The sequence below is a fragment of the Cervus elaphus genome, chromosome 7, assembly GCF_910594005.1.
Source record: "Cervus elaphus chromosome 7, mCerEla1.1, whole genome shotgun sequence".
In the NCBI taxonomy this organism is placed as follows: domain Eukaryota; kingdom Metazoa; phylum Chordata; class Mammalia; order Artiodactyla; family Cervidae; genus Cervus; species Cervus elaphus.
Window position 1 is genome coordinate 12125504 of NC_057821.1, and position 50651 is coordinate 12176154.

General features: G+C 52.9%; 2 protein-coding genes across 7 annotated transcripts; one reads left to right on the plus strand and one right to left on the minus strand.

Annotated features, from left to right (window-relative positions):
• The first annotated feature begins 1477 nt into the window (after positions 1-1477).
• PI16 (peptidase inhibitor 16) lies at positions 1478-15252 on the plus strand. Of its 5 annotated transcripts, none has more exons than XM_043907330.1 (7): positions 1478-1914; positions 7006-7227; positions 9947-10056; positions 10331-10419; positions 11036-11587; positions 11929-12068; positions 12482-12952. In XM_043907330.1, the coding sequence occupies exons 1-6, from the start codon at positions 1744-1746 to the stop codon at positions 12048-12050; spliced, it is 1266 nt and encodes a 421-aa protein (XP_043763265.1). In that variant the 5' UTR covers positions 1478-1743; the 3' UTR covers positions 12051-12068; positions 12482-12952. The 5 variants fall into 5 exon arrangements, with proteins under 5 accessions (XP_043763265.1, XP_043763266.1, XP_043763264.1 ...); XM_043907328.1 differs by lacking the exon at positions 12482-12952 and adding an exon at positions 14216-15252 and having other exon boundaries at positions 1485-1914; positions 11036-11716; XM_043907327.1 differs by having other exon boundaries at positions 1485-1914; positions 11036-11716.
• Positions 15253-17941: 2689 nt separating this feature from the next.
• Positions 17942-35491, minus strand: MTCH1 (mitochondrial carrier 1). 2 transcript variants are annotated; one of them, XM_043907333.1, is made up of 12 exons: positions 34775-35491; positions 30466-30550; positions 27403-27509; positions 26922-26999; positions 26595-26652; positions 26237-26288; positions 24764-24823; positions 22291-22384; positions 20265-20312; positions 20017-20084; positions 19736-19811; positions 17942-18772 (listed from the first exon to the last, which is right to left on the minus strand). In XM_043907333.1, the coding sequence occupies exons 1-12, from the start codon at positions 35093-35095 to the stop codon at positions 18701-18703; spliced, it is 1119 nt and encodes a 372-aa protein (XP_043763268.1). In that variant the 5' UTR covers positions 35096-35491; the 3' UTR covers positions 17942-18700. The 2 variants fall into 2 exon arrangements, with proteins under 2 accessions (XP_043763268.1, XP_043763267.1); XM_043907332.1 differs by having other exon boundaries at positions 22240-22384; positions 34775-35148.
• Between the last annotated feature and the right edge of the window lie 15160 nt (positions 35492-50651).

Consider the following 50651-nt stretch of genomic DNA (forward strand, 5'->3'; position numbering starts at 1 on the left):
AAATATAGCCGTCCAAGCTCCACTGTCCATGGGATTCTCCAGGCAAGAAATACTGGCAAGGTTTACCATGCCCTCCTCCATAGGATCTTCCCCACCCAGAGAAGCTCTGTAAAACCTTTGTTGAATGAATGAATGAGTGGGTGGATAAATTCTGCCCACTGTGCTATCTTGACTATTCTTATGTGTATAGTTCACCGAGAGTGCAGGCTTCGAGGATCCCAGCTGAACTCTGGAAGTAATGGTTCCAGGACCTCCCTGATTGTCCAATGGTTAAGAATCTGCCTGCCAAAGCAGGGGACATGGGTTAGATCTCTCATCTGGGAAGATTCCACGTGCCACAGGGCAACGAAGTCCATGCGCCACAACTACTGAAGCCTGACTGCCCTAGAGCCAGCGCTCAGCAACAAGAGGAGCCACGGCAATGAGGAGCCCGCCCACCACCGCTAGAGAGCCTGTGTTCAGCAACAAAGACCCAGGGCAGCCAAAAACTAATTAATTCATTAAAAAGATTACCGACTCCAGCTTCCTACCGCGTGAAGGCCAAGAACTTGGTCCCTGCTCGGTCATTACAATGCAAGGGCTTGACCACTGCAACTGGGCCTGTTTCCCTTCCAACACCCTCCCCTCAGAGTCCTTGCTACAGCAGCTCACTCATGGCTCTGCTTTTCTGCTCTCTCTTGATTAAAAAAAAACAACAAAAAAAACAGATACGTTCTATCTTCTATATATTCAGAGTAGGAAGGGTCCCAGCATCCCACCTCCAAATAAGCACCTCAAGCACATGCATTCACTCAGGGCACATGGAGGCCACAGTTTTATCCAGAGTGAAAAACCCTATTCCAAGGCAGTGTGGTTGCTGTCTATTGTGAGGGCCTGTTGTTTAGTTGCAAAGTTGCGTCTGACTCTCTTGCGACCCCATGGACTATATAGCCCACCAGGCTCCTCTGTCCATGGGATTCTCCAGGCAAGAATACTGGAGTGGGTTGCCATGCCCTCCTCCAGGGGATCTTCCCAACCCAGGGACTAAACCCACGTCTCCTGCATCACAGGCAGATTCTTTACCACTGAGCCACCAGGGAAGGCCCGTCGAGGGCCTGCAATGTGCCAAGTACCATACTGGGTGCTTTTTGTATATCTGATCTCATTTAATCCTTCCAGCTCCATGAGGTAGGTACTAAGACTGTCACTGGTTCAGTTGAGAAAACTGCCAAAAACACAGCTAGAAAAGGAGTAGAACCAGGATTCAGACTGAGGTAGTTGGCCCAACCTTTACCAAACATACCCTATCTTCCTCTATCCTTCTACAAGCCACCTGCAGATTTCTTATCTTGCCCAGTGCTCTGAGCGTGGAGTCCATGTGGCTTCCTTCCTGTTATGTGTCCTTAGCACCCAGTGGGTGTGACCCACGGTGCAAGAGTCATTGCAGAAGTTACTGTGATTCTGTGGACTGGAGGACCTGTCAGGAGGGACCGCAGAACTCACATGGCTCTTGGCCTGAGCCCCCGTTACCGAGAGAAAGGAGGCTCTGGCCAAGGACTCTTGAGGGGGGAGAAATGCTGGGAGTAGACTCAGCTCTGGTCAGGACCCAAGCACCCTGCCCTCCCTGAGACATTGTGTGAGCAGGGCCAGGCCTCCAGATTCAGCCCCTCCCGCCCGCCCCAGCCAGGGTGGTGCTTGTGGAGGAAGGACTTTAAATCCAGCTGCCAGACCCCTGAACGGGAGAGGCAGAGAGGACTGGCCACCATGCAGAGCTCCGGCAGTCTCCTGGCGTATCTGCTGCTGCCACTGCTACTGCTGGGGGCTGCCCCAGGCCCCGCCGGCGCCCTCAGTGAAGTTGAGAAACACGTGATGGTGGAGCTGCACAACCTCTATCGAGCCCAGGTGTCCCCGCCGGCCACCAGCATGCTGCGAATGGTGAGTGCAGCCCAGACCCCCGCCAACCCCTTCCTCCCCACGAGTGGAAGCTCCCTCGGATTCCCCTCTCCGGCCCCATAAGCGGTCTCATTATACAGATGAGCAAACCGAGGCTTAGAGGGACTCGCGGGCCCCTTAGGAGCTTGCAGGCCCACACCTGGTAGAGCTGGGCTGGAAGTCCTGCTTCCTGACCCAGTGAGCCCTTCCCAGCACCTCCTAAAATGCACATGCCCCTGGGAGAGGGAACACAGGAAGCTCCTAACACCTGGGTGAAATCATCTTTCAAATGCCATCCAAGGAGATGAACAGAAAAAACAGGCAGCAGGATGGGAACCAGCACCCAGGGTAGGAGGGATGGACTAAGGAGGTGGGGTGAGAACAGGAACCAGAAGCAGAGAAGGCTCTGGATCACACACATCAAATTCTGCTCGACCACCCAACAGGCCAGTGATTCAGGGTGAGTCCCTTAACCTAGTGTGCATACGTGCGTGCTCAGTCGCTTCAGATGTGTCTGACTCCCCGCAACCCTGTGGACCATAGCCCACCAGGCTCCTCGGTCCATGGGATTCTCCAGGCAAGAAGACTGGAGTAGGTTGCCTTGCTCTCCATCAGGGGATCTTCCCAACCCAAGGATCAAACCTGCGTCTCCTGCATTGCTGGCAGATTCTTTACCGCTGAGCCACCAGGGAAGGCCCCTTAACCTAATAAAGATCCTCAGTTTCCCATCTGTAAAATGAGGTCATAATTAGAGCTCCATAAATATCAACATACACGCTTCCCTGGTGGTTCAGTGGTAAAGAATCCACCTGCCAATGCAGGAGACGCAAGAGATGCAGGTTCAATCCCTGGGTCGGGAAGATCCCCTGGAGGAGGAAATGGGAACCCACTCCAGCATTCTTGCTGGGCCATGGACAGAGAAGCCTGGTGGGCTATAGAGTCCATGGGGTCACAAAGAGTCTGACACAACTTAGCTACTAAAACAACAACTAATATCAACATGACTGAATCTCAAAGATATAATATTGAATAGGGGGAAGTGAAATCTCAAAAAATATATACATATTCATTTTTAAGTAGAGTAGGGTATATTTGCATGAGGTTTAAAAAAATGTAAAAAGTTCTATTGCAAACTGGTGGAGGACATATGCAGATGGACATACCTAAGGATGACAGAAGCCAGATTTGGGGATGTAGTTACCACTGTCAGAGGGGGAGTTTTTTGATGCAGGTTTAGGGGGCAGGATGCTCAGGATTAAAAGAGAGAAAGTGAGCAATTGACCCATTTCCTCCCCGCCCCCTGCCCCAAGGGCTAGACCGGCCCATCTTCTCCAGTCACCCTTAGGTGGGGAGTGGCGTCCAGGGTCCCTTAGCTGGTGCCGAAGAGCAAGGCTGCACCTGTGGGGTCCAAGCCCAGAGTTCTAACAGCTTTGTCCAACCTGGTTAAGTGACTCTGGGTGAAGTGACCCTCAAAAGCCTCTGTTTCCTGATCACGTGGCGCTGGCAACCCCTGCCCTGGGGGTCAGACAGGAAGACCTGTGAGAAAGATCTACAGCTCCGCAGGTGCACACAGCACCCCCCTTCCCAGTTCTGTCGGCCTTGGCAACCGACAGGAGCTGCAGACAACAAATTAGGAGCCCCCGATGCTGGTACCAGGGCTTCCCTGGTGGCTCAGTTGGTAAAGAATCCACCTGCAATTTGGGAGACCTGGGTTCGATCCCTGGGTTGGGAAGATCCCCTGGGGGAGGGCATGGCAACCCTCTCCAGTATTCCTGCCTGGAGAATTCCATGGACAGAGGAGCCTGGTGGGCTACAGTCTGTGGGGTCTCAAAGAGTTGGACGCTACTGAGCGACTAAGCACAGCACAGATGGTGGTACCAGCTCTTCCTACAGTTCCCTGATTGAGGCCTGGAACTCACTGTTGGGCCTTGGTTTCCCCATCGGTAGGTTCCTGATGCCCTACATTCTTGCTGGCTGAGACTGGGGGCAACACAGGCTGGGAACTGCTTTGCAGTCAGAGGAGGACCTCAGGAGTGGGGCAACACTTTCTGAAGCAGTTCAGGTACTGGCGAGATATGCTGCTGCCTGGTAGGAAGTGATCTGAGGAAGGGCGGATAAGGCTGGACTGGGACATAAGGCTAAATTTGGGACAAGTTTCAGGCTCAGCTTCAGCAGTGATAAATGCGAGACTCTGGAGTTATATGGCCTGGGTTCACATTTGACTTTGCCTTTTATTAGCTGTGTGACCTCAGCCAAGTTACTTATCCTCTTTGTGCCCCAGCTGTAAATCAGAGATGACAACACTCTAACAATTCTCGTAGGGTGGTTGTAAGGACAAAATGAGTGACTATCTGTAAAGTACTTAGGACAGTGCCTGGCACACAGTAAGTGCTCAATAAGTGATACAGAAGAGGGAATGGATCCAGGGTGAGGCAGGTGAGTGTTATCATGGACTCTTCTCTCTCCCTCAGCCTCCAAGTCTAATTATCACCACTTTTACCTCCCAGAAGGCCCAACTGTTCTTGAATTGCATCTCCTCTCACCTCCCACCATCTCTTTGACACAACCCTGCTTCAGTGTTTCTTTTCCCACGGACTTCTAGAACAGCCTCAACCTGCTTCCCCAGCCTCTGGCCTCTACAACCAGCATGAAGATCCAATACATTGGTCTGACCTTGCTCAAAACCCTTCCTTGGCTCCCACTGGCTCCCTGCTGCCTCCAGCTAAAGCCCCAGCCCCTGACGGGCCCTGCTCGGGGTGTCTGGCCCTGCACACCTCTCCAGCCTTGCCTCCTGCACCCTTTCTCCCTCTAACCCAGCAGCTGTCTTTCCCCCACCAAGACCTTGTTTCCCATCTCCACCCGTTGGCTCATGTTTTGCCTCAGCTCATGCTGCCTTTCCCCTCTCCACCTGGCCAGTGCCTTACTTTTTAACACTTAGCTTCACGTTTCCTTCTCCATCCTTGTGCATGCATGCTCAGTTGCTCAGTCATGTACGACTCTTTGCGACCCCATGGGCCCGCCAGGCTCCTCTCTCCATGGGATTCTCCAGGCAAGAATCATGGTGTAGGTTGCCATGCCCTCCTCTAGTCTCCATCCTCAGGTTGGGCTAAATGGCCCTCTCTGGTAAGGGTTAGGCCATTGGATAGCTGTCAGTGACCACATAGTGGCCTAATTAATGGTTTATAACACTGAAATCTTGGGCTTCTTAGTTCTGGCCATCACCCCAGGGCTGGCATAGTGCCCAGGACTGTTGAATGAGTGAAGGAGTGAATGAATGGACTTGCTTTCAGATGGTGACCAACTGGCTACTGTGGGTGGGTATTGTGACCCTTGAGCCTCTCCACAAGGGTCTCTGGACAACTGACAAGCCTTAAGACCCACAGGAGTAACTCTCTAACGGTGGGGCTCAAGGCATCTAGTTAGAACAGAAATTACAGCCAAGGTCTGTAGAGGAGCCTGCTTTGAGCAGGGCTGTGTCGCAGTCATTAACAGCGGACAAATGTCTTCTGAGCACCTGTTCTATGCTGGCCACCCTGAAGGTGGCCTAGTCTGGAGCCCCGAAGGTCATCCCAGGCACCCAGAGCCTGGTCCCCAGCACCCTGTCCCTTTCCCCCTCCCTGCTCTCCACCACTCCCCATTTGCGAGAACCTCAGAGACCAGTGACTTGGGACAAAAATGCCCACAGAGGGGAAGGGGATTCACCCGAAAGTTATAGCGGTAGAGCTATCCAGCCAGGGTTCCCATTCCTACCCCAGGCAGCTGCTCTTGAGAACCGTGTCGTGTGTTGGGGGAGGAGTGGGTGTGACCACACAGCCCCCTCCCTTCGGGGTCACCCACGCTCTTGGCCCTTTATGGGCCGTCTGGCTCCTGCAGCTGGCGGGCCCCCCAGAGGGTGGAGCAAGAGTTGCTGCCAGGCCATCCATTTCCAGGAGAGGCCAAGGACAAAGTTTAATGGGATCCAGGCTTCCCTCCTCAATCCTTTGGTCAGATGCCTCATTAATTCCCTCTTCCCACCCACCCTGGGCCTGTCCTCCCTGCCAGGGACACAAAACCTCTGAGGCCCCCTAACCTGAAATGCCCCTTCCTACCATCTCACTGGAGGTCCCCACTGGAGAATCCTGCCTGTGGGACTAGACAGCTCCCTGGGCCACCAAAGCTCTGAAATCCTTCTCTCAGTGAGCATCGCACAGAGATACTTCACTTTCTTGGGGAAAGTGGTTGTCTAGTTGACAAGAGAGCAATTGGGAGGACAGCCTGGAACTAGAAAAGCCATGGAGGCCGGGTTATCCCAAGGGGAGTGCGTGAAAGCAGTAGTCGCTCAGTCGTGTCTGACTCTTTGCGACCCCATGGACTGTAGCCCTTCAGGCTCCTCTGTCCACGGAATTCTCCAGGCAAGAATACTGGTGTGGTTTGCCAGGGGAGATTCTTCAGGGGATCCCCTCCTCCAGGGGATCTCCCCGACCCAGGGGTCAAACTCAGGTCTCCTGCATTGCAAGCAGATTCTTAACCATCTGAGTCACAGAGAGTGGGAGGTTAAAGGGGAGTGCTGGCCCCTCAGTCAGATTTCTGGTGGGTGGGTAGAGGGAACAGAATGGCTGAATAAACCACCCAGCCCCGGAACATCTCACTGGACATCTGGTGTGTCAGAATAGTTTTCAGGCAGCCCGGCAGGGCATCAGCACCCACCTTTCATGTAGACAGATATTAGTATTAATTAATAATTCCACTGTCAAAAACATCATCCCATTTATTCCTCCCGAAGGCCTGTCTGAGTTCAGAACGGTAGGCAATCTGTCTGATTGCTGGGGAACAGTCCCAAGTTTGGCTAACTCCTCCCGACCTGGGGTGCCACCCTCCCACCTCCCCACAGAAGCCCACCGGGACCGGAGTTCTGCTCCAGATCACAGCCACGAGTCACCCCACAAGGAGGGGGAGGGTCTTCCTCCTCCAGAGGGCCCCCCAGGACACCCTCAACCTTTTTTCTCACCCCCACAGAATCGTGGGCATCCTCCCCTCCCCTCTCCCACCCTCCTCTCCCGCCTCCCCTGAGCCCGGAGCGTCCTCACCTCCCTGATCCCTGACCTGTCCCTGCAGAGGTGGGACGAGGAGCTGGCCGCCTTCGCCAAGGCCTACGCGCAGCAGTGCGTGTGGGGCCACAACAAGGAGCGAGGGCGACGCGGCGAGAACCTGTTTGCCATCACGGGCGAGGGTCTGGACGTGCCTCTGGCCATGGAGGAGTGGCACCACGAGCGCGAGCACTACAACCTCAGCGCCATCAGCTGCGCTGCGGGCCAGATGTGCGGCCACTACACGCAGGTGAGGGGCTGGCCGGGAGGGCGGGGCCCGCGGCAATGGGGCGGGGCCGCACGGCGATGGGCGGGGCCGCACGGCGATGGGCGGGGCCGCACGGCGATGGGCGTGGCCACCTCTCCCCTCAGGTAGATCCCAGGAGTCCCTAAGCCCCGCTTCCATCCTTCATAAAAGTCGTCTCTCCACAGCAATTCGGGTGTTATCCAGGCCCCCAACGAAGTTCTGTTTCTCACAAACCATCTTTAGTCGTTTGTCTCTTTTGAAAACTTAGGCGCACCCCGTCCTCCGGCCTCCCGCTCCTGAAGAGACCTGAATTAGGTGTTCCTAAGCCTCTCTCCCAGAGAAGGCAACGGCACCCCACTCCAGTACTCTTGCCTGGAAAATCCCATGGACGGAGGAGCCTGGTGGGCTGCAGTCCATGGGGTCCCTAAGAGTCGGACACGACTGAGTGACTTCACTTTCACTTTTCACTTTCATGAACTGGAGAAGGAAATGGCAACCCACTCCATTGTTCTTGCCTAGAGAATCCCAAGGACGGGGGAGCCTGGTGGGCTGCCGTCTATGGGGTCGCATAGAGTCGGACACGACTGAAGTGACTTAGCAGCAGCAGCAAGCCTCTCTGGAGGCTTGTTGGAGGATTGTTACTGTGCCAGGTGATCCTGACCAAACTCTAAGCTATCTTGTCCTCTGGCCGAGGTTACACACGGCTGTTGGCCTCAGCAGTAAACACATCCCTCCTTTCTCCTGTCCCTCTCTCACTGTCCCTCTTTTGTCCTTTCTCAGAGTGTCTAGGTTGCTTCTTCTAATCTGCCAGGGACTGATAAAGCAAATACACAATCTTACTTTTGTCTTTAAAAACAACATGAAAAATAAGAGAATCATTTCAGTTGCTCAGTCGTGTCCGACTCTTTGTGACCCCATGGACTTCAGCACGCCAGGCTTCCCTGTCCATCACCAACTCCCAGAGCTTGTTCAAACTCATGTCCATCAAGTCAGTGATGCCATCTAACTATCTCATCCTCTGTTGTCCCCTTCTCCTCCCGCCTTCAATCTTTCCCAGCATCAGGGTCTTTCCCAATATGTCAGTTTTTCCATCAGGTGGCCAAAGTACTTGTAGCTTCAGCATCAGTCCTTCCAGTTAATATTCAGGACTGATTTCCTTTAAGATGGACTGGTTGGATCTCCTTGCAGTCCAAGGGACTCTCAAGAGTCTTCTCCAACAGCACAGTTCAAAAGCATCAATTCCTCGTGCTCAGCTTTCTTTAAGGTCCAACTCTCACATCCACGCATGACTGCTGGAAATACCTTAGCTTTGACTAGACGGCCCTTTGTCGGCAAAGGAAGGTCTCTGCTTTTTAATATGCTGTCTAGGTTGGTCATAGCTTTTCTTCCAAGGAGCAGTCGTCTTTTAATTTCATAGCTGCAGTCACCATCTGCAGTGATTTTGGAGCCCAAGAAAATAAAGTCTGTCACTGTTTCCATTGTTTCCCCATCTATTTGCCATGAAGTGACAGGGCCAGATGCCGTGATCTTAGTTTTTTGAATGTTGAGTTTTAAGCTAGCTTCTAATAATTTTAAAATAAGAGAATAGTAAATAAATAAATAAATAAAAATTTAGATAAGAGACTACATGGTCACAGAGTGAAGGTTTCAGAGAGCCTTCTGAGAGTATTTCCTGACTCTTGCAGTCACTCATTGCTTTACTGCATTTTGAAAGTTTGCATTTGCAGACAAGGGGTGTAGGGGGGTGTGTAGAGGAATTAACATTAGTGTTATTGAATTCTTTTTTTTTCTCCTCCCAATGATCTTTTGTTCAAACAATAACACGACAAATTTTTTTAAAAGGAAAAGGAAATGAACCAGCCACCTTCCCACCCATATCCACCAGTTCCTCTTTCCAGTGTTTCTTTTGGGTGGTATTTTTAGTGCTGATCTTTAGGGAAGGAAATCCCAACATCACCCATCCATATCAGGAAGTTGTGAAACCCCAGCCCTCCCTGCCCTCTTCCCCGTCTCGCACGCCCATACATATATCCACCTGCAGGAATTGCTGGCAGAAGCCAGCAGGAGAGGCCTGCCCCACCTCCACTCCTGTGTTCTCCTAGGCTGAGTGCATGTGCTCTCTAGGGTCATTTCTGCCTGGCAGATGCTCAACAGTGGTACCTAGGGAACTCTCAGCTGAGTCAAGCCGCAAGACCCCAATCCTGGGAAGTTGTGCAGAGTTAACAGTGAGAGCCCGATCTTACCACACAAAAAACCCAAACAAAACAAACAAACAAACAAACAAGGAAACTGGCTTCAGATTGAGCGACTGAAATTAGAAATAGCAAAGGGAGGCTATATTGGCTTGTTTCAGTCAATGGCAGTGCATAAAGGTTGTTTTGATTTGTTGCTAATGTTTAAGATTCTCCCGTTTAAGATTCATTCCTTTGTTACGTCCCTTGTTTAAAATGTAAGGGACTCTAGGAAGAGCCCACAGGAAGAATTCATGAGGGTCTGTCAAAGGGGGAGGTTTTCAGAGGGATAGAGTCCTGGTGAAACAGTGTGTGTGGTTGGTTGAGAGTAGAACTGCTTGGGACAGTTTTGTCCTGAAGCCGTGCATCCTTGGGAATTTGGCTCTTACATACAGGGTTCCTCCTCTCTCACGCACGGAACCCTGAGGTAGAGAGACACTAGCTAGGAGCCATCTTGCCCAGGCTAAACTGTTGGGTTTGCCTCCCTTCAGGTGGTCTGGGCCAAGACAGAGAGGATTGGCTGTGGTTCCCACTTCTGTGAGAAGCTCCAGGGCGTTGACGAGACCAACATCCACTTGCTGGTTTGCAACTATGAGCCCCCGTGAGTGGGGTAGGGAGCCCTGGGGGAAGGGGGTGGGCAGGAGTCAAGGGGAGGGCTTGGCTGGACACAGTCTCAGGAAGAGGAAGCGGGCTGATCTGGGACCCGTCTCCTGGGGAGCTATGAGGGCACCGGTGGAGTCTGATCTCATCGGTCCAGCAAGTTAGTTCAGGGTGAGTAAGACCCAGGGAGCACTTCCAGACAAGGCTTGTGTATGAGGGATAGGGTCAGCGGTTGGCCGGGACCCCACCCCCAGCATTCTTCTCGCCTCCTGCAGGGGGAACGTGAAGGGCCAGAGGCCCTACCAAGAGGGGACTCCATGCTCCCAATGTCCCTTGGGCTACCACTGCAAAAACTCCCTTTGTGGTGAGTCCGGTTGGTGTGGGGGGGCGTGGCACTGGGGGAGGAAGGTGAGGCAGGGGGACACCCACTGGATGGTCTAGAGCCTCCTGAGGCTCCAGAGCAGCTGTGTGGGCCACGGGAGGAACCTTCAGCAGCCCCAATGCATCCAGGTTCCCAAGCCCACTTGGCCCGCTTTGCCTTCCTTGCATACCCACTTTGGCACCCTGGCATTCCAAGTGACCAACTTCCTACCCTCCAAGCAGAGGGTGGAGGAGTCGGGGGCTCCCCGAGCAAGTGCACGGGTGGGGGTGAGGGTGTGTGGACAGATGGGTGATCAGAGGGACCAGGGCCTGAGACTCAATGGGTGTGCTAGGAACAGTAATCCAGCTGAAGTCCTCTATAAAAGTGGAAGTGTGAGTGTGGAGAGGGGAAGAATTGGACAAGGTGGTAGATGGAGGGGCAAATGTCAATCACAAGGAACAACGAGGAACATATTCACTGGAGAGGGTGAGTGCGTGTGTGTGTGTGTGTGTGTGTGTGTCTTCACAGTACATTTGGTCTCCTCACCTTGATTGTGGTGGGGTGAGAAATGCAGGATCCTGTTTGCAGCACTAATGCCAGGCCTTGCCTCTCTTCTCAGAACCCATCAAAGGCCAGGAAGAGGCTGAGGATTTGTCTTCCCTGATAATTGAGGCCCCATCTCCCCTAGCAACAGAAGCCTCAAGCTCTAGGAAAGAGGGGATCGATTCTTCCTTAGCAACAGAACCTCCACCCCTTTTGGTAACAGAGGTCTCAAGCTCCCTGGCAACAAAGGTTCTATCGTCTAAAGAAACCAAGGCCCCATCTTCCTTAGTAACGGAAGACTCCCCTTCCACGGCAACAGAGACTCCACTTTCCTTAGCAACTAAGGTCCCTTCCGTTTTGGCCACTCACAGCCCGCTCTCCTTGGATAAGAGGCCAGCTACCCTCCTCCCCAAATCAACCCATGATCCCACCCCCAAATCGGCAGACAAAGAGGCCAGGAGTACAAGAATGCCTTCCAGGATCCTGGAGAGTTCTCTGCACCCCAAGATATCCTTGATGGGGACACGGGAGCCGCTACCCCTCTCCCAGGAGGAGGGTGAGGCTGAGGCCGAGTTGCTTCATTCCAGTGAGATCTTGGCCTCAGTCTTTCCAGCCCAGGACAAGCCAGGTGAGCCGCAGACCACATCAAAGCACAAAGGGCACTCCTCCTCCAAGTCCCTGTCCAACTCCCCCAGCGCCTCTGCCACCGCCAATGCCATGGGTGGGCGTACCCTGGCCTTGCAGTCCTCCTTGCCAGGTAAGGCCTGTAGCGCCCATCCTACCTCCCCTTCGAGCTGCAGAATGTCAGCACCCCGCTCGAGCATAGGCAGTGTGGGCAAGGCAGGGCGTGCACCCCCCAAGTAAGAGCTTCCTCCCTGGCTGCTGGGTCCCCACATGTGTGCCAGGTAGGGTGGGCGGGAGGGCAGGGAGAGACGTCCAGGCTGAGGCCCAGCCCCTCCCTTCCTGCAGATGCGGAGGGCTCTGGAAAGCACGGCTTCAGGTCAGGGTCAAATGCAAGCCCTGGGCACGTCGGGGGCCTCCTCCTGGGACTGCTGCTGCTGCTTCCCCTGGTGTTGGCTGGAATCTTCTGAAGGGGTCACCACTCAAAGGCAAGGCCTCACGTGGGGATCCCTCGCCTCTGGATTGTTTTCCTCCAATAAGAGACCACAGTTTCCTGGGAGGTCCTCTCCGGGACCCAGCAACCCTCCTTCACCCCAGCCAGACCCCAGGCCAGAGGCCTTGTGCCCACAGGAGGCCTCTACAGGGCCGACCCATGGCACTGCCCGAGTGCCTCTGCCTCTGGGGAGGTGCACCCCTTAGCCAGCTGCAGGGGGCTCTGAGCACGTTCCTGTGGCGTCAGGGACCAGCTCTCCAGGTGTCTTGTGGGCACAGTCCCGCTCTTCCGGGAACAGAAGGTCTCAGGGCTTCCCAGGGACCCCCTCGGCCCCTTCCAGTCCCCTGGCCTCTCCCTTGGGCCACTGGAGCCTGGACCTGTTCCCAGGGGTGCTTCCTGCCTTCTCAGGGTGAAGAGGTCAGCCGTCCTCCAGCCATCTCCCCTACCCTGGCCGCAGCCCTTCCCAAACGAGACACTTCATGGCCGAAGTCCCTCTGGAAGGGAAAGGCTGTGGGGCGTCTGCCTGATCCACACCTCTCTGGGGGCACAGGGCCTAGCCTCCGTGAGCTGATTGCTGCCTGCTGACTGCACACATCACCTGGGCCCCTCCGGTTCCTCCCTTCTCAGTCTGGGGGTGGGGTGGGGGTGATGATTCTGGGGCGGTCTCTGCCTGCCTTGGCCTTGGGTTGTCTGCCGAGGCAAGATAAGGGTTCTCCCTGAGTGTTCCCCTCCCCGAACTTGCCTGTTTAGCTGGCAAGGGGGTGCTGAGAGGCAGATGAAGGACAAGCCCCATCTGAGAGGGGTTCTACAGGAGGGCGGGGAGCAGGGACTGGGGAAGGGAGGCGGCCCCTGACTCCCGAATAAAAGCCTATGTATGAGCGCCGGTCTCCGTGCTTGTGAAGGGTGGGGGGCAGGGGAGGGCTCGCTAGGGGCCCTGGGAGACTCACCTCTTCTGCTGCTGACCCACAACAACCGTTCCCTCTTCTTCACACCCCGTCTCCCCCAAACACTCCATTGAGTTCTTTGAAGCACCTTTCCAACTGCACACCCCCTCCAACAAAAAAAATCTTCAGGTAGCTGGCGGGAGGCAGACAGAGCCAAGGGGAGGCCAGGGGTGTTGGGCTGACTCTCCCAGGAGTGGTGGAGCCCAGTTGGGCTCGTGACCCAAGATGGGAGCAGCACACAACCTCTTCTCGGAGGTGCTGCTGCCCAGGCCCCTCCTGGACGCAAGGTCAGCAACATACCTCAGGGATGGCTGGGCCAACCCCTGGGACGTGGAGGAGTCCTGAGAAAAGGCTCTGGATTCCCAGACACCTGTCTCCTCCTGACACTGCCCCAAGGAAGCAGGAGACAAGTGTGTGTGCGTAGAGCTCACAATGGTAGGTGACGAGGGCAGCTCGGGACCCAACTGGGGCTGGTGGGGAGGGGCGGGCAACCGTCACCAGGCAAAGCGGGCTGTGAAACAGTTAAATAGGAAATCTGTCCAGAGCTGCACACTGCATGTGTGTGTGTACGTGTATGTATACATACATATATTTATATATCTATATCTATATACATATGCACATATGTGATATAAATATATTAAGGAATAACTCACAGAACATAAAATTCACTTATTTATAGTTATCACTCAATGGTTTTTAATATATTCACAGGGTTATGCAACTATCACAATTTTAGAACATTTTTATCACCCCAAGCAAAAACTCCATACCTGTCAACAGTCCCTTTCTCCTTTCTTCTACCCGCCAGCCCCTGCCCTAAACAACCACTCATCTATTGTCTCTATGGATTTGTCTGACATTTTGTATAAAGAGAATCATAGAATATGTGGGCTTTTGTATCTGGCTCCTTTCACTTAGCATATGTTCAAGGTTCATCCATGTAGCATGAAATAGTACTGTATTCCTTCTGATTACCAAGTAATATTCCTTTATGTGAAATACAACTTCATCCATTCATCAATTGGTAGACACTGGGTGTGTTCTACAATTTGGCTATTGTAAGTGCTGCTGCTGTAAACATTCATGTAAAAGTTTTTGTATGGTCATACATCTTCATTTCTCTTGGGTACACGCTAGGAGTGGTATCAGACGGTTAACTCTGGTCATATAGTAACTCTATGTTTCATTCTTTCAGGTACTGCCAAAGACTACTTTCCAAAGTGACTGCACCATTTTACAATCCCACCAGCAATGTACAAGGGTTTCAGTTTCTCCACATTGCCAACACTTGTCTTTTTTGATTATGGTCACTGTAGCAAGCATGAAGTAGCATCCTGCTGTGGTTTTGGTTTTCATCTCCCTGATGGCTACTGATGTTGAGCATCCTTCCATGTGCTTAGTGGCCATCTGGGTATTTTTCTTTGGAGAAATGTCTACTCAAGTCTTTTGCCCATTTTTTAACTGGGGTATTTGTCTCTTGAGTTGTAGGGATTTCTTATATATTCTAGATACAAATCCCCTATCAGATAAATGATTTGCAAACATTTTTTCTTATTCTGTGGGTTGTCTTTTCTTGATGGTATCCTTCAAAGTTGCTCATTTTGATGACTTCTGACATCAATGTTTTTCCTTTGTTATTTGTGCTTTTGGTGTTATATCTAAGAAACTCTTGCCTAATCCAAGGTCATGGAGATTTATGCCTATTTTTAAGAGTTTTATAGTTAATTGTGTGAATTAAAATGTAAACATTTATTTCTAGACTGTCAATCATATTCCATTGATTTATGTCTCTTTAATGCTATTACCTACCACACCATCTTCATTACTGTAGTATTGCAGTTAAGTTTTGAAATTGGTAAATGTAAGTCCTCCAACTTTGATTTTTTTTTCAAGATTGTTTAGGCTATTCTACATCCCTTGAATTTTTTCCATAAGTTTTAGGACCAGCTTGTCAAATTTCTGCAAATTTTTGTAGGGATTATGTAATCCATCATTTTAGCAATATTAAGGCTTCCAATCCAAGAACATGCGCTGTCTCACCATTTATTTAGGTTTTCTTTACTTTCTTTCAACAATGTTTTACAGTTTTCAAAATAAAAATTTTGTAATTCTTTTGTTAAATTTGTTTATAAGTATTTTATTTTTATGCTATTGTAAATGAGACTGTTTCATTAATTTCATTTCATTCTGATTACAAGCATATAGAAATACAATCAACTTTATATACCACAACCTTGTTGAATTCATTTATTAGTTATAATAGCATTTTTAGTGGCTTCCTTAGGATTTCCTATATACATGATCGTGTCATCTGCAGTTTTACTTCTGCCTTTTAACCCAGATAACTTTTCATTTTCTTGCCTAACTGCCCTGGCTAGACCCTCCAGTACAATGTCAAGTAATGGTAAGAGCATTATTATTCCTGATCTTAATGGGGAAAACATTCCACCATCTGGTAAAATATGGACTATGGGTTTTTTCATAGATGCCGTTTATCAGGTTGGGGAAGCTCTCTTCTTAGGTTTTTGAATGTTTTCATCATGAACGGATGTTGACTTTTGTTAAACACTGTACCTATTGAGATGATCATGTGGTTTTTGTTCCTTCTGTGGTGGGAATGTGACACTAATTGATTTTCAGAGGCTGACCCTGCTTGCCTTCCTGAGGTGGGAAGGGCATCTCTGCCTTCGTGAGCCTGTTTTCTCAAACAAGTCCCAAGTCCTGTGAGGTGCTCAGCTGAGGCAGCCTCAGGGCAGAGCCCGCAGGTGGAGGCCTAAGCCATCCTCCTCCATTTTGGGGTGGGATCTGCCGGCGTCCCCCCAGTAAACAGTGCCTGTGTCCACAGCCTTCAGGAAACCTGTCATGTCAGGCAGGGACCTCTTTGGAAATTTTTGGGAAATAACTGAAGCCAAGAGATGGCATCCCAGAGTAGACAGGCAGGGCTGTGACAACTGACCAGGAGCAGGGGTAGCTGGGAGAGAACGGGAGGCACATTCAAAAGGAGGGGACGTGGTCTCGCACCCTGAGCCCTCGGGGACCAGAGCGGGGTGGGTCTGCTCCCGTGCACTGCTGCATGCCGCCCAGACGTCTGCACACAGCCACGGGCTCCAGTGGGGCCCCGCACACACCACCGCCGCCTTTACACGTGATGTGGGCTTCATCACAAGGGGTCCCAGAAGGCCTGTCACGGGACCTTCCAGCTGTGTCCACTGGAATTAGGTTTTCCAGGAGGGGAGGGAGGTGTCCACAGGATATCCCCACTCCCATCACCCCTCCTTTTGCAGACAGCTCCGCCCCTCTCCCACCCCAGTTCAATCCACTCTCTTTTCTCAGATCACTCTAGTTTTCAGGACTGGGAGCAAACATGCCAGGTGCTATGGGGGGTTAGGGGAGCGGGTGGCAGGGGTGGATTCAATCCTCAAAGAATGAAAGGTCCAGGAAACAAAGGGAGCATTTAACATATATAATACATGCACCTGAATACTGAACTGAAAATGGTTAGGCATAAAAAAATCTTTGCTCAACTAAAAACTGAGATGGAGCCCGAAATTCACAAATCCCAGGGTATTACCTGGGAATGGCACTGCCTCTCCTCAAAGTGACTCGCCAGGCTCACCCAGGCTAGCTCTTCACCTCGGTGGCTTCTCCAAACACCTGGGAGGAGGCAGCTGTCAGAGGGAGGGGTTCTTAGGACTAGCTCAGCTCTGACTCTTGAATCTGGGGGCCCACAGGAAGCAATTAATGCAAGAACAGGACCTGAGGGTGGAGCAACGGGAAGAAGAGCTACCCCAGGGCAGTGGTCAGTGCCAGGGGAGACCACGCTGGGCTAGAGAAAGGTCACGCGCTGTGTGGCAGACCCGCCTCTGAAGGGTATTCCTTCTCTACAGAATCCACGCCAGCGAGCCCTGGCCCACTCGCCTTGCCGTGTGCTTTCCCTCCCGGCCACTTCGGTTGTCTGAGGTTGAGTGTCTTAGTGACCCCCCACCAATGTACATTTACAGGATACCTGCACGGGCACGCTCCCGTGTTCCTGGGGAACAAGGATATGCGAGGTAAACTAGGGCAAAAGCATCCCAGGGCCGTTCCTGGGAAGGACCCAGCCACACTCTGAGGAAGTATGACCTAAGTCCCAAACCCCAACTCCCAAAGCCCGCTCCCCTAGAGCAAGGGCAGAGAACACTTGGGGAACCCAGCTGGCCCTCAATTGGTATTACCACCCCATCAGCTGGAAGCCTACAGTCTCCAGGGACCAGCATGTTCGATCTGTAAGTTTTGCCTGTTTATAGGCCCTGGTGTTTGGCAGAAGCAAACGGAGGGAGCTTTGCCTTTTCTAGAGGCCAAGCTCGGTGCTACAGCTGGGCCACCTACCCCTTCTGCTGTACCCACGTGACTGCTACCCAACCAACTTGGCAAATGGTGCTGAGGATAGCTGGACTTTTGCATGGAACATTTTCTGATGCTGGGAGGACTTTTCAAGGGCCTGTCTCCCTGGGAAGAGGCCTGTGCACTAGCTGTTGCTCTGTGAACTGGCATCTCGGCCTGTCTAATTCAGAAAACCGTCCAACAACCTGAGCCCCCACCCTCCCCACTGATCTACGCCAAGCCCAGGCTGCCCCCAGCCCTGTCACTTTACAGCCCCTTCTCATACAACAGGGCTTCTCTTGTGGCTCAGCTGGTAAAGAATCCGCCTGCAATGTGGGAGACCTGGGTTCGATCTCTAGATTGGGAAGATCCTCTGGAGAAAGGAACAGCTACCCACTCCAGTATTCTGGCCTGGCGAATTCGATGGACTGTCAAGTCCATGGGGTTGCAAAGAGGTGGACACGACTTTCACTTCACTTCACTTCTCATATAACCACAAAGGATTGAGAAACACCCTGCAGATAGTTAAGCTCATGAAAATAAGAGACTCTCCACAAAGTTCCAAATCACCACCGATGCATTTATTTGCGGGAGAAAGGGTCAGATCTTATTAGGAACTTTAAACTGGATATGACTAGAGACACTGATCTGCCTAACATCTGGGTGTTCACAACTGCACAGATAACCATACCCTGCACATGAGGAGTCACCATTAAACCGACGAGCCTTTAACTTGATGGCGAGGGGAACACATTCTGAGCAGACACATGATTTCCCATTTAGAAGGTGCTGCCTTAATCAGACAAGTAGTGTTGAGAAAAACAAAGACAGCCTCCTAGCTGGACGTGACGGCAGCCTCCTGAAAGGGGATCACCCCCTATTTACAGAGCAAGAGCACGAAGCCCCCAGCTGAGCTGCAGGATGACTGCTGGGGCTGATGTGAGGGGTGTGAGTGGGCAGTGCCACCTGACCTCAGGAGCCTGTGCCTATCCAGCGTGGGCCTCCGCAAGCCCGTCTCTGGCCCCCTGCACGAGGCTGACTGGGGAAATCTGCAGAGTAAGTGGATTGGGCCCCCACTCCCCAGCCTCACCCCACCTTCCCCGGGCCCAACAATGCCCAGGCCACTGGACACAGCCTCACCCTCACCCAGGCCCTGCTTCTGGAGAGACACATGGGAAACATGGAAACTGAAGCCCAGCGTGCTAGAGCACATCTAGGTGATGCTGGGGTGGTTGTCTGACAGGTGCCCCGAGATGATCAGGCCTCACCCGCGGTGGCCAGGCTGAGATAGCATGGTTTGTTTTTTAGGTGATTCAGGTTACTCCAGGGCAAAGCACGATCCTGATGACACCCGGCGGAAAAGCAGGCTGGAGCCTCGGAAGAGCTGGCCCTGGATTGAAAAGAGCAGTCAGGTCAGTTGAGAGGGAAGGCCAGGCTCCTCAACCCACGCAGAGCCAGGCCAGCGTGTCACCAACAAAGGGCCGGGAGCTGTGAGCCCCCAGGGTCGGAGCCAGCCGGTCTGGGTTTGCACTCCTCGGTGGCAATGTCAGAATCTGCTCTGCGCTGAAGCACAGAGTGTCCAGTGCCGACGGGGCTCCTGAGTAGGACACCGCCAGAGGACACTCACTGCCCTCTGGCATCAGAGCCAAGTGGCCTAGGGCTCCTCCCAGGCCGCGATGCACGTGGAACCACCAGAGACACTGAAGGCCCGCGTCTGTCTCACGCCTCCCTGCTTCCCTCCCATCCATCATCCTTTTCTCGGCACACATCTCAGTCAGTGTGCTGGTTCCTCCTGCCCAGGCCCCTGCCTCATCCTACTGAGGCCAGCCAGGGCCGGGGAGCCAAGGAACTGCCCTGGACCAGCCACCTGGACCTCTGACCCAGAGCTCCAGCCAGCAGGAGTGTGCATCGGCACAGAACACAAAGACTTCAAGACTGGCACTCTCACCAAGCTCACCACGTGGCCCAGCGCCAAGCTCAGGCTCTCCTGGGCACCCGGGGCATCCTGCGGGAAGGAGGGGCCAGCCTCCGACAGGCCAGGTGTGTCTTCAGCCCAGGTTACTCACGGGTATAAGGAGTTCTTGGGCTTACCACCTACCCTGTGTGTTCGCCCATACCTGTTCTAAGAGTCTTTAAGAGGTGAAGAAAAGACCTAGTCTGATGTCTAATTCTTAAGGAAATTCAGATCTAAGCACCTCAAACCCCTTCTAAATAGAGTAAAATTTACTTTTAAAAGGTATGGATTCCATGACAAGCCCTTAACTTTCCATGTAATGAAGGGTATACAAAAATCTTTCCATCTGATCACTGTTGTGGAGAAATGAGGGGAAAACTCCCTGGAGTGTATGCTTACCTGCACACTCAGGTACTTCCAGCAGTGGATCCAGGATTTGAACACTGGGGAGTAAGGAGGGAGCCCAGCCTGCAGCCTGCCCGGGAAGGAGAGCGTGTCAGACCCAGAAGACGGCGAGAGGAGCCAGAGCTGCCACCACCCACATACCGACCCACATATTCCTCCCAAAGGAGGCCGGAGTGCCAGGTGGGCGGAGGCCACACACAGAGCGGACGGGAGGGGCTCACCCAGGTGCCCCCAGCAGCCCTGGCAGGGTGCCTGGGGGAGGGGCACACACCTACCCGCAGTTGTTCACGGCCATGAGATCGCCGACCAGCAGGAAGGGGTAGGTCAGCATGCTCACCGCAATCTGCAGGGAGACCCGAGGGTCAGCGACCCCACCCACCGCCACCCTGGCCCCGGGTTCAGGGGGCAGGGACACCCTGTGCCAGCAGCCTTCACTGAGGCCTGCCTCCAACCACTGGAGCTGGCCTCCCAGCCGCCACCCAGGCCCCCAGGACTGTGGAAAGGGCCGCGGGGCCCGACTTACCCCCATCACAAATTTGGTGTAGCTCCGGATGGCCAGCGCCTGGCTGAACTGGAGAGACACAAAGGGAGACGGGTTTGCCTTGGGAGCTCGGGAAGCAGACTTCAGACGTGCAGGTCCCGTCCTCACTGCCTGCTCTGTGGCCCCCTTCACCCTGCCGTCCACACTGGCCTCGCGCCCTGTTAGCACTCAGCTCCTCACATGCCCACCACACATGCAGCGCCCACTTTCTGGGCCTGCCCGTGGCTCCTGCGGCCTGGGAGTCAGAGCCGCGATCATCTGGGGGGCAGAATTGGGTTATCCGGACTGAAGGGGCGTCTGTGATCCCACCGGGGGTGGTGAGCGGTGAAGGGCAGGAAGGTGGGCTTCTGGCCTGCAGCCTAAGTCCTGAGGACTAGGCCTTTGTTTGACCAGTGCCCAGGGCTCGGCACACTGAGTGCTGACTGAGCGGAAAGCCAGGTGCCCGTCTGAACCACCCAGACAGGACCCTGGGTCCCGCAGTGAAAGGTGAGGGGCAACTCTGGGTTTTCTGTCCCCCACCTCACCAAACTCTCACTCCCTTCAGGCCCAACTCCTGAATTCAACTTTGCCCACAAAACAGCCCCAAACCAGGAAGCGTGACGACCTATCCCTCAGCCTCCGGTGGGGCCGCCCCACCAGATGGACTCCTTGCAACCCTGGGCGGAGGTCTGCTGGGCCCTCTGCTTGAGCGGCAGCCTCACCCCAGCCTTAAGCACTTAAAAAATACTTTCAGTCAAGCGCTGACTGCTGCTGTCAGAGGTTAAGCGCAGCAGCCCCTGGCCAAACACCTGCCCACCTGGAGCGGAGGAAGCCGTCAGCCGTGGGATGACCGCCCCACCGACACCCCAGCTCTACCACGCTTGTTCTTTGTGACGGTTGGGCCATGGGTGTGCTACGTAATTACTGTGACTTGCAATTGCTTACATTAAAAGGCCAGTAAGACTCCACTTACCCAACTCAAATGGCCCGTTTCCCTCTGCCCTAGCTACGAGTTCTGAGGCACTCTTCACCATGAACTCTTTCCCAGACCACCCTCACCCCGCAACTGCCATTCTGGGGCCCAGACACAGACACAAGACGATGAGCCCCCCACCCCCAACAACGCGATTCTGGCAGACAAGTCCCCAGGCCCTTGTCAACCCTCCTAGGGCGGGCGATCCCTGCTGTTGGGATGTCTGGCTACCAGGAGCCCTGGCGCATCACGGCTGCCCCCCCCCCCCAACTCGTATCTTGGTTCAGGCAGAACTAGTCAACCTATCAAGTCTCCAACTTTCTTAACCAGTGCCTTTTGGAAGGATCAAGGCCTCCCCATGACTAACCCAACCAGCTGAGGGGTCTGTGCAGACTCCTGCTAACAAGAGTGGGGTGCGTCTGCGTGGCACATGTCCCAGCTGACTGGAGCACCCTCAGCTGGGCCCAGGGAGACAGACTTAGCCCCAGCCCTGTCGACTCACAGCCAAGGGCCTCAGGACAGCCCTTCAATCTCTGGGGCTCATCTGTCTGTAAAACACAGTGTCACCCCCACTCTGCTCCTTTCACAACTGGGGTGCTGTCAGGATCAGACACCCACGTTCACAAAAGGGCCTGAGCGAGCCCCAAACACTAAGTGAGAGCTGACAAGTTATCACGAGCTGGTCTATCTCCTGACTTCCTAGGGACCCCTAGCTGGGTCACTGTCTCAAACCAGCCTTGGATGAAGTCCGCATCCGTGTTATCAGTGAAGCTGCCCAGGGATGGGCATCCCATAAGCCCCTCTAGGTCTCCTTAGCGATCTCATCTCCTCGGAGACAAAGTTCACCCAGGGACCATCAGAGGTCTTCTGCTCAGACCCCTCCCGGCCAGGGACCCTCTCCAGCCCCCGAGCCCAGTGCTCAGAATCCCAGAGTCCTTGAGTCTGCCCCAGACTCTGGGCATCAGCAGTACATGGAAAGATGGACAAGTCCTTGTTCCAACCAACCTGGGAACCTGGATTCTGGTCGTTCCCCAGCCCCCCTGGGGTGTCACTCACGCTGTCATCCACCAGGTAGGCATTGATGAAGTGGGCCAGCAGGTTACAGCCCCACAAGAAAACGACATCGCCCAGGAGGTGAGGGATTAAGCCGCTAAAAAAACAAGGTGAGCAGAGATGAGCAGGAGAGGGAAGGGAGCAATTCCCTGGGGCTCTGCACCCAGGAAGCAGGCAAGGACGTTCCAAGCTCTAAACTTCAGCGTTATCTACCAGCACCACCTCAGGAAGGGAGCCTGCAGGGGCCACGTGGGCCAGCGGCTATCCACACCAGGGAGGCAGTGTTCCTTTCTTCGCAGGGTGTGGGGAGGTGGGGTGTGAGCTACATGCCACATATGATAGCACAAGTTAAGCCTATGATCTCAGAAGTGGTTTTCAAACTATAGAAGCTGGGCCTTAGGATATGAATGTTGCAAAATCTGGGATTTTCAAATGCAGATAAGGAAAAAGTACCTACACTTTTGGCATTTTTCCTTTTGCCTATTTACCTAATCAACTCTCACAATACTTTGCTCAGGGCGTCTGTCTTCACCCCTGGAACGTTCCACCAAAGACACTCCATACAGGCTTCTGTAAGGAGGGCTGTGTTTTAAAGTGATGGCCTTTAGAATAAGCATCTCTACACAGTAATATGAAGTTTTCCTAAGATACAGTGCTGAGGGTGAAAAGCCAGACAGGTATCAGTTGGTCCTGTGTGATCCTTGTGGTCTTTTTGTTTTTTTAAAAAAATGCGTTTATTTGCTTGTTTAGATATGAAGTGATGTGGAAAGAGCTTCAGGAGAATGGCTGTATCTTTGGGAAAGGAAGCAGAATTAGGATTTTTGAATTTTTAAAAATATTTCAAAATATCTGAAAAGTTTAAAAAAAAATATAACACACCTATTAACATGATATGAGGGATATTAATAAAATGAACCTTCATGAATGCAATTTCCAATCCGATTGGTTCCATCTGTGTTCAGACTGACTTTTCACATATACACTCAGGGATTTCTGAGCACATACATCATGTTCTACAAATATGCAACAGCAAAAAGAATCCAATGGGTAAGCAGCTGTTGTGTGGGAGTCCCATTCACACATCAGAATAGAATGTATATATACAGTGAGAGTGAAAAATACCAGAGGTGGTGATATGCAGTGTTTTAAGGTCTGAAGTACTAGTCATACAAGCAAATATTTATTCACATACACACACACATGTATAGATATACATAGATATGAACGTACATTTGAATAAGTGTGTGTGTATAAATCAAAGTTTGTCAACCTTGGTACTGTTGACCTTTAGGGCTGAGTAAATTCTTTGGGAGCCGACCTCTGCATTTCGAGATGTTTAGCAACATCCCTGGTCTCTACCCACTAGATCCCAGCTGTGACAACCAGAAGGTGTCTCCGGACATTACTTATGTCCCCTGTGGCAAATCCACCTCCTGCTGAGAACCAGATACACCCGCACACACGCCTACATGCAGAACACCTGGCCGACTGTGACACCTCAACGTGAGTTAACACAGAGCCCCCCCTATGCTCATGACAGCATGTATGTCAGTGTTTAGACCTAAAAAAAGCAAAACAAAAATATTTCTAAGGCCTGGCTTTTGGGTTCTGTTCATAGTTTACAGTCTTTTTATACAGTGTGAGTTTTCTTTACAGGTGGAACAAGGTGGGTGTGAGACACCAGTAGGGCGGAGGGTCTGGGACCCTCAGGAGATGGTGTGCCCCGCCGACAGCTGCCCTGCAGAAACGCAGGCCCGGCACGGCTAGGTCTTAACTTTTTAAGAGAAGCCACAGACAGGGACTGTGCGAAACATTCTGAATGTTAAGTCACTTCAGTTGTATCTGATTCTTTGCGACCCCATGGACTATAGCCTGCCAGGCTCCTCTGTCCATGGGATTTCCCAGGCAAAAATATTGGAGTGGGTTGCCATTTCCTTCTCCAGGGGATCTTCCCAACCCAGGGATCAAACCTGTTTCTCTTTTATCTCCTGCACTGGCAGACGGGTGACAGGTTCTTTACCACTAGCACCACCTGGGAAGCCCAAATGTTGAATATGAAGAACTACTTTGTCAAACGGGATTCATCAGCTGGAGTCAGTTTACGAGCTGCCCAGGGCTTGACCTTCAGCCCAAGTCACACATTTCTAGCTGTTTTTCTGCAGTGAAACCAATGACGATGGACGAGCTGAAGACCTCCTGAAGGCCAGCCTTGTGCCCGCCCCCAGCCCTGGAGCGAACAGACGGAGGCAGTGGGGTTGGGGTGGGGGGATGTTCCCCGCACGCCCGGTGTGCTGGACGGACAGTACCATCGCTCTGTCAGCCGTGTCGTGGAGGGGGCTGGGCAGCTCTGGTTCTGCCGGTCCGCAGCGCACATGCTGTGGAGCTCTACGGGCCGAGCCGCGGCCTGAGGGTTGAGAACGCGCCTGTTAGTAGACCCTGCTCCGTGGCAGTTACGGGGAGTATAAAACTCACGTACACGAAGAATCCCAGCAGGCCCTCCTCTTTGAAAATCTTCCCAATGGAGCTCAACACGCCGCTGTGGAGAACACAGGGAACACGAGGTCACCGGGCACCTGTGAGAAGCCCGTACCCGGGCGGGGAGCACAGCCCCCCACCCCTGCTCAGAGCCATCCGGTCCTGGCCGGGACGGGGAGGGGACATCCTCTGTCACCAGGCAGAGCCCAAGTGGAGACGGCCACAGCCCTTGTTTGGGGGTGAGGGGCGCATCGACACAGTTCACTGAGACTCAGGAAACCCACCCCACCAGGGGCAGAACCCCAGTTCTCTATGGCTATCCTGCGTGGATCTGGAATGTAGGAATGAACCTTCTGGCCTGGGCTGCTACAAGGCGATGGGCCCTTCTCCCAGCAGGCTTGTGTGCTCAGCTCTGGCTGAACAACCTTCTGGAGCCTGCGTGCCTGACAGAGAGAGAGAGCAGGTGGGTGGAGAGAGGCTCCTTCCCAGAGGGCAGGGGAGGAAGAGAGGGCCCGGCAGCAGAAGGCCCTGCAGCTGACCGCCCAGATCGCCCAGCCTGGGAAAAGACACCTGGCCTACCCCAGCAGGGAGCTGGGAACGTGTGCCCCGCGTGCTGCAGCGCTGAGCCATCAGAGGGCAGGCTGGGACGTCTTAGGTGTGAAATGCAAAGGAGGCTCAACTGCAACCTCTGGGGCCGGGACAATGCAGGGAGGCTCTGCAAAGCTGAGGGGGCCAGGGTGGCCGAGGTGAGAGGTGGTGGGAGCCAGAGCCCTGCCGGGCCCCAGTACCCTGCTTCGCAGGACTGTGGCTTGGCCACTGGGTTCTGAGCCCACTGGGGGAATGGGCCAATTTCCCATTATCAAACTCAAAAGGAGGGCAGCGGCCCCAAGGACAGCTGCAGGAAGCCACCGAGCCCAGGAACTGGGAAGCTGAGAGGGTGACAAGTGCGTGACTCCTGCGCTGTGTCTCCAGGACCCCCTCCTGTCCTGCACCCAGAGGGGAGGGAGGGCACAAGTGCCCCAGAGAAGGGCGGGGTCAGCACACCAATGACCCCATAGCACCCAGCTCAGCGCCGGGCACAGCAGGTAAACAATGGCAGGGACGAGCGCTGAGCCCATGGGGTGGATGGCGGCTCAGCAGAGGAGGGAACCAACTATAAGCCTGCTCCTGTGACAGCTGGAGACAGAGTCAGGACATAACCCAGGGGTCAGGAGGGAACCCCGGTAGGACCCCTAATCAAGTGGACTCCAATCCCACCCACCCCTCTGCAGGGTGTCCAAGCTCATCCAGGGACGCCCCAGATGAGTGAGGAGAAGATGCCCTGGACTCAGACTACAGAAGTCACCAGCCCACTCCTCTGAAGCTGTTAGAGACAGGGCAGAGACGGGGCGGGAGCTGACCCCAGGCTGGCCTGTCCCGGCAGACTCTGAGGAGTGACAGGGCGCTCCTGCCCATCCTGAGAAGCGTTACCCACCTGTACTTGGCCTCCCGTCCCACAAACTGGACCATGCAGCGCATTGAGATGACTGAGGAGAAAGGAAACACACACAGAGGTGACACAACCGCCAAAGCCCACAGCTCCCTGGCCGCAGTGCCCGGCGCGGGGGCCACCGCACCACGGGGCCTGTGTCCGAGCCCAGGAGGGGAGGCGGCCTCTGGGATTCCTGTGATCACGTCCCATTTCTTCTGCCTGGGAAGAGCCCCAGCTCCTCTGGACTGGACGCGCGGCCGATCCCTGTAACGCTACTTCCCAGGCACTCTATTGCTCCCTGTCTACCATCCACGAGGGCTCATCCCACGGCTGGGATGCGGTCTCCAGCGGGGCGGCTCACCATGCAGGGGGTGGGCCAGCATGCGCGACACGCACTGCATCATCATCTCGTAGGAGGTCTGTAAGAGAGCAGAGGCGGGGACTCGGTCTGGCCTGTCTCCGGAACTGACACTCACGGGGAGCGATGAGCGCTTAACGGGGAGAAACCAGGATCCCGAGGCTCCCACACGGTCAGTCTACCTCGGATGGGCCCCGGTGTCACCGCGCACAACCCTGTCCTCCGCCCCCCACTGAGCACGCAGGAGGCCCAGCTGTGACTCTTCACCGACTGGCCCGACTTGGCAGTGAGAGATAATGATCAGGCTCTTCTCCAGTTCCGGGTACCCACCTCCTTCACCACCTTCCTCAGAGAAGTCTTCATGTCATCCTTGTTGGAAACCTGCTCGATCTCGTCTGGAGGGAAAACCTGAGATGCAAAGAGCATAGGTGGATCAGAAGCAAAGTATGAGCGCGCCTCTGAGCTGGGACTGGGAGGGGATGCAGAGGGCAGGAAGCGGCTCCGGCTGCTTTTCCTGGCCGTGTCCGTTAGCGGGGCCCAGCGTGGGAAATCCCCCCCAGGGCTGGAGTTAGGCGGGGAAAGCCCCCATCGACTGTCACAGGGAGCAGCGGGGGGCAGGAGTGTTTCCAACTGAGGGGACTCGGCACCGGACCACCCAGCCTTGGAGTCTCACCATGGTGCTGGGGGGGCGGCGGGGAGCCACGACCAACCCGGGCACTAAGAAGCAGTAGGGGTGCCCACAGTGGCCTGCAGGGGGGCGGGGAGCTCGGGGGGCGCCGGGCAGCCGGTCCTGGCTTCGCCCCGGGCTCACCTTCTTCATGCTGCCCCGGGTCACAGTGGAGAGGGCGTTGGACATCAGCCGGGGGCTCAGGCCTCGGAACAGCCCTATCTTCCCGTCCACCTGCACGATGTACTTGGCTGCGGGAGAGCAGACGGGGCAGCGTCACGCCCGGCCCCGGCGCACCCACTCCTGGGTCACACTTCACACCCAGACCAGACGGCCTTGTCCCTCGGTACCTGCCGGATTCCATGACGGGAGGGAGCACCGGCCACAGCCCTGGGAGCACTTCGGCCCCACTCCCAAATGTCTTCTCTAGCCCATTTCCTTTTGCAAAACCTTCAAAACATATATTTTTTTTGACAAACAGGTTTGTTTTTCTTTTTTTTAGCTGTGAAAAATCTCCTTGGCAAATTGAGTGACGGGTTTTCAACTCAGCAGCTTCAGTGCTACAACCTAGGAACCAACTCTGCTGCTGATGAAAAATGTTTTCCTCTGGAAAAAAAAGGAAAAAGACTGCCTCCAGGGAACAATGAAGTTTGCAATCTAACGGAGGGAAAAGGAAAAGGAAGGGCTCCCGGGAGAAAGGCTCGAGAGGGCCCCCCGGGCACCTCACGGAGAGGGGCACGTCATGGAGAGAGGCATGCCCACTTTGTCACCCAAGGACCCCACTGGGCACCTCCTGGCATTTATTTATTACGGGGGTTGGTGGGGCAGGGGGGGAAACCAGTGAAGAAGAAACTAACATAGAGGCATCAATGAACTACTCTACAGAAAAAACTTAAGTGGTCAGGGAAGCTGGACCTTATCTAAGTCAGTGGTTTCCGTGAGGGTCTCTAAAAGGATACTTTCTTAACGTTTTGTGGCTTTATTTCATTGAATATCAACTTTTAGACAACGTTCAAAAAGGCGACAAGACTAATTTTTATAAACCTGAGTGCCTGGAAGCTAGCAGAACATTCCCTCCGTGGAAGCCCTGACCTCGGCTCTCCAGCTCCGCACAGTGGCGGGAACCTGCAAGGTGCCTGTCCTCCCCTCACGGCGTCTGCCGGCAGCCATTCTGCGTGGCAGCTCCACTGACTTGCCTGGCCTCAGGGCACCTGGTACCTGCTGGTTTGGCTTCCGGAGCCAGGGGTGGGGCTGGAAAGAGACAGGAGGAGAGAGGAGGCTGGGCCACCGGGAGGACGCCCCGCCTCAGAGCAGAGAGAATAGGCAGAAGGAAGGTTTGTTTTGGGGGAAGGGAGCTCCAGGCAGCCGGAAGGAGAGCTGGTGGGATAAAGCCTGAGCGTGGAGTTCCAGAAAGAGAGGACACTTAGCCTCTTTCTATTTCCACCCCGTTTCCGAGCCAGAAGAAAAGGAGGAAGCACGCCTACCTCTCCCCATCTCAGAGCTGAATTATGAACCAGGGCAGAGAAAGGTAGGCAGAAACGCCTGGAGAGGCCTCTGTGTGACCAATGGGCCCCCTGGCTGGCCGGGGGCTCCATCACTCCACGGTTTCTCTGTAGTCCCCCAAAAAACTGGAAAGGAGGTCCTTCCTGGAAGAAGGCTGAAGACTGTCAGGCTTTTCACCGTGATGGGGAGGAAGAGATCCTGTCCAGACAGTGTCTAGACAGACAGACAGCTGGGGCCCATCCCCAACTCTAGCGCAGGTATGGTGTCTAGAAATGCCCATCGGGCATCTGCTTCCACCATCTGCACTGATACCACATTTATATAAACGGGGCTGGGGGCACCTCAGGACTTGGCTCGTCTTCACAAGGGGCTGGAAGATGACTGTCAAGACCCTCCACCCTGCGTCCTTTCGAGAATGGCTGTGGGACATCAACAGAGATGGTCTGGGTTCCCGTCTCTCTAGGCCTAGAGCCCGGCACGGCCGTGTACAGAGAGACGGCGGCGCGGGGCTGGCAGCCTGCCACCCGGCCTCCCGCAGGGCGAGTGTTCACTGTGTACACTGGATTCATTGTGCGGCGGGGGTGGGGAGGGCTTCCTAAACCTGTGACGTCCTCCTCCCCAACACTGATGATTTTTAAATGAAACAAATATGAACAGACTTCCCCCTGCAAAACGACATCTTCCACCTGGCCCATGCTGTGCTCAACAAGGTGGCAAAACTGGAAGAAAAACGGGAGACCAGGTTCAGCCAAGAGTGTGTGACATGGAAAAAAGGTGGAGGCGGGGCAGGGGGGCGCTAGGGCCTAAGGTATTTAGCAGAAGGAAAGCTTTTCAGAGGACTGTTCTGGACTGACTACACAGATAAGACGAGCAGGGATGGATGGGGCATGTGGGGATCAGCCCGGCTCTGAGAGCAAAGGCACCTTTAAAGAAGCTCGGGGAGGGTGGGCACTGGGAGGCGGGCAGGGATGGTAGATGTGAAATGGGCTGGGGGACGAACAGCGTGGGCAGCTGGTGGGCTTTGCTGGCATCGGGCAAGCCCCACCCACCGCGGTGGGCATCTTGATGGAGAGACCCGCAGGCAGGCTGAGCTGCTGAGATTGTATGAAGGTCCTGGGTGGGCAGCAGCTGACAAGGAGGCAGGGCCGGAGCAGCTCTGAGCTGCAGCAGGTCATCAGGGCCAGAGGTGACGCCGAGACCCACCTGAGTGGGTCTCACCCCAGAGGATGGGGGTGCTTGAGTGAAAGGGCACTCCTGCCTGGGGAACAGGGCAGGAAAGGAACCCAGGAGGCCCAACAAGCCTCCTGCTGGAGGAGCAGGAAGGCCGAGGAACTGGTAACAGGACAGTCAGACTGCTCAGGAGGGAAACAAAGGAAAACCACCGCCGCCCTCGCTCCCAGGCACAGCCCGGGGTGACAGAGATGACGGGAACCGCTGTGCCGGACAGCCCTCTCTCGGGCACCCATCTGCTCTCCCGCTAACCGCGGGCTGCCCAGGCAGAGGGACTGGCCCACAGCCGTGCTGATCACCGGCTCCCATCCCGACACCCCACCGTCCCCAACCCCACTCCCACGCCGGTTCTGACGCTGGGTACCCCATGCGGCCCCCAGCATGTTCCCCGGGCCCAGCTAGACCTGCTCCCTGCTTGACGCCTCTTTCATGTCTCTCTGGGCATGGGCTTTCCTGCCTGGGGAGCACACTCACCGTAGGTGAAGAAGCTCGGCAGGTAGAGGACTTTCCTCCCCAGCACATTGGTCCCAATGGTGGGGGGCATCGGCTCATGGCCCACCTTCAGAATCAACAAACAAAGGGGCAGAGTCAGATTCTCCTGCTGATTCGGTCTCCCTTCTCATCTTTCCCAGGCCTCAAACTCTCCTCCCACAGAGTCCAGTGGTGTTCCTGATGACGCTTTCCCCATCAAAACACACCCGGATTTTCATCTCTGTCTGTTAACTATCAGCATCATGTAATCGCTCAAGGCACAGAAGTGTCCAGTTCCAGATTCCACTCACCACAATCCAAGCCACCCATCCCCCAACGTTATTACCTCCCAATTCCAGATATTTCCAGTGCAGGGACTCTCCCCTCACCCCATGTTCAGGTACTTCAAACCCCGTGCTTATCTCAGAAAAAAATCTGTTAATTCTCATCTCTAGGGGAAAAAACGTCACTCCAGTCTCAGCCCCAAGGTGGCAACAGAAAAACCCGTCACACCCAGATCTCAGCCCCAGACTTCAGATGGTCCTGCACCCCCTCAAATTTCCTCCCGCATGCCCTGCAGACGTCACAGATCCGTCCCTCTCACTCCCTAGCAGAGCACACTGTCACCTCAAATAATTCCTCACCGGTGATCTAACCTTGATCACCCCACATCCCTGGGACAGAATGACCCCCTCATTTCTGTAGGGTTATAATTCTTGCTGTACAGATGATGATTATAATTAAGGTGTCTGCTAAAGTCATGGGCAAGTGAAGGACCAAGCCACCCCAACCTCTGTAAGGAGGAGAGGGCTTCTCCTGAGGGGTGAGGCCATTTGTTATACTGCCGATTAATGAGAGGATTCTCTGCTTCCCCGTTAAGAGGCAAGGTGTCCAAGAGACCAGCACCTCAGTGGGGTGTGAGAGGGCCCCTCCCTGGCAGGGAACCTTCAGAGCAGCCCAGATGAACCAGAGGAGCTCCGCTAGGACGTGAAAAAGAGTAAAAATAGCAGGATTGGGAAGTGCTGCCTTATCAGTGGAACTATGCATGCTTCCAGCTTCTTCTGGGCTTAACGTTTCTGTTTCTTCACCTTAGTCAAGTGTTTCTGGAAGTTGAGGTTGTCTCCTGCAGATGGGAGTCTGAGCCGCATGACAGATTACTGATTATGACTCAAGAAACTCCCCCCAGGACGGAGAACTTCTTACAAGAAAAAATCTAGCCCAGGGGAGTTGGAGGGAAGGGCTGGGCCAGGTGACCTAAGCAGTGAGCACCCCCCCCCACCCAGACCTTTCTCCGTCGGGGCTAAAAGTGCGGACGTTCTGAGGTTAGGTTTGTTCTGGTCTTGCTCTTATACAGGCCGTATTTCTTTATACCCTCAACTCCAAGTCGGAGCCGCTGCCCTTTTGCTGCTTTATCCACTTCAGTCATCACAAATCGATGAGCAGCCCCATCGATTTCACCCTTAAACCTGCTCAGTCCCTTCATCCATATTCCCAAATCTGTGGAGTCTATTTTCTTAACTTCCACCTGTGTTATCGTTAAGCCTGCTGATCGTATCTCACTCCTATTCCCTTCACTCTCAAAGTTTTTGGGTCTTCACTGTTGCAAGCGGGCTTCCTCTGGTTGCAGGCTACTCTCTAGTTGCAGTGCTCAGGCCTCTCATTGCAGTGGCTATCCATCTCCTGTTAGCTGCCCTAAGGTGTGTGGGATCTTCCCCGACCAGGGATGGAACCCGTGTCCCCTGCAGGGCGATTCTTAACCACTGAACCACCAAGGATGTTCTTCACTCTCAAAGTTTTAATTATTTGTTCCCAAGTCTATTCACCCAGTTTCGTCCCCAAATCTGTTAACTCAGTCCTAACCACTGCCAAAGCTGTGGCTCTATACCAGATACTGACAGAGCCAGTGCCTCAAATCCCTAACACCCATGAACCCTGATCTCAGGCACCCCATTCTTTTCACTTAACGGGTTGTTGTGTTGTATCAGTCATGTCCGACTCTTTGCAACTCCACGGACTGTAGCCCACCAGGATCCTCAGTCCATGGAATTTTCCAGGCAAGAATACTGGACTTGGGTTGCCATTCCCTTGTCCAAGGGATCTTCCTGACCCAGGACTGAACTCAGATCTCCCGCATTGCAGGCAGATTCTCTAACATTACTCACTTTTCTGGGACAACCCCCAATCTGCCACTCCAATCCTGCCACCCAACCCCAAACTGGAATCTTCCTTTTTGCAAAATGTTATCTTTAATTCCCAAACTATATCCATTTAAGATTTTACCCTCAAATATGTTACACTTAGCACCAGCTGCGTTCAAACAGGACAGACCACCTCAGTCACCCCAACTGGGCTCACTCATCCTTACCACCCACTGTCCAGACTGTCTTACCCTCTCAACTCCCTCATTCCCTAATTCCCTGTTCTCCCTCATTCCCTGTTCACTCTCATTCCTCAACTGCTTTTCCTAGTGACCCTTATTTCAATTTTCTTCTACAAGAGAGAAGGGAGGACCTTCTCCTACCAAGGTCCAAATGATGAAGCCACTTTCAGTTTTCTTCACATGGAGACCTCTGCCCAATTCTTTGTATTCCAGCAGCATCCACTCCACAGACACTCCTACTGGCCACCCTGAAGTCGCAGTCCTTGCCCAATCTCATTCCGTCATCCTTGCTTCTCATCTCAGGTACCACTGGTTCCAAAGCCTCAGTTCCTCTCCCAAACCTGTGATCTCTACTGGTGCAGATACAACCTGAATTTTTATAAGAAAAGCAGCCCTTACTCCCAAATCACAACCAGACACCAGTCTCAACCTTTACCCTGTCAGTCACTTCCAAGACTGAATGTCCTCATTCTTTGTCATGTTCCTTGTCGCAATCCAAAATCCACTGGCCCGGGTTCCTCAGACCCCAGATTGCAATTACTCCTATTCTCAAGTCCCTCTCTTTCCAGCTGTATCTCCCACTCTCAGTCCGTTATCAGAACAGTAAATCTGATACCCATTTGCCTCAACTCAAATCAAACCTCAAGATTTGGTTAGGTTTCCATCTCAATTTTTAACCCCTCCTGCTTCTTAGCTAAAAATTCTAGGCTGAATCTTCAGGTATCAGTCCAGGCCTGAACCACCCCATGTAGGCTGCGCTCCTCTCGGTCACGCCCACCTAATTCTGCCAAAGGCACTCCCTCCACCCCTGCACCCCGCCCCCTTCCAGCTTCTTCTCTCCCTTTCTCAAGCAGACCAGGTCATCTGTAAAGGCACTGCTGCTCCGACCAAACGCGCCCAATGCCCCTGCACGCCTCGACTGCAGAGGTAGCCTACCTTGGCCTCAGTCTGCGCCAGTCCCTACATACCCTCCCACCTTGTGTTCCCAACCGGCCCCTCTGGCCAATTTCAATACGCCCAGACCACTCCGGCCCCCAACCGTGATTTCAATGTTCTCCAAATGCGTCATCCCTTTCCCCTCTACAAAGCCTCCGCCTCGCTCCCCTTTCCAGACGGATCGCCACTACTCCTCCCCACACCGCGTCTCCCTATCTGCTCCCCTCCTCCAAAGCACGTCATCCTGTCCCCTCCTCCCATCAAATCTGTCGTCGCCATCAAATCCAGAGCCCCCATCTCCTGTAAACCGATAGCTTTCCAGTGCTAAATCCTTCGCCTCCGCCAAATTCCATCAACACTGAATCCTGTGCCTCTGTCCCCTCCTCTCCAGAAGCTGATGCCCCTTTTTCTTTCCTAAATTTTTGGCCATGAACCCAGTCCTTTGTCCCGCTCCCCCCATCCATCCTCCTAAATCGCTTTAAATCCATCTCTATCAAATCCAGAGCTTTGGCTCTCCTTCACCCTAAACAAGTGTTCATCATCTGAATACTGTGCCTTGGCCCCCAATCCTCCTCTCCACCCTATCGCCAAAAACTTCCCACCCCTCCCCCAATTCTGTTGCTTCTTTCACCCCAAAATACGGCCCCTCCCCTCCAAGTCCAAGTCCATTGCCTCCGTTCTTTCATCTCCTAAACTTATCTCTTCGTTTCATTGCCCCCTCCCCTGTATCCCGAAATTCCTCATTCCTTCTATCTTCTCACAAATTTGTCGCTGACCCTTTTGCCCTCGTCTCCTGCACCCCCAAACTATGCCCGCTGCATCCCTAAAACCCTCACCGCTTTAATCTTCTCCCGCTCCTGCGCACCACCCCGCCTTCTCCGCCCTCCTCCTCAAATCCATCGCCTTTCACCCCCCCACCCCCATCCCCTTCCAGACCGCGGCCGGTCACCTTCACATCGGCCCCCCATCTCCCCGTGGCACCCCTGGCCCCCACACCTGGATGAGCAGCTTCACGTAGAGCAGCGGGTGGCTGAGCGCCGTCACTCCTGCACCAAGCGCCACGAAAAGAGCCTCGGTGGTCGGGGCGTTGTCCCCGGAGCCCAAGCCCCCGGACGCACCGTCCATCCTGCGGGCCGAGGGCTGCGCCGCCGGCCGAGGGTGGCGCGGATGCGCGCGGTGTGCGGGCGGCGGGTCGCGAGCCCTGGCCTCGACCCCCGCCGCCGCCCCGCCGCGAGCTCCGGCTCCAGCTCCGGCTCCCGCCATCCCCGCGGCACCGCCGGGAGCCCAGGACGCCACTTCCGGGTCCGAAGCCCCCATGGCGCGGAGCGGCGAGGTCACTCCCCCGTCACGTGACGGGGCGGGCGCCACGCCCCCTTGCGTCGTGCGTCTGGGGGCGGGCCCGGGACGCACCACTCCTGGCTGCGGGGGATGCGGGAGTGTGGCGTGGGGGCTGCTGGAGGTGGGCTTCCCCTGCCACCAACACACACACCGGGCAGGGTTGGGGCCTATCTCAGCGCCGAGCCGTGGGCTGGGGGTCAGTGGTCGCGGACGGCCGGGGCCGTGGCCTCGGAGACTCTGAAGGCCGCCTCAGGCCTGGGCGCGCCCCCAGAGCGGCGGGGGCGGAGCTCGGCGGTTCTGGAAGCCAGGCGCCCCCAATATGGTCTGAGGCTCTCCCAAGCTCCCCCCATCCCTGGCTTCAGGAGTCTTCTCCGCGGTTCTGGGCCCGCCCCTTTGCGGCCCGCTTGTCGGGCCCCGCGGCCTGCGAGGACTCCTGTGGCAGGCTGAGTCCCTTTGCTCTCCCCAGACTTGTCTCACACCGCTGCCCTCCTCACTCGTCCAGACCCAGTTGCCCCCTCGGCGGTTGTGATCTTTCTCCTTGGCAGCTGAGCCTTCGTCAACCTGCCTTCGAGTTCGCGGTTATACTATGTATTCTGCGCTAGAGTACTTGGAATTTCCTTCGTCGGCTGGGAAGGTTTTAATTAGTCCTTCAGTGTGAGCACCTGCAAGCATTCTCCTCGGAGCCGATAGTCTCACCTTTAGTTGATAAAAACAAGTCATAGGTGACTCTTAAATCGTACTTATTTGTGCCACTTTTTGAAATGCTTTGAACAAGTTGACTCAAGTATGGCCTCTTGACAGTCCTGTGAGGAAGGTATTTATTCTACGTGCCCTGTTCATGTTGTAAGTGTGCACACCCCCTGCAGCAACATGTAGAACCTGCTAGTTGTGGGGGGTGCTCAAAAAAAGCTTCTGCTTAAAGGGAATGAATCGAGGATCCTAGAGTCGGCAGGGACACAGCAATGGGTGACCTGATTCCTTTGTACTTATCCTGTCTTCGTTGTGAAAAAGTTCTTGAGAAATAGTCTGCCTTCTGAACTCTTTAGTCCGGGTTTCCTGGAATCTGCCCTTCCTGACTCCCTTCCTGCCCTCTAAAAAGCCACATTTCCGCTGGCTACTCCTGACAATAAAGACTCCATACACTTTCCACGTCCCAAGCCTGTCAGGGTGCCTCCCTCATTGCTCTCCCCTCCACGCTGACGTCAGCCCAGGCTTGCTCTGGTCTAACTCACTGTAAAGCCTCCTTGTCCTCTCAGGTTACAGTGTTTTCATCGAACCTACCTTCCACCCCCAGGAGCACTTTAAAAGACTTCCTTTGGTCTGGTTTCTGATTTAACTTTGTTAACAGGGACCTTAAAGTCAGCTTCATTTAACGTTACAGCGCCGTAATAACTCCACCCAGAAGGGGGGTTTCCTTCCGTTTTTAGAAGGAACCCTTCACCTTCCTTCTGAAACTTCCTCACACAAATCTCCTCCTTTGGGCTTTTCCTCTCCGTGTTTCTCCAGTTCTCTGTTTTTCCTTCCTTTCTGATAGGAAAGGCCATTAGCCTTTTATCTGCCTTGGGTAGTCACCTTACTTTTTGTGTATGATTGGTCCTTTCAGACTGGTTCCCTGGTCCTTTCAAACGGCTTTATTTTGTTGTCTTGCTTTGTTCTGTATCTTCCACAGAAAGTGTTCAGTGAATTGTTTTTAAGTAATTGAATAATTTCCCCGAAGAAATTGAAATAAAAATAGGTCAGTGACAGCGATTATACCCCTAGGGAACAGAGCGGAAGCAAATGTAAAACTGCCCTGTAGCTAAATTACCACAACTTGGGGTTCCTGGGGACACCAAGAGGAAGAGAAAAAAAAAAAAACCTTCACAATAAAAATACTATAAGCCACTCGAAAAAAGGTCCATATAGTCAAAGCTGTGGTTTTTCCAATAGTCACGTATGGATGTGAGAGTTGGACCATAAAGAAGGCTGAGCACTGAAGAATTGATGCTTTTGGACTGTGGTGTTGGAGAAAACTCTTAAGAGTCCCTTGGACTGCAAGAAGGTCAAACCAGTCAAACATAAAAGAAATCAATCCTGGATATTTATTGGAGGGACTGATGCTAAAGCTCCAATACTTTGGCCACCTGATGTGAAGAACCAACTCATTAGAAAAGACCCTGATGCTGGGAAAGATTGAAGGCAGGAGGAGGGGATGACAGAGGATGAAATGCTTGGATAGCATCACTGACTCAATGGACCTGAGTTTGAGGAAGCTCTGGGAGGTGGTGATGGACAGGGAAGCCTGGTGTGCTGCAGTCCATGGGGTTGAAAAGAGTCGGACTCTACTGAGTGACTGAACAACTCTCGAAAACACATTCATTCCAACATGAAAATGATTGGGCAAAATAGGAGGATTAATACTCCCTGGAACTTGATGTAATAGATCTATCTGAAAGAAACTTTAAGGGGAAAATGGCAGTTTTCAAATGAAGGGAAAGAATGGAAAGTACTGAAAGAAAGAAAGGAAAAAAAGGACATGACATTGTGAGAAAAGAAGAGGTATATTTGAAAAGGAATCAAATCATCTAGAAATAAAGAATATACTCACTGAAATGACTGAGTGAAAGAAAATCTTGCTCAGCATTCACTCAACTGAGCAACCTGTCAGTATGTACTTCCAGCTCAGCTGGTTAGTACCCACCTGCGGTCCCTCGCCCTCCGTGACTGCCCCCTCACAGGGCTTACCACACTGCCCTGTAGCTGCCTCTTTCCTCCCCTGTTAGACTGTAAGTTCTCTGAGCCCACTGGACTGTCCTCTTCATGGTTGGCACAGTGCCTGGCACATGGTAAGAACCCGGTGAATATTCACTAGAAAATGAATGAATGAGCAAAAGTACTTTTAACCATTACAAAGTTACTTAAGCACCACTTAAAGAATGAAAACTTTAGGAAGACACACATGCCCCCAAAACAAGATCAAATAAACAGCAGAAAATTGACAAGAAATACTGGGACTTCCCTGGCGGTCCATCGGTCAAGACTACACACTTCCACTGCAGGGGGCTCAGGTTTGATCCCTGGTCAGGAAACTAAGATCCGGCATGCCATGTCATATGGCCCAAAAAAGAGAAATAATACATAATACTCTTGTAGACCTTGAGAGTGGTCAGGTATGTAGATTAGCAGTCCCTGGGATCATGTGGGAAACTACTATTAGAATGAAAAGACAATACAAAATAGCAATTTCTCATAATTGCAACCAAGTTGATGTCAGGCTAACCAGGTCAGGAAGCAACTTGAGGTGATGCCAAGGCCAGAGTGAGAATTCAGGCCTCACCCGGGGCAGGGTGAGCTATACCAAGTGTCAGAATTCATCCTGGTATAAAGAAGATGGGTTTGTCTGGATGCAGGCTTCGTGTTTATTACTTTGAGGTGAAAACGTTCTGGCGGCTGCCTCTGTTCACCTGCTTGCCTGGAGTAGGGATGGGGAGCACTGGCCTTCCTTCTGTCCTGAATCCCTGGGGTTCCATACCTGCCTTAATTCAGGAAACACCTCTTGTCCTAATTAGGCTCAAAGAAGGTATGTTGTAACTGGCACTGTCTCAGGAATTCTGGCATATCATGCAGTCACTGGGCATGTTGTCATGTGAGATCACTAAGCTTTCCAGGAGAAACCCGCAGACAGCTATGAAACTAATAGGTCCCAAGGCCTACGAGAGTGAAGAGGGGAAGTGGGGCCTCTTCACTCAAGGGAGAGTGGGCATGTCACAGTGAGCGCAGTAATCGCCCCAGGGTCAGAAAGGGCCAGATGCCTAGTTGTTGTTCTGTTCTATTATCCTCCTCTTGGTGGAGAAAGGTGAGTCTCTTGTGCCCAATGTCTGTTTGTCCTGAAAGGTGGGAAGAAGTTTTCTTCTCCTGCAGTAAAAGTCAAACATTAATGGGCCCTTGCCCCGAGTCTGGGTGAGTTTGGAGGTTAAGACATCAGGATTTTTCATTCAATGGAAGGATACTCAGCACTGAAAAGACATTGATGTGGGCAATGAAATGGATGAGTCTCAAAAATATTATTCTAAGTGAAATAATCCAGACCCACAGAGCACATGTATAATTCAATTTAAATGAAGTTGTAAAACAGGCAAAATGAATCTATGGGGTTAAAAATCAAAACAGTGGTTGCCTATGGAGGAATGACTGAAAAGAGGCAGGAGGACGTTTTGACGGGGGGAATAAAAGCATTCTTCATCTTGATTGGGGTGGTGGTTACATGAGTGGGTACACTAGTAAGAGCTCACCAAATTGTATTCTTAAAATCTGGGCGTTTTCTTGTAAGATCATTATTCCTTAATTAAGGAAGAAATATTGGAGTAGGAGATGGCAAGCCACTCCAGTATTCTTGCCTGGAAAATTCCATGGACAGAGAAGCCTGGCGGGCTATGGTCCATGGCTCACAAAGAGTCAGAGACGACTGAACATGCATGCACACAAGGGAAAAGTATTTTAGAACTAAGATTCTTATCGTTTCCTTTTAGTAAGTATTTAAGGGTTTTAAAGGGAAGGTGCTGTCATAACGTCTATTGCACACATTCATGTGAATTCTTACATAACTAGAGAAACAAAACCATTCCTTTCTCCCTTGCTTCCCTACTGAGTCTGAATCCTGTGCAGGGCTGTCCTGATAAGTGTTTAAGAACTAGCTTTCTAGGAAAAGAAAAACCCTGATTCATAGCACTTGCTGATAAATGTGGTATAAATACTCTCACCAGGTCTGATTTCATTGCTGCTAATGTGATGTCAACGAGCGTGGACTTGGGAAGAAATGGGTACAATTGAATTTCGCAAGCCAGCAGGAGCCAGCTCCAGCACACCCCTGCGACAAGCCTTTATTGCAAAACTTCAGGAGAGTCTTGGCAGAGCTAAGGGAGCAGCTGTTAAAAGTGGTGTGAGGCTCTGGGGCAAGCAGTCATTGCCTGTTAGCTTGAATGTGAAGGGTGTCAGGAGGAAGGGACACTGCACTAAAGTGGTGGTGTGAAAGACCACCCACTTAAGAGCGGTCAGCCTTGCTAGATATGGTGGTTTAGCAGCCATGTAACTGGGGTTAGCAACCTTTTGGCAGCATCAGGATTTTTAAGTGAAAATATGGATTAATAGATAGCATCACTGACTCAGAGGACATGAATTTGAGCAAACTCCAGGAGATCATGAAGGACAAGGAAGCCTGGTGTGCTGCAGTCCACGGGGTCCCAAAGATTCGGACATGACTGAGCAACTGAACAGCAACAACATCCATTAGTTCATTTGAAGTTCCTGAATTCTGATTTCTCTTTGGAAGAACAGAGAGGAAAATCTGGCACCACGGGGCCTGCATTCCCTCCTGAAAAGAACAGGTCATAACAGGGTGAAAAGCTGCATCTCAGCAACACACCTACTGCAATCCAGGGTTTGCCTGCATGGCTCTGGTTGGCATATGAGTTTGTAAATCCTGCTTTAGGTTGTGCCGCCTCTGATAATTGGTTTGGTTTCTGGTAGAACTGTGCGTGTGTAGATAGTTACCTACTGGATGAACTGAAGAATACCCATGCACAGCCACAATTCTCCAGTTGGAGGATCTAGACTTGATGTCTTAGGGCACCCATGTTCACTCTGGGCACTCTTGGGACCCCAAGGGACAGCAGCACCTGGCCAGGGCATTGCCTGGACCCCTCATTCTCTATTCTGGCAGAACATTAGGATCACTGAAGTGAAGTGAAGTCACTCAGTCGTGTCAGATTTATTGCGACCCCATGGACTGTAGCCTACCAGGCTATTACTTGGATGGAGAATCACTGAAGGAGTTTAAAAAAAAAAAGCTCAGCTCTCAGCCCAGACAGTTGCCTAAGAATCTCTGGGGATAGTCTGGAAATTTAAATGTTTGAGAGAAGCTCTGCAGACGATCATAATATGTTTTTTCTTTGTTTTGTTTTTAAGGAAGGCACCACTTAAAGGTGCTTTTTCCTTGGACCAAAGGAAGAATCACATGTAGCCTCCAGCTTACATTCTCTTTCCTCCCCAAGTTGTAGTTCCTGTTCCTTCCTCAAAGAGAGGGACAGGGCAGTAAGGGAGGTGTGGCTTGCTCACCCCACCCCTGCAGGGGACCAGGTAGAAGTTGTATCTTGTACAGAAGAGTAGGGCCAGGGTTCCAGCAGGACCCAGAGGCAGAATGAACTTTGGCTCACAGTGAAGCTATGTGAGAGTTCAGAAGGGACAGAAAGTAAAAATGTCCCTTAAGTCCTTCAGCCAATATGCATAGAACACATCCTATATGCCAAGCACTGTTGCAGATGCTGGAGATACAGCAGAAAGCAAAACAGGCAAAAATGCCTGCCTTCACAGAACTGGCATTCTTATTTATTTTTAATTTTGGCTGTGCTGGGTGTTTGTTGCAGGGCACGGGCTCTTCATTGCTGCTCACAGGCTTTCTGTAATTGTGACGAGCAGGGGCTACTCTCTAGTTGCAGTGCCTGGGCTTCTTGTTGCGGTAGCTTCTTTTTTTTTTGTGGAGCATAAAAATTAAAAGATGCTTGCTCCTTGGAAGAAAAGCTATGACCAACCTAGACAGCATATTAAAAAGCAGAGACATTACTTTGCCAATAAAGGTCCATCTGGTCAAAGCTATGGTTTTTCCAGTGGTCATGCATGGATGTGAGAGTTGGACTATAAAAAAAGCTGAGCGCAGAAGAATTGATGCTTTTGAACTATGGTGTTGGAGAAGACTCTTGAGAGTCCCTTTCACTGCAAGGAGACCAAACCACTCAATCCTAAAGGAAATCAGTCCTGAATATTCATTGGAAGGATTGATGCTGAAGCTCTAATACTTTGGCCACCTGATGTGAAGAACTGACTCATTGGAAAAGACCCTGATGCTGGGAAAGATTGAACGCAGGAGGAGAAGGGGATGACAGAGGATGAGATAGTTGGATGGCATCACCACTCAATGGACATGAGTTTGAGCAAGCTCCAGGAGTTAGTGATGGACAGGGAGGCCTGACATGCTGCAGTCCATGGGGGTTGCAAAGAGTCAAACACGACTGACTGAACGGGCTCTAGGGTACTTGGGCTCAGTCATTGTGGCACAGAATGCAGGTTCAGTAGTTGTGGCACATGGACTTGGTTGCTCCACAACATGTGGGATCTTCTTGGGCCAGGACTCAAGCCTGTGTCCCCTGTATTGGTAAATGGATTTTTTTTTCATTTATTTTTATTAGTTGGAGGCTAATTACTACAATATTGTAGTGGTTTTTGCCATACGTTGACATGAATCAGCCATGGATTTACGGTAGATGGATTTTTAACTACTGGACCACCAGGGAAATCCCAGAGCTGGCATTCTAATATGGGCGGGGGGGGGGGAGGGCGGGCAATAAACATGATTAGAAAATCAGTGTAACAGAAAGCAATAAGTGAGAAAAATAAAGCAAGGGAGGGGGACTGGGAATATGTTGTGGTATTGCACTTTGGGGAGTACGCAGGAATGAGGAAAGGCCTTGGTGAGAAGGTAACACGTAAGCAAATACGTGAAGGGGGTGAGAGGGTGAGCCAGATAGGTATATGGCAGAAGAAAGTTCTAGATAGGAAGAACAGTCCGGCAGGTTAGAGGGGAAAGAGGTCAGATGCCTAGAGCAGAGGGAGAGGAGGGAAAACGGTGGAAAGGAGGTCAGGGAGTTGAGCCTTGTAGGCTATTGGCTGTGGGCTTGGCTATGACACCCCAGGTGGCGCAGGGGTAAAGAATTTGCTTGTCAATGTAGGAGACTCAAGATCGCTGGTCAGGAAGATCCCCCGGAGAAGGAAAAGGCAACCCACTCCAGTATTCTTGCCTGGAGAGTCCCATGGACAGAGGAGCCTGTGGGCTACAGTCCATGGGGTCGCAGCGCTGGACACGACTGAGCCCAGCACAGCAGCAGCAGAGATATACACTGGATATATCCCTCATGTAGACCAGACAAAAGGTGGCCCTTGAAAAGAGTGGGGAAATTGAGGCTAGAGTCATGGGCGTTCAGCTGGCTTTCTTTCTGATTTGCCCTATAGCAATCAGAAGGGTCAGCTGGGACCATATAGGGGGCCAGGACTATGGTGGTGGCTTGCTGAGCCCTGAGATGGGTGGAAAATTGCAGGGTGCATGTATGTGTAACCCTGAAGGGTGGGGCCTGACAGAGGAGGCTGGACAGGGCTGGGGCTTGTTGGAAATCAGTCAAGGAGGAAAGAGGACCCTCTACTGTCCCCCAAGTGCTTCCTACGCACTCCGAGCGTCCTTCTCCCTATTCAGGAAAGATTTGTGGAGGGCCTGCTCTGTGGCGGGAACTGTGCTACCTTCTGGGGACACAGAGACACAGAAGCCAAGATCCTGTCCCTCTGGGTCTTGTAAGGACTAAAGCCTCTGGCAAGATTTAACAATGTCATTTGTGGGACTTCTCCAGTGGTCCAGAGGTTAAGAATCTGCATGCCGGTGCAGGGCATATGGGTTTGATTCCTGGTCCAGGAAGATCCCACATGCTGCAGAGCCACTAAGCCCATGTGCCACAACTACTGAGTCTGCGCTCTAGAACCCCATGCTCTGCAACAAGAGAAGCGATTGCAATGAGAAGCCTGCACATCACAGCTAGAGAGCAGCCCCTTCTCTTGGCAACTAGAAAAAGCCCAAATGCAGCAGCAAACACCAGCGTAGCCAAAAAGATTTTTTATAGGCGTCATTTGTTGCATTTCCTCACATTCCGAGCACCGTGCCTATTTGTTAAAAGAAAAGAAGGAAGAGAGAATCCTGGTGGGAAGAAAGAAGAAATCACACAGCTCTTTGATGGAAGGAGTGGATTTTAGTGGTTTGTTATGTAACTCTCCCAGAGTTACAGCTCTCCCAGAAAGATATAAAACAGGAGCTCTGTGCTGGAGAAGATGCACTGATGGTATATCTCAGATGGAGAATCACTGCTTCTTGGATGGAGGCTGGCGTGGGGTTGTTGCAGGAAGGAAGCCAATTCTGACTCCATGTTGGAAACTGTTTCTTTGACTTGCTTTTCGTCGCTTTTATTACTATAATCATACTCTGTGGCTTGCCTGGAGGACCCTGCCCCTCTGCTTGACTGTAAACTAAAATGTCTTTGTTCAGCTCATGGAGAGGTGGTTTGTCCCTGCCCACCAGTGAATAGAAGATATTAGCCTACCCCTTCCAAAGGCTGGCCATTCCTTTGGAGATGTTTTGCAAGACTGAAGACACTTTCACTTTACTTCCCCACTGCCTTTTGACTTTGGTTCCTCATTGCTTCTTCCTCTCTGATCTATAAAAGAATCTGGCATCCAGACCCCAATAAGATGGTTATTTTGAGGCACTAGTCTGCCATCTTCTCGGTCTGTCGGCCTGTTTAAAGTCTCTTCCTTGCCTCAACACCTGTCTCTCGGATTCATCGGCCCATTGTGTAGCAAGCTGAGCAAGCTTGGACTTGGTAAACAGGAGGAGACAGGCAGAGTAGCTCAGGCTGGGAAGTGCTCACGGGAGAAAGGTCACTGGGACAGGCAGGGCAGCTGGCTGCTTGGAAACAATCTGTCCTTTCTCCACTTGGAAACCTCCAAGCTGCTCATGTTTCTCCATGAGCTGCCGCGGAGGGCCCTTCGGGCCTCAAGAAAGGCCCAGAGCTGTTTGGAGATAAAAGAGAGCCCAACCTGGGGTGTGAGGCCCCACCTGCCGGCCATGTGCTCGCCCTCTGGGCGCCTGGGAAGGAGCCGCCTGGCACCATTCCAGGGCTCAGACCCTGCGTTGCTGGCTCCCATCTGGCGCCTCTCTGCCCAGACCCCTGCCTTGGCTCTGAGGGTGAGGGGTGGGGGGGCTCTCCTCCCCAAGAAACATGATCCCTCCTTCTGCCCCCAGCTGGCCCCCCTCTCCTGGAGGCTGGGGGCGCAGCTCAGCCTCCTGCTTGTTCCCTGTTAGGCCAGGCGCCCCCCCCCCACCCCACCCCACTGCTGTTTCACGCAAGGGCCTCCGTCCTCGTTCCCAGGACACCTCCCTGGGCCCCCCTCCATCCCCAGGCCAGCCTCTGGTGACCTTGAGGGCTTCTGGAATAAAGAAGGGGCGGGGCCCGAGCCTTGCACAAACCTGGCCCAGTCCCGAGAACGCCAGCTTTGAAACTAGATCAGTTCACACGCCAAAGAAGAGCTGTTTACGGTCCTCACTGACGTCCTCCGGGCCACCCACGTCAGGACGGACATGTCTGCTGTCTTGTCTTTCAAAGGGATTCTCCCCCTGTGGAGGGCAGGTGGTTTGCTGCCCTGGGTCCCTACAGGCGCCAGTCGGCTCTGGGAATAATCACATCCTGCCGACTGACAAGTTAGGAGCACCTGGGGCAGAAAGGGGCCAGGGCGCACAGAAGGGGAAATGTGGGGGGCTTCCTGGGACGGTGAAGGGCAGAAGCAGGGCTGCCTGAGCCTGGCAATCACGCCCGCTGACGGGCAGCTGGCAGCACCAAGCCCTCCCAGGAGATGGGAGGATCAATACTGGAGGGAAATCCTGGCTGTTTGGAGAAGGGAACAGGAGAGACTGGTTTGCGAGGGAGGCGAGCTTTCTTCATCCCTCCTCCAAAGCCAGGGGCTGGCGGGGAAGGCCCACCCCTCCACTGGCACTGGCGGTTGGCCTCTGCCCATCACATGACTACCCAGACAGCCCACCCCCTCACCCCGTCTGGGCCGGGTCGGGGTGGCTAGAAGACTGCAGAGGGGGCGGGGAGGCTGTGAGGGGAGGAGGGGGAAGGGCAGCGTCTGCCGCAGGAGCAGGTTTCAGCCAGCTGCCCAATCTCCTCTGGAGCCGTGTCAGCCCTCACTCCCAGGCCTGACGGTCACAGGCGACTAACCTCTTGGCAGGTGCTGTGCTTGACTGAGGCTGCAGGCCGGGTTGAGGGGCAAGGGGGGTCCCAGGGAACATGCCAGCCTGTCCCCTCCGGGCCTTGGCCCACTGAGGATAAATGCTTCTCCGGAGAGTCCTCACTCGCCCCTGAAAACCCCCCTCACAAACCCCTGGAGATCTCACAGGTATTTCTCTCTCTTGCTCTCTCACACACACACATACACACACCATCCAGGTCCCAAATGTTGACATTTCCTCCCTAGCAGCCCCCAAATGCCCTCTGATGCTCCAGGACTGCCCATGAGGAGCCCTTTGGGTGCCCCCAATCTGCACACAAAGCCACCTTTGCATCCCAGGGCAGAGCTTTTTTGCCAGAAAGCCAGTCTGCCTGTCATGTGACTGATCAGCCCTGCAGTGCCTGCTTGGGCACCCCTCCTTCCCTCTTTTCCGCTGTGTGGGCTACAGGGAACTAAGTTCTTCCATCTTTCTTACGGCTTGAAAGCATAACTAAGAAGAGGAAAAAACCATGAAGCTTATCCATGCCAAGGACCCCCAAAAGCCCTTAAATGGATGCCCCGGCACTCAGAGGCAGATGTGTTCATGACCATTGGATCAGAGCGTCCTGTGTATAAATAAAATTCTGTATCCACTTCCCCTTGTTTGAAAGAAACACCTTAGCTCAGCAGACAAAGCCTGCCAGGGCCAGGCTCCCGTGGCCCCCTCCTTCCGGGTCCCACCATTCCCCAGGTCCTAGACATCAAACTGTGCGGGACTCCCTGCTCTTTTTCCTGGTCTTGCCCTGGTCTCTCAAGCCCATGTCTCTTCTGCTTCTAATGCCTTTTCCCACCTTGTCAACCTGGGGAGTATACGCATCTTTCAGGCTGCCTCTGCTGGAAGCCTTCCTTGAAGGCACCCTCTGCTCTCTTCAGGCCTCAGTGCCCCTTCTCTGAATGTTCACAGGCCCCTGTTCAAAGCATTTCCTACATTATATTTCAGTGGTTAACAGGCCCATCTTCCTCATCAGGCTATGAGCTAAGTGGCAGTTTAATCCATAACCTCTACCTTAGGGCTGACGCACATAGCATATACCATAGTAAATGCTCAAGATATACTTGCCAACTGAATGCATGAATTTAGTGAATGGGGCAGAAGATATCAAAGTGAACAGAGGAGCACCAGGTCTCTGAGGAGGGAAGGGAATTCCAGCAGTGGATATTAAGGAAGACTTCTTGGAGGAAGTAAACAAGTTATTGACTGGGTGGAGACATTCCAGGCAAAAGGAACAGATAAATCAAGAGTAGGGGAGTGGGGCGGAGAAGGCAATGGCAACTCACTCCAGTACTCTTGCCTGGAAAATCCCATGGATGGAGGAGCCTGGTAGGCTGCAGTCCATGGGGTGGTGAAGAGCCAGACACGACTGAGCAACTTCACTTTCACTTTTCACTTTCATGTATTGGAGAAGGAAATGGCAACCCACTCTAGTGTCCTTGCCTGGAGAATCCCAGGGACAGTGGAGCCTAGTGGGCTGCCATCAATGGGGTCACACAGAATCGGGCACAACTGAAGCAACTTAGCAGCAGCACTAGCAGCAGGGGAGTGGGGAAGCCATAGAAGAGGTCTTCTGTCAGGGATGACATTCACTGAGTGCCTCCTCTGTACCAGGCCTTACTCTTAAACCCTTACACCCGGTATTATCTTAATTAATAGTCACAAACAACCACAGGAGATTGGTACTATAAATATCCCCATTTCACAGATGAGGAAAGTGAAGTTTAACTACTGGCCCAAGATGTTGCAGTCAGATTTGATGAAAGAAGCAGATCAACCAGAAGTGATCAACAGAATATGGAATTTTACTTTAAACAAGGGGTCAGCTATTTAAATCACTGATGCTCGGACTTCCCTGGTGGTCTAGTGGTTAAGACTTCATGTTCCCAATAGAGGTTGCTCTGGTTTGATCCCTGGTCAGGGAACTAGATCCCCTTAGCGGTGGCTAAGACCCGGCTCAGCCAAATAAGTAATTTAAAAAAGAAGAAGAAGAATTGATGCTTCTGAGTCCAAAATCCTCAGGACAAGTAGTGGGGAAGGGAAGATGGATGTGAAGTTGCAGGGAACAAGAAGGAAGAACCAGTGAGAAAGGGCTGAGACTCTAGAGGATGAACAGGCAGCCACACCAAGACAGCAACTTCAGGGACACAGGTGACCTAGAGGAGAAGTTGGCATCCTTTGTCCTGGAGCTAAACACACACCCGGGCCCGGACTAGACAAGCTGAAGGAGGTTCATAGAGAACCCCCAGACCTCCATCAACATGCGTGAGCTGCAGCAGTGCTGGAGCCCCGCACCGACCACAGGAGTGAGCAAGGTTCTCATGTCCCGTCCTGCCTCCATGGTCAGCTTACGGGAAAGGCAATCCTGCGACCGTGGTTCAGCTTAGCTCAGCTGGCACAGCCCAGAGCTGCCACTCAGGGTCCCCACCCAGACCTGTGTATAAGGAAGAAATGACTGGGAAGTCAACCAGAGCCAAACCAGGAGGGTCTTGGCAGCACACCAAGGAGTCTGGGATTTCCTCCATGTGATCACCATGCTGGTTTTCGAGATTGTGTGTTGAACTGGAAGCGAAGGTGGGACGAGCCCTTGGTGATGTCCTGAAGGTGTTGGGCATACTTGGGCTGGGGTGGGAGGCAAGAAGAGATGCCCGTGGATCCCTGGGATGGATTCTAAATTGGCTGGTAGATGCTGCGTGTAAATGAGGGCACCAGAAGCTGAGCCTCGGGTGGTGCCTGCGGGCAAGAAGCAAGTCAGGCAGAAAGCCTGGCAGAATGGTATGGGCCGAGGTCAGGGAGGTGGGAGGACCAGGGAAGCAGAGCCCTGGAAAATCTGGGGGGGACAGGGGCGTGTGGGCATCTTGGATCCTCCTTCTTGGGCAGCTCAGATGGTGCCTGGCCCTGGTTTGGAGTTGGGCCAATTTAGTGTGGCCTCCTGTCAGTGCCCCGGCCCACTCTGCCCCCCACCCCCACCCTGGTGTGAAGGGCAGGTTCAGATGTTCAGCCACTGCTCTGGAAGCCCAAGGCTCTGGCATCTGAAGGGTGAGATAAGCCTCTGGGCTCAGGGTGTGACATTTGTCCTTCCTGCATGCCTCCCGAGGCTCCACTGTGTGCAAGACACTGGGCTTTGCTGGGGACGGGGCCCTGCCTGTCAGGAGCCTGCAAACAGTCTGGTGGGAGGCAGAGGAGGAAACTGGGCCCTGCTGTGGAGGGGAGAGGAACACCAAGGAGGGAGGCCTCCCCAGATGTGGGAGGAATCCAGGAAGAAGTGGTATTTAAATATGTTTCCCATCAAACCCCTAGATCTCACCATGGGGACAGGAGATTCAGGGGCCAGCTATGCAGTCAGCAGACCGTGGGAGCTGTAGGCTCAGCGACCCAGCATCTTCCTAGTCCAATGGTGTGAGAAAACAGAAAGAACGAGGTGAACCTGTGCATGAAAAGAAAGTTGATAGACACAACAGCCCATTGTAACATGTGGACCTTATTAGGATCCTGGTTTGTTTTTTTTTTTAATGATGATCAGTTAGTCTGCTCAGGCTACCATAACAAAATACCACAGACTGAGAAGCTTAAAAACAACAGGAATGTATTTCTCACAGTTCTGGAGGCTCGAAGTCCCAGATCAAGGTCTGGCAGTGTTCTGTTTCTGGTGAGGATTGTTTTTCTAGCTTCAAGACGACCACTTAGTCTCAGGTGGCCTTTCCTCGGAGTGTGCAGGGGTGTGTGTGGGAGTGGGGGAGTGGGGGTGGGGAGAGAGAGAGCTCCTCCCCTTCTTAAAAGGCCACCAGTCCCATCAGATCCCAACCTCACTCTTAGGACCTCCTTTAAACTTTGGTGTGTGCTAAGTCGCTTCAGTCATGTCTGACTCTGCGACCGTATGGACTATAGCCTGCCAGGCTCCTCTGTCCATGGGATTCTCCAGGCAAGAATACTGGAGTGGGTTGCCATGCCCTCCTCTAGGGGATCTTCCCAACCCAGGGATCAAACCTGAGTCTCCTGTGTCTCTTGCATTGGCAGGCATGTTCTTTACTGCTGAGCCACTGGGGAAGCGCCATTTAACCTTAATTACCGGGTAAAGGCCCTCTTTCCAATTTCAGCCACCCGGGAAGTTAGGGCTTCAATATGTGAATTTAGGGCGGACACAAGTCAGTTCACAGCAGGTGACATTTGTGAGGCATTGGCACTTTGCTGACTAGGCATTTGATTATATTGAGGAATTACTGCAAATTGTCTTCTGGGATGGGCTTCCCAGGTGGCGCTAGTGGTAAAGAACTCAGCTGCCAATACAGGACACACAAGAGACACGGGTTCAGTCCCTGGTTCGGGAAGATCCCTGGAGGAGGGCTTGGCAACCCACTCCAATATTCTTGCTTGGAGAATCCCATGGACAGAGGAGCCTGGCAGGCTACAGTCCATGGGGTCACAAAGGGTCAGACATGATGGAAGTTACTTAGCATGCACACATCTCTTGGGATATGATAATGGTATTAGTGTTTCCTATGTATACACATGCATATACATAGGCATGAAGTGAAGTGAAGTCGCTCAGTCATGTCTGACTCCTTGTGACCCCATGGACTGTAGCCCGCCAAGCTCCTCCATCCATGGGATTCTCCAGGCAAGAACATTGGAGTGGGGTACCATTTC

Bases quoted from the DNA above. Each gene is read 5' to 3' on its own strand.
- PI16 (XM_043907328.1), top strand. From the start codon at position 1,744: ATGCAGAGCTCCGGCAGTCTCCTGGCGTATCTGCTGCTGCCACTGCTA. The intron at 7,228-9,946 runs GTGAGGGGCTGG...GCCTCCCTTCAG, and splicing joins TGTGCGGCCACTACACGCAG to GTGGTCTGGGCCAAGACAGA. The intron at 10,420-11,035 runs GTGAGTCCGGTT...CTCTCTTCTCAG, and splicing joins CTGCAAAAACTCCCTTTGTG to AACCCATCAAAGGCCAGGAA.
- MTCH1 (XM_043907332.1), bottom strand. From the start codon at position 35,095: ATGGGGGCTTCGGACCCGGAAGTGGCGTCCTGGGCTCCCGGCGGTGCC. The intron at 22,385-24,763 runs GTACGTGAGTTT...TTGTTTTTTTAG, and splicing joins GGCCTGCTGGGATTCTTCGT to CGGCTTAATCCCTCACCTCC. The intron at 20,313-22,239 runs GTTGGTTGGAAC...GTGTCTCTCCAG, and splicing joins ACCAGAATCCAGGTTCCCAG to TTCAGCCAGGCGCTGGCCAT.